The following is a 51,619-nucleotide window of genomic DNA, read 5'->3' on the forward strand; positions in this document are numbered from 1 at the left end:
TTGGAACTGGGAAGATTTTTCCATTTTTCTCTTCCAGGGTTTCTCCAGTCATGTGTAAATTAATGCTTCAGTGATAGATTTGCAAAAACCTGGACAATTTTTTATGAGGAAAACGTTGGTCATAAAAAATCGAAAGTCAAACAATACGTCAAGTTTTAGCAATTGAAAAAAAAAAACTCGTCATTTTTATATCAAAACCACTTGATCCATGTTTGGTTCCTACTAAAGAAACCATGCTAATCACATCTATGTGAGGGCCATTCACACCTATGACTTTCTACTAAAGAGCATGGTGTAGTCAAGTGTACAAAAGTGTTCATTCCACTTTTATATGACTAAAGTGCATGGTACAGTCAAGTGTACAAAAGTGTTAATTCCACTTTTATATGATCTGCAGAGAGGGTGTTTGTTTTAAGAGGCTTTTGATTGCTTTGATCTGACACGTGGTCCAGGCTAAATCGTTGGTTTTGTTAACAATGATCTTTGAACCCCTCTAAATACACAGATTTCTGGCTGCAGGAAGAGCAGGGTTCAAGCCAGATCATGCATATAAGGTTTTATATGACCTCTGATTTGAGATTTGAAGCATTTTTGGAAGTGAGAAAATTAAAGCAAATATGTGAATAGAAAAGAAAAATGTACAGTTTTTCCAATTGTTCTAAACAAGAGAAAAAAGTTGTTTTAAAAATCTAAAGTTTTTTCATAGGAAAAACTTCATTTCTAGAGATGGAGAAATGTTTATATCACAAGCTGCTCTCTCTCTCTCTCTCATTTCAATTTTCACTCACACACACAAAAAAAAAATCGTGTAAAATTTTCATAGGATTTCTCACTTCCAGACGTGAGATTAGTATTCTTTGCTGGTTTTGTGTAAGTTTCATATGTGCCTCAACTATGAGATAAGGATGATGTTTTGCTCTTGCATTTGTATATTTATGAATGTGTCCCTCTGTGAGCTTTTTTTTTTATATATGTACAATATAGACTACCTATTTTTGTCCTTCTTTAAAGCAATTTTCAATACCTAAATTTATTGATTGAAAGCATATTTCAGGATAACATAGTTTTTCTTCTGGATAATCTAAGGGAAAACCCTCATCACCTACCGAACATTGACTGGCTTATGGTTGGTAAAATTCTTGAGGTTTCCCTGCCTACTGAGGAGTACATCTTGCTTTGTCCTTGTAGTAAGGGATGCCACCTGTGGGTTTCGAACTTGTGGCATCCTGTCCACCTGGTAATGCTCACAAGTCATCCCTATTAGATGAGTATCCCTATTAGATGAGTGGAGCCCTTGTGGGCGTATAGTTAGATCTACTCAGAAAATGCATTAGTGGTCACTACAAGAAAGGAAACCTTTACAAGTAAAATGTGCACCAATAATAGTGTCAGTAAAAGCATCTTCACAAATTGTTTCGGAACAAAAATACGTAGGGTCACTAGTAAATACATTTTTTCCGACACATTCCTTGCATCACTAATACATTATTTTCTGGCACATATCTGCATCACTAATGGCGACCTGCACATCTGCTTGATATATATATATATATATATATATATATATATATATATATATATATATAGAGAGAGAGAGAGAGAGAGGTGCTTAATGAAATATGCTCAATGATATGTGCTTAATAGGTTTTTCTGCTCATTCAATAATTTTCGCAGTTCCGACCCCATAAATGTGTTGGCATGGTCAATTTACAAGGAATCCACACCTGGATCATGTGTTTTAGATGAAAAAATGATATTTGGAGCCTCAAAATTTTACAAGGATTTTGGACCGTTGATTTTTTGAACCTTATAAAAACCAACCCATGTGTCGGAATCGAACACTTCCAGAGCTGATCCCTATAAAATCAAGTACATAGATCACATCTGTATGGTTAGAATTTAAAAATAAAGGAAAAAAAACCTGAAAACCCATTAAGCATATCTCATTAAGCACCGACCCATTCCTCTCTCTCTCTCTCTCTCTCTCTCTCTCTCTATATATATATATATATATATAGAGAGAGAGAGAGAGAGAGAGAGAAGGGGGTGGTCCTACCTCTTTTTCTCTTAGAACCCTTTAAAAATCTTAATGTCAAGTATGTTTTACTTAATTTGGACTATTAGGTGTGTTTATCATTGTTATTGACTAAGAAACAAGTTTTCTTTCAATTCGATTGGCTGTAAAAATGTAAATATTTTTATCAAAAAATGTATAATGTCAACTATTGATTTTTTTTTTACCTTTAAAATGCACGTCTGAGCAAATAAAATCATAATTAAATACATACTCCCTGTTGAGTATACAATAAACAATGATAAACGCACCTAATAATGCATATCAAGAAAACAGTTACTGAAACTACAATTTTTGAGAATTCCCAACAAAACCTAACAAAAAGAAAAAGGAGTAGGACCATCCTCTCTCTCTCTCTCTCTCTCTCTCTCTCTCTATATATATATATATATATATATATGCACGGGGTAACATCTTGATGTTGATTTAAGTGAACTAGTGGCAGTCCACTAAACATGTGAGTGGAAAATGATATTTAGTGACAGTTGCAACCACCTAAAGGTTATTTTTATTATTAACATGTGTGTGTGTGCTGCTGTTCGCGCATGCAATCAGCAGTGTGCACACGTTCGAGTAACATCTTCGCTGTATACATAGATACATATGTATGAGATAAGTGTATCATCAAACACACAAAGCGTCCAATGAAAATTGAACACTTTTTCGTGGATCAATTCAAATATTGCGATTAAGTTTGAAATGCAAGAATAAACTAGTATTAACAACTTAAAGCTGATCAGCTTTTTTCTTTTATTATTTTTTTTTTATGGTAGCTCATCCAAACTTGACTTGTTTTAAAATCGATGACTTTGAAATTACTTTTGAATTTAGAACTTTTGAAGGAGGTTGAAAAACAAAAGGCTAATTAAGTAATTGAAGTATTTGGATTATGGGCTTTCGTGTTGGCTTTATTTTTAAAATTCGTTTAGAATTGAATGCAAGAGTGACAATTGAAAACAACATAAAGCATGGATTTAATGCTTAGTTAGCGGACCCTGTATGATATGCAGACTTTTGACAGAAAAAAGGAAAGGTTGTCTTATTTTTCCCTTGGGAAACGAAAATTTCATGTCTTTACTCGCATAAAGTGCTGCACACCCGGATCACAACTAAAACCAGTAGTAGATCCTTAATAAAGATTTTTTTTTAATAGCGTAGCCCTAAGTAGCAATCCAAAGAAAAATTTAGCATCTCGATACTTTATTGAGATCCTTTGTGGCATCTAATCTTCATTAATGCTATTGACAGCTTATCTTATTAAACATCGAGAAATGCTGTGGCCACCACCAATGGAATTTATCCATTTACCGGTAGAGCCATTTTAGAGTCCCAAGTCTCTCTCTCTCTCTCTCTCTCTCTCTCTCTCTCTCTCTCTATATATATATATATATATATATATATATATATATATATATATATATATATATGAAATAGGCTAAATGATACGTGCTAAATGATTCTTTTAGGTTTTTTGTTTTATTTTTAAATTCTGACCATACATAAGTGATATATGTCCTTTATTTTATAGGGATTAGCTCTTTAAGCGTTCGATTCCAACATAGGTGGGTTTTTATAAGGTTTGAAAAATCAAAAGTGCAAAATTTTTGTAAATTTTCAAGGCTTCAAATATCATTTTTTTCATCAAAAACACATGATCCAGGTGTAGATTCCTCCTAAATCTACCATGCCCAACACATTTATGGGGGTAGGAACTGTGAAAAAAATAAAGAAAGAGTAAAAAGGCTCATTTAGCACCTACCCATTACTTTATATATATATATATATAGAGAGAGAGAGAGGTATGAAAGTGATACATGATAAATGGATTTTTTAGCCTTTTTGATGTTTTTTTCGCAGTTCTAAACCCATAAATGTGTTGGGCATGGTCAATTTATGAGAAATTCACACTTGGATCATGTCTTTTCGATGAAGAAAATAATAATTGGAGCCTCAAAATTTTATAAAGATTTTGGACGATTGATTTTTTGAACCTTATAAAAATCCACCCATGTGCCGGAATTGAACACTTCAAGAACTGATCCCTATAAAATCAAATACATAGATCACACATGTATGGTTATAATTTAAAAATAAAACAAAAACACCCTAAAAAATTCATTTAGCACGTATCATTTTGCACCTATCCATTACTCTCTCTTTTTAGACATCACTTTTTTAGCTTATTACAAACTTACCACCAGTGAATAGGGGTTTTCGGGTTGTTTTTTACAAATTTGATGTGTTTGGCATTTGCTAAGGAATGACATTTGGATCATGAATTTTTTATAAAAAATATGAATTTTTAAGCATTGAATGTTGGATTTAAAATCCTAGAAAATACTTTATTTGATCGTTAACTTGTTCGTGTTAAATCATTGAAAAGATCAGTAACTAAACTTGAAGCGGAAGCGTACCTGAATTCATTGGTGCTTCAATAGATCTTTCATGGATTTGATCCTCCATAACTTCTATACGTGACCTTTTCTTTTTCTCTAAACTTGCTGGAAGAGGGACAATTTTCTTTCTTTATGAGGAGGCAAAAGAGAACCACCACTATATATGATTTTGGAGATCATAACTTAATTGTAATCACCTTAAAGTATATTTTTAATTTAGTTCATCATAAAATAGAAAATTAATAAATGAAAACATATGATGTCTTTACACATAATATAATCATACCATATAAGATATCATATGGCCAAACGGCTTGTGAACACTTTATATAGGCCTTAACCTTAAACAACATATAATCTGTGATTAAATATATGAATAGCTCTGTAAATCATCGGTCTGAGATAATGATTCTAAAAAAGCTTGAAATCTCATATTCAAGTGATTTTTGAATCATTCTGAATAAAAAAGCATGGGGATTTGAAAGCATTCTGATTCCAGTTGAGAGGCCAAACGTACCCTTAGAATCATCCACTTGGGACCTGTTGATGACTTGGCACAACTCTTTACAGTGATCTTCACTTTTGCTCTAGGGACATCTTCAGCATGTTCAGTGATCTTCACTTTAGTTATCTACGTGTCGAACACAATCATGTTCTCTATTGTCTCACGAGGCTGGATATCTTTTAGAAGGGTCATATTAAGAAAGACAAACCACCTGAATGGTTCCCAGACCTAATTCACACTAAGTGATTTCTTTGTAACTTGGTCAGGTCTGCCTAACCCCAACTTGCCAATAAAAAAAAGAAGAAAAAAAAACGGTCTGAATCGACTCATTCAGATCGAATCGGCCCAAGGATGATTCAATAGGGGCGGGTTTAAATTCATTTTTAATGTTTTAAAAAGGATTTGCAATTTTTTTTTAACAATTTTTAAATTTTTAATGACACATTTCATCTGAGGGTAAAAAATGGCTGATTCGAATTGATTCAAAGTTTTTCATTTTTTTTAATAAACCGATTCACCTAGTGAACCTATTATAACAACAATGTAACCAAGAAGTCTTCAAAGCCAATGGGGGTAAGAGGAAGAAGTCAGGACATAAGCCTTCTTTGAAATAGTGGTTGCAAGTGACAGACGTGATCGATTTGATTGCAATATCGATTACTAAATCAATAACTTCTTTTAGGGTCTGAGACATTCGATTCAATGAATACTCTTAAGTGGCTTTTCCCTGAATAGTGGCAAGATTTCACGTGAAACCTGCTTCCCATGCTCTGCTGCACATATATTTTGCATCAAATAATGAAAAAAGACTCATTTTCATATGAAAATGTGCATGCTTTCCATGAGCACTCACATAGATGTGTCCAAGATGGTCAAAATAATAGGAATGTAGTAACCTTGGATTGTATTTTTTCAACGTAAAAATGTGTTTTTTTAAAGGTTGAAAAAGTCGGTAATTGTAGGTCATTAATTTTTCAGTCCCTAGATAGTTTAGTATATACCTTGAAAAACCATAATCCAACGGCTGATTTCTAGTAAACCAGACATGTAAATCACATTTAGAGGAAGTCAGATGTGCAAACAAAAAAAAAAGAGAAAAAAAAGGTTTTTCAATAAGGGGTTTGGTATTGGAGCAAGCATTATCCCTTTTTTTAATACCTCATATTAAAATATGAAAAATGCTATAGGACCCCTTGGGGGTCTGGTATTTGCTGACCACCTGTCAACTTGCGCCAGGTGGAAGGTTTCTACTGGTGAAACCCATTCTACCTGTAGTAGGTTTCATAGAAAAACACACACTCTCTCTCTCTCCCAAACATTTAATAAAATGGTTTAAAAATTTATAGAACGGAAAAGTGATAGGTGCTTGAACGTTAGGTACATACACAGTCTTGAACATGCTGACCGTCCATTACGACCAGCATTAAAAAAAAAAAATTAACTGCCCGAATGAGCAATAACAATGACAAAATTCTCCACTATTAATCTTTAGTGGCGATTCTTGTCGCCGCTATTGATCTTTAGCGATGACTTTTGTCGCTGTTATTACTTGTTTAGAGTAAAAACTTGTTTTTAACTCAGATCATCAATCAAGAGTGAGATGGACAAACAACACGATCAAGTACATGTTAAATACCTAATGTTCAAGCACCTAGGCGCACACTTAAATGCTTTTCTATAAGGCCAATCCACCCGGCAAGTTTGCTACTCAGGTTTAGAAGAACCCAACCCGACCTGACCCACCCTGAAACCAGCACGATAAGACGAGGCAGAACTGAACCCGACAAGGGTTACTGGGTCAGGCCCCTAGAACCCTAACTGGCATTGGTCAGCCAGGTGTCCAACCTCCCTAAAAGCAGAAACATATCCGGCTCGGCTACAAATCCATTGGTCTAATGTCCAGGCCAAGTGGCGTTCGGATGTACCCATTTATCCAGACAAACAAGACAATGTGGGGTATTCTATTATGGAAAAAAATTATGCAATTTCCCTGCTTATCCTGTTTATCAGGATAATTGTGAGGGGTTTGGTGAAGTAGCTTTGTTTCTGCATTTCAAAACCAGCAGCGATGAAAGGCCGAATGGTTCGCGCGGTGCCCGTGGATCGAACCCCGTCGCCTTCCAACCCTCGCTAACACAACAACACACACACAAAGACATGAAAGAAATTCAACATTACCACTCATAAAAATCAACAAAATGTTGAACCCATAAACTGAACAAGAGCAAAGTCAAAACAAATAAAGAAAGCAGAAAAGAAAAAGAACATCAGACAGATAAAACGGGCTCACACCGGAGCCGCTTGCCCAGATTGCGGCAAAAAAGAGGTAGCATCATCAAGAGGGAGCGGAAGATCACTAAGATGCATACGCAAGATCGCATAAACATCTACCAAGATTTTATGCACCAGGTTTTGAATGTTAACCGAAATTTGACGAAAATGAAAATCGTTTCGTGCCATCCAAACAAACCACCAAGAAGTAAGCAACCACGTTCACCAGATGAACCTCCACTTTGTGCTGCGCCTAATACAAACCGGGCCCAAGATTAGATATAGCACAAAAGACTCTTCAATAATAAACACTTCTGGATGCCTCTAGGTCCTGCTAAAGAGTTCCACAAATATTGGGCAAGACCAAAACAAGTGAAATGTAAATTTTTCTGCAGCTTGACAAAGCACGTACCCAATTCGGGAGTTGAATGGCCAATTTCTTTAAATTAGTGTGGGTCTGGATCCTATCATACAAAATTAACCATGTCAGGACTCGAGAAGGAGAAGAATGATCCTTCGCTTAAAGTACATCCTCGGGCAACCAATCAGCCTCCAAGGAGAGCAACCATCTATAAACTTTTTTGATGAGGAACTCTTCGCTTGACGCCAGCACCCACTGCAACCTTATCAAAATTTTTAAAGTCCTCGGAATAGTCTTTAAAACAAACTAAAGCCCTCTACCACGATTTACCCATGTGCCAGAGCCCCAAACCAGGAGCTCCATATTTAGCAAGAGAGAGAGAGAGAGAGAGAGAGAAGACCAAGAAGAAAAAGAGGGAAAGGAAACGGAAGAGGGGAGGATGGTGCTGTGGGAGATCACGGCGGGGACGGCCTACTTCTTGGGGTTGAAGAGGACCTATCGACTCGCTCTTACGATCCAACGCCGTCTCCTTGGAGATAACCACCCTCAGCTTCACGATTTCCTTCACAGGTTCCATTCTTTCCCTCTCTCTCTCTTGTTGGGTTTCTTCATTGATCCGTTTTTGGCTTTTTTGTTCTTCTGTTAGTTTCAGTTTTTTGTTAATAATTACATTCTTCTTGTTTTTCTTCTTCTTTTCCTTTTTCCTTTCGAAAGTATTGGTCTGGGATATTCAATTTCTTGAGGCATATTATTTACGTGAACTTCTCATCCTTTTTGGTTTTTCTTTTGTGGGATTTTTGGGACTAACACGAAATCATGAGTTGGGTTCATTGTTCACTCGTGGTTTGATGATCTTGTTTATTAGTACCATCTGATTTAGATAATGATCTCTCTCTCTCTTGCGTGATCTTTGTGAACAAACGAACTTGTTGATTTCCATTTGCTCCTCTGCAATTCGATATAGTGCTCCAAAGAAAAATGGTGTCTAGATGTGCTGTAGTTTATAAATCCGAGCACGTATTGACTTTCTATCACTCCAAGTAAGTGTTTCTTCCATAGCAATTGGAGGGGTTTCAGAGGTGACTCACTCTCCCTCGCTATGCAGTCTCCAATGCAGAAGGGTTTCTCCAAGATTCTACCTTGTCTTTGACCGTTAACCTATGCTGTGCCAGAGGAAAGACCCACTTGATTGTTTTGAAGTTAGCTTGATTGGGTTAATCGTATAGGCATGAAGTTACTAACATCGAAGGAGGATGCTGCAGATACTTTTGAGATGGTGAACATTGGGATCTCTCTGATTCCATAAGGAAATAAACCAAACAGGGGAAGTTATGAGAGAAATGTTCTTACTCTTCGACATGAGAGCACAAAGCAGCTGACTGCTTTACATAAATTCTGTAAAGTTACAGCATCTTTTCCTTATGTGATACAAGAAAAGAGATTTGAAATACAGTTATCGCTTAGACATCTCCTTTTGTCCTCCAGCTGATCCAATAATCTCTGCATATCTTCTGCTCAATTCAAAAGGTTCTTAACTGTTACTGGATGAAAGATTATCTCAAAGCCTTATCTTTGTTGCCAGCTATGGTGAAATGCACATGACATCCTTTGAATGAGATTCAGACATATCGTTCTCAACATTTGCGTACAAAGTTCATATGACAGCAAGATATTTTGAATAAAGCATTTTTTATGACAATGATGCTTACACCTTGCTTGCTTCAAGAGCATTCATCATTTGTGGTACAGAGGATGGAAAAAATGGTCTAGAAGTCTACTTGGAAAAGATGGCATATTGCTATGTTTTGCTGAAATCCTTCTTGAATGTCCACATAACTTGATTTCCAAGTAAAATTTGAGCTTATTTAGCGAGGATCCATTGCCAAATGGTCTTTTTGGATCTGAAGATGTCATATCTGATTGTTTAACTGAGTTGTTAAAATGTGCAGATCTTCCTTCAATTCTTTTTGAAGGAAATATGATGCACATCAATACAAATCACTGATAGATGTTGCACTTGGTAACACTGATAGAGTTTGAATCATAGCTATTTTGTCCACAATCAACTCTTACTAATTTTAGTGACTATTATTTTTATGCTTTTGAGTCCATTGAGCTTTGTTTTTGTTGGATCACCTATTTGATTTGACTTGACAGTGCATTGTTGTCTCGGTATTGATTTGTTTAGTCTCAAGTTGCTTGTTGAGTTAGGTTACATGGGTGAAATGCCTCACTAACTCGTTGCTTCACTAATTTGGGGCTTCCTTTATCTGAATAATTATGCATTTCCTTCAAGTGAGACATTCATCTTCCTAGTCATGGAGATTTTCTAGTTTCTACACAAAGGAAATCAAGGATTTCTTGCTTTTATTTTCTACTTCCATAAAAGAGAATAAGGAAAGTTTGATAAAAGCAGCACATGACACTTTGAGAGTCCATTATTTTATAGAGCATTCAATAGAAGCGACTACTAATCTTTTTGAACTCTGTGAGGTCCTTTGCTTTCTAGGATCTTATGTCAAAAGGCCTGAAGTTGCTCTTGTAACTGTCTACCTCTTTTCCCTTAGGTACATTTGGGCTTTGTTTGGGACTTGATTGAGTTCATGAACTTATGTCTTTTATAGTGAAATAACTAGACTTAATATACCTGGTTGCATTTATGTGATGCCAAAACATAGCCTTAGATATCTAAGAAGTCCCCATTAACAGTTTCCTATTATAATTCTTTGGAGTTTTCTTCCTTAGTGTTTTGCTGCTGTTTATGCAGCGTATTGAGGTTTCTACCCTGAGACAACGTTTGGCTCATGCTAAGAGGGTCTTACCTAAACACGTTGGACACTTTAGCAGCCCTTATGAGGACTGCTATTAGATGTCAATCTATGTCACAGGGACTCGGCCAACTGGGTGCTGCACCCGCGTCGACGTGGGTGTGGCACCCAGTGCGGTCAACCTGACCCTGGGTGCCGCACCCAGGGTCATTTATGTCCAACTTTTGGACTTTATATATATATATATATATATATATATATATATATATATATATATATATATATATATATATATATATATATATATATTTGCCGCACCCCCGCACCCGCAATGGTTACTGGGTTTCTAAAGTTAGGCTGATATTTTTATTTGTGGTCCTTTTTTATGACCATGTGTTTTCTTAGGTAGCTTGAGCAATGAGCATTTGACTGGTAGCTACTAAAGTCATGGTTTCAACAGGTATCAAGGACTTGATGTGCTGGAGTAGGTCAATTTAAACTATAGAGGCCCAATCTATTGGGTGCAAAAGGTTTTTGTCATGCCCATGCCCAAAATGTATAACTAGATGACTATGATGTGAATCATTAAGCTAAGTTTGAACTGTTTGTTAATTGTCATATATATATATATATATATATATATATATATATATATATATATATATATATATATATATATATATATATATATATAGAGAGAGAGAGAGAGAGAGAGAGAGAGAGTCAAATCCCATTTCGAGGATGGGCACCTCCATTCTTTCCTTAAGCAAGCCGTCCTCTAGTGTGAACCTAGTTACCACTAGAACCCACCCCAAGTTTGACCCATGATCCATTATTGGCACTTGGTAACTATTGACAATAGTCTCCAGACTATTACATGAATTTACAAAGGACAAAACCTCACCTAGCCCATGACTACCCAAACCATATCAACCCTCCTAGTTCACAACCATGCAGAGTAGTATCATTCCTCCACCCTTGAAAATGCACCTTGCCCTCAAGGTGTGAAATATGCACATAACCGAGTTCGTCCGATGCGGTCCATGGGAAGGATGACTCCGTGCCTATGTCACCTGGGTAGGGGTACGGAGGAATGTACAACACGACAATTCCAAAAAATGTGGGTACAGGGACACAACTATATGTGTGTGTGTGTGTGGGTGGGGGGTAGATAACATTTTTAAATAAAACGAGGAGGAGGAGCCGCTGCTGCTCTCTCTCTATGCGAAGAAGAGCGAGGAGGAGGTGGGGACCCCATACCCACTGCCTCTCTCCCTCTGTATACGAAGGAGAACAAGCAAGAGAAGAAGAAGACAAAGAAGCAAGGAGGTAGGTACCTCTCTCTCTTTTCTTTCTCTCTTCTCTTGCTCCTAACCTTTTTCTTCCTCTTTCTCCCCCCTTGTTCTTCTCCTTCTTCTCCCGCTGGTTATGGTGCACAGGGCGCGCGCGCGCGCGCGAGAGAGAGAGAGAGAGAGAGAGAGAGAGAGAGAGAGAGAGAGAGAGAGAGAGAGAGAGATCCCAATAGGACCTGACCCAGGCCCAACACGAACCCATACCGCACCCGGTATCAGTACCCATGTCGGGTCATGTCGACACGGGTACATGGGGCCTTTTCCTGTGTCCAGGTAACATAGCTCCATGCTCTTCATGCTCCTAATTGCTTGCCTCCAAATAAGGATATGCAGAAGTGGGAAAATAGGCCTGAAACTTGACATAGTAGAGAATCACATGGTGACATCCCATAATGTTTCTCAAGAGTTCCTTCAGCAAATTCAATAAAGTGACTTCTGCTTGTAACTAATAGTCCTCTAAATTCACTGATAGATTGCCATAAAATGTCTCTTCTAGGTTGGGTATTCATCTCACTAATGAGATGAGGTACCTTTGAGAGCTCAATTTCCAAGATGTCTGGCCTATTCTCATGATAACTTGCTCTAAGAGAAATAATATTTGAACATGGAACCTTGACTTAACCTTTCATCCCCCCACAACTTCCCCTCCCAGTTTGTGCTTAGCACATTTGCAGTTAGCCACTACGTCTCCATGAAGAGTGATAAAACCTTCTTCTATGAGGGTACCTTGGAGATAATGAAGGTGAACCCCAGCTGAGCTGTGCTTCGCCATCTCCTTCAACAGCTGTGTAATCTGAATGGAGGGCCCTCTGAGTGGCATTCTCTCTGTTGTTAGGTCTCCTGCAGCCCCCACTGGATTTGCTTCATTGCTGCTTGGTTCATTTTCTGATGGAAAAACTGATGAGCAAGATTTGGTCACATGATAGTGCGCAAACCTGTGAAAATAGTGAGCTTGTTTTTTGCCATTTATACTGTTGCTCTATGTCTATAGATTCAGGGACAAAAGTCTTGCTACAATTCTGCATGTTATTCAGCAATGCTTCTAGCAGTTTTGTTGAAATTTCTTCACTCATGGCCCTTGGTTCAGCGCAAGGTTGTAAGTATCGTATCGTTACCCGTATCGGTCGGGCCAAAAGTAACACCTTATCGTATCTTAAATTTTTATTAATTTTTTTTTTCAAAAAACAAGAAAAATCAGAAAAAAATTAACAAAAATTATAAAAAAATCATATCATATGAAACAATGATGAATTGCACAAAATACAGCAATAAAATCATACGAAGCATTTATGTCTCCATGAGCTGCATAAGACATCATCAAACATCAATTAATATAGAATCATAGATAATATAGCATGCATATCTCACAAGAACAATGCAAAATATTATATATCTTGCAATTAAGAACATGCCACAAGACTCATACTTTCATACTATATAAAAAAAATATGACAATAGTTGCACTCGATTTTCAATCAGTTTCCACTCATTACGCTTACACCCTTCGCTACCGCTTCCTTTACCTAGGAATGGAAAGGACTATCTCTTCCAATAGTATGGAAGCCAAGCCAGTTCCACAAATCTTGATTTGGAATAGCTAATCTATTGATAGGAATACCTAATCCACTCCTTTTTTCTTTCTTGATTCGGACCTTGGGCCTTTTTTTTGGTTTTGCGAATGCATTTTCTCTTTTTTTCGACCGCAATTTTGATCGGAAATTTGGCCCTCTTTCCCATTTATGACCGTTAATCCGACATTTCCGTAGTTATTTTCTGCTTTTGCAGACCATAACGAGTGACTAAGATTGGCTACCTAATGAGCTTATCGCTACTCGCTTACCAACTATCATCATTTCCCATGATTGTCATCGTTGCGCTATGAGGTCATCAAATTTCTTTCGAAATTCTTGCAAATCGGATTAGACACACTCAATTGCAAATCGGATTACCAACTATGTTGGCACAAAAGTAGTTGACGAATAAGGAGACAAATCAACTTTTGCTAGAATGACATGGAAAACGAGGTGACAACTCTCCAAGATCTAGAGGCTTCCAAGTTTTGATACCATGTAAGGAAATGAGGATCTTTAACGAAAGTGCAAATGCTTGTAATAAGTGTCTATTAAAGACACTTTAATTATAACCCATAAAAGGATATAAATGAAAGAACTAAAAAAAATAATAATAATAAACTTTATTTCGTTCACATAAAATGCTTAAGAAGCATTGTTACACGGAGAGGGGAGTCACCCCTATTTATATACAATGAGAGAGGGAGAAAGAGGAGCTTTTATAGGGCTCTAGGGAGTCGTTGGAGCAACTCCAACTGCTCTAATTGCAGCCGTTGGACTACCTCGTTGGACTAGCTCCAACGGCTATCAAAACTAGTCAATTCTTGACTAGTTTTGAGTCTAGTTCAATATGAACTGGACAAACCTAAAAATACAGAAATAAAGAGAAAAGAAAAAGAAAAAGAAAAATAAATAAAAATAATTATATATTAAAATATATTGTATTATATATAGTTATATTTATGTGTATATACACTTTTTAACAACATACACAAGTCTAACTAAGAGACAATACAAGAGCACTAAGGCACTACACAAGCACTAAGTGCATACAAGGCATTAAAGAATTAAAAGGAACACAAGAATATAAAAAATATACATTTTATTAAGCATGAATGCTTAAGAAAAGCATTAGAGAATGAAGGGGGACAAAGCCACACAAGAGACAGTCTAGTCAACTCTATGTTGACTAATAAAAAAAAACTCAACAATTCTATTTGGTATTTGATGAAATAGTCCATATAAAAACAGAAAAGGACAAAAAGAAAAGAATAAAGTAAAAGTACTAATGTGCTCCTAATGGGCACTTCCTATTACAATACTTGTGAAATGACAAAAATAACCCTGAAACGTATTACCTATTACATCATTATAAATAGAATATATATATATATATATATATAACTCAACAGATCCCGGCTCTGATACTAATTGATTGCACTCTTTTTGAATGCTATTAGAAATGGTGACTTAGGTGATGGTGTGCATAAGGAGAGAGAGAGAGAGAGAGAGAGAGAGAGAGAGAGAGAGAGAGAGAGAGAGAGAGAGAGAGAGAGAGAGAGAGAGAGTCATTTCAAGGATGGGCATCTCCATTCTTTCTTTAAGCAAGCCGTCCCCTAACTATTACAACCCTACTCATATTTATATCCTAATCACTTCATCTAGTGTGGACCTAGTTACCACTAGAACCCACCCCAAGTTTGACCCATGATCCATTATTGGCCTTTAGTAACTATTGACAATGGTCTCCAAACTATTACATGAATTTACAAAGGACAAATCTCACTTAGCCCATGACTACCCAAACCACATCAACCCTCCTAGTTCACGACCATGCAGAGTCTTATTAGGTACCTTTAGAAAAGCTGTATGTGGTTACTACTTACTACAAGCTTCAAGAGCTTGGTTTGGTAATACAAATGCCATGCTCTGCCAAGCTGAATCCTCAAGTGAAACTTGTATTCTCTCCACATGCATCTTTTTAGTCATTGAAGATGATTAGATGGAGATTGATTATTCTTCCAAGGGATGTTTGTTATTGATTTCATTGGTTGATGGTATTTAGCCAGTAGAAGATTCAAACAACTTCATGTAAAGTTTTGCACACATGATCAGGGGTGAACATTGGGCCTGGCTCATATGAAAAATACATAGGCCCAAGGCCCTGCCCTGTTAAGTCGGTCGGGCCTAAAGGGCCCGGCCTGAGCCCCATCATAACTGAGACAGGCCGGGCTCAGTCCTGGATGTATCAGCCCCTTATTGGGCTGGGCTGGGCTGGCGTGATGCCCACCCCTACACATGATGAACAGACTCTTGACAGATGTAAACAATATTTTTTGTTCATATTGGTGCCCTTGTGTTGTCTATGTTGTCTCAATCGAGGATTCAGTTTTTTTTTGCCCATTTCTGATCAGCTGCATGGTGCTATTTATATTATCCATTATAATATTTTGTTGTCTCATTGATTGCTAATTTTTTCTTCTTGTTTGCATATACTTATTCAGATTTCACAAGAGATTGTTGATAGTCGGTCTTCTACTAACTGCTGTATCTTGTTCCCCAATCACCTCCTCCTTTTTCTCCTTTAAAAAGGATTTTCTTTGTGTTGTTCTTTTTGTTCTTGTGCTTGCATGCATGAATTTGGTTGGCTTGGCTGTAATAGTGAAGTTTTATGGCTACATTTTCATACTCTTTGAAACTTCTAGCTTATTGAACTGTTTTGAGACACACCAGAAAGTATTTCCCTTTAAACTCTTACATTTATTTGTTAGAGATTGATTTGGATATTTTAACTGTGTATTTACATCATTGCTACCATATTTCCCTCGTGTTCTTTGGCCAATTCCTGTGTGATGCCTTGACATTCATCCTTTGCCTGGTCTGTTTGTCAAATATTTAGTTGTTGGTAACTGCATTTTGAGTTCTTCACCTGGCATGCATTTCTTGCAACTGATAGACTCTTAATGATTCTCAAGCAAACCGTGATGGGGATTTCATCAGTGATAAGTATTATCTTGCCTTAACGTAAGTGGAAGACCTTTAATCAGTCAGTTCATGACAAATGCTGTTTTTTTTTAAATCTATTTTTTGAGTTGACCTTCTGTTTTCTGTCAGAACCAGTTGCAAGATTGTGTTTACATGCATTAAAATGAAAGTTAAATTGGATTAATTCTGTACTTTGATTTTTTCAGAATTTATGTATAAGAAAGAGGATCACCTACAGCCTGCAAGAGTGAAAAAGATGCATACTGATCAATCTAGTTTTTAACTACCATCATGCATCTTCCTGTTATGTCCTAACCCTTCCGTTATAATGGTGTGCTCATTCCCTCTTTCTCCTTTTGTTTAGTTTTCTGCTTGTCATTTCTGGTGTTGCTTCTTTTCCTAAAAGGTTGGTTCTTGGTTCTCATCATTCATAGCCTGCTTACCACCTCCTAGCTGGTAGTAGCTATCTTCTACTTCTTGTTAGCCTTTTGATATAGAATATTTATATCTAGCATTTCTTCAGGCGGACTCGGGCTGTTTTTGATGTGGCTCTGAGTGTACACCAGAACATTCAGCAAAGGGACATAGAGGTTGGGCGGAGTGTCGGCAACTGTATTCTTCGATGGCTTGATCACATGAAACCATCTGCCCAAATTCGAGGTGAAACTACTCTGCTGAACTCCCAACCTAGGGCAGCAAAGCTCATCAAAGATTCCCAGCAATCTATGGCCACCCACCGGAGGATCACAGGTCAAGATTTCGATGGGCGCATGTTTGAATCTCCCTTGAGCATAAGGCTTCCAAAGTCATCTCCAACCCTAGGGATGATTCTGCGCCCGCAGAAGGCTGCTGGCAGCTCGAGCAACTATCATCGGCACATCCATGTCCGCTCAGAACCACATGCGTGGAGTGGGAGGTCTGGTCAGGGTCAGCTGGCCTCTTTGAGATTTGAGGCCACTGCCTAGGGCCTCAAATGAAAACAATATAATGCTTATATTTCATATGCTGAGCGCCTCCAATGAACAAAAAAGATGGAGAAATATGGGCTTCCAATGAAGTGTGCCTAGGGCCTCAACTTCTCTTGAGCCGCCCCTGGGTCTGGTGTCGTGTTTCAGAGGGATATTTCACAGTGGATGCAATAGTGACATGGGTAATGGAAGCACATTTTCTTTTACAGCCCATTTGTTGCTTTGGTGTAAGTCCTGCTTTGCTTTTGCTAGTTTTTTAGCAATGGAGAGTGGACATGGTAAGGAAATTCCAGAATAGAGGTTGGTAGTTGCTTTAGTGTGACTGAACCATTCTCCATGAAATCTTGTTAATAAAAAGAATAATCTCTTGTAATTCTAACTCACCACAAGTTTCCTCCTAGTATTTTGTAGTAAATGTAGGAAACCTGGAGATGCTGATAAATCTAGTTTCGGTCTTTTAAATTCTATATAGAAATTTTAACTCGATTGAGAAATGCTATTGTCAGTGTGGTTCTTTGGTTCATATGTAGTGGTGTAATGGGTTGTAGCAGTGTTGTCAGAGTCGGTCACTTAATTGAATCGATTTTCTGAAAAAAAAAGCCTAGATTACTCCAAAGTGAATTGTTGTGAATTGATTAACTTGAACAAATTTTAAAAATTCAAAAGAATCAGAAAGCTAGAGAAAATTATATATAGTCCAATTCAGGCTGTATTGGGCCCCATACAGCTGAATCTGGCTTGAATAGGCCCCTCCATGGATTCGGAAAAGGGCTGATTTTAATTGTCTAATTCAGGCCGTTTTGATTCCATTTTGATAGCAACGTTTTTTAGTACAAGGGATTGAGCTCAAAGTTGTGGTTGTAATAGCAAATTTCAATCCCTAGTGAAACTATGCAAGAATGTCTGGTCAAACAGAATGGAGTGTTATACATTTGCTGATTTGAACAAAACACCCTTATAAAGGTGATATTATTGCAATTATCTATAATGGACATACTTAGGTTATACAGTAACCCATTCAGATATGGGAAAATGATTATACTATACCACAAAAAAATTACACATTTTTTGAAATCCACCTCATGTTCAAATTCTCAAATGTCTGATTTTTTTTACGAGCTTTTAACCATTTGTACAAGTAAACCTCTTGAGGTTCGTGCGGTATACTCATGGTATTGTAAACTCTCACTGAAATGTAGATCCACACTCATGGTATTGTAAACTCTCACTGAAATGTAGATCCACATGTTTTTTTTTTGCTAACTTTAAGAAGTTCACATAACCAAATTTGCGAACCTCATGTAACCGAATCATCCATAATTTTACAAATGTCGACTAAATTTACATATATATAATATGACATTCGTGAAATACTGTGTGAATCTCTTATCAGTAACTGATACTCAAGAGATCCACAAATATGTGATGATCTACATATATAACTTGCTGCAAATTTTCATAAAGTTCACACTTTGAAATTACCATAAATAATGTATTAAATTCACATATATATATATATATATATATATATATATATATATATATATATATATATATATATAGAGAGAGAGAGAGAGAGAGAGAGAGAGAGAGAGAGAGATTTGGCGTATCCGTGCAAACCTCCTTTCAGTAAATGATCCTTGAGGGGGTGTTTGGGGGTGCGCCCTCTTTGGTGGAAACACTTGGCGTGGAAACAGAATTGGACCCCCCCACGGGAACCATTTCCACAAAAAAACCCACCTCCAGAGTGTATTTTGGCATGCCCGTATGCACGCCCCTAGATGCATTTCCTTGGAAAACAGACATTTTCCGTGACACACAAACGTGGCCTAAAAAGATTTGCAAATTATGTTGTTGTTTCAGTAATTGAATTCCTGCATGTCATTTCCGTTGAGATATTGTACCAATCGATGTTGTTGAAGAAGACAAAAGGAAAGGAGAGATCCATTCTTTCTGCATTGTGTACGAAACATGAAGATGGGCACCGGGTTGTTTTGAGAGAGACAACTCAGCCGAGTTGAAAAATAGAAAAAGACAAGACTGCTGTATTTTAAGTCGAATGGATTGGATCGTACTGGTTTAGTTGAGTCAATCGTGTGGCTCACGCACACAACCATGTTAACCAAGATGATAATATCGACTCGACGCCTTGGTTTACTTGACCGAGTCAGTCGTGCTTAAGTCATTGGCCATGGCTTTGGGAAGGCTTGACATGATTCGGTGGGTTTCTGTCCTTGTGGGGAGGGATGCAAACAGTTGGGTTTTCTGATCCCAAAATAAATTGGGAGAGTTGGATCGGTTCGGATTCGGGACACCTAAATTTTGTAAAAGCCTCTTTCTGAATCCGACCCCTTTGCAACCCTGAGGGGTCTCGCAAGGTTTACCTAGCCAACATGTTAGCCCAGGTTGAGATGGGGAGTCGACTGGGGTCCTGTTCTTGACATGCGCTTTAGTGCTAATGTGATTAGAGGTGGGCAACAACAGCCTAGTAGACCTGCGGGCCAGCCCGCTATGGGCCAGGCTTGAGTCTTTATTTTGGACCGTGCCTCAGCATGAACCGAGCTTCTGGCTTAGCCAATTTCAGGTCAACACGGGCTAGCTCGACCCAGCCTAAGAGAGTGAGAGAGAGCCATCCAACTAAAGGTTCAAAATCTACAGCCATATATATATATATAGATCCAATCAAAGGTTCAAAATCTACAACCAATGATGATGATAAGGCTGCTCTTATTCTCCAATGTTTGAGTGTTTTGGGTACATTTTTCCTAAAGTATTGGATCCCGCTTACTTTTCCTGAACCCAATGGTAGAATATCCACACCGTCCTTGGACAAATACTATCGGATGCAGCCCAATTGAAGCCGCATCCTTCTTGGGCAGCTCATGATTCCAAAAAACCCATTTCAGCAACAAATCCAGACCCGGGAGGTTGGTTCGGTTCGGATTCATTTCTAGATAAATTGGACCCGTTGAGAAATCCGATCCGACTTGGTTAGTTGGTTGATTTAATTAGTCGGCTGAGTTGTGTGAAATGGTGGTGGTGGTTGAGGGTTTCACGTTGTGACGAAGGGAAGGGAAGGGAGAGGTGGGAGACGTGTTCTCACGTCCAAGTCTCAGATGTTCACGGGGTCGGCGGACGAGGGAGCGTTGAAAATGGAGAAGCGAGAAGAAGACCCATCGCCGAAACCCCCCCCACAAAACCAACCACCCAAAAACGTGTCCCCGAAGCCCTCGCTTCCAGAGCCAGAGAGAGCTCCGGATCAGAAGGATCTCCGTGTCGTCGTGGAACGAAGGAACTGCAGGAGGCTTATCTGTCGGTGTCCGGAAACGGTGGGGAAAGGGGAGGGAGAAAAAAAAGGAATCCTTGAAATCGGCTGGTCGAGGGAAAACGGAGTCTCGAGACAGGAAGGAATTCGAGAGGGAAAGGAGATAATCGAAGGAAAAACTCAGTTTTTTCCGATCGAAGAAGGAACTTTCCGAAGACCGGAGAAGGATTCCGTGTATAGATCATTAAAACAAGCGAGGATTGTTTGATCATGCAAAAAGGTTCGAGAGATCGGGGAAAATGTACGATTTTACTCTAGTATAGGCGGGAAATACGAGAGGAGAGGGGCGTGATCATGGATAGGATTTCGCGTATTGATCGTCAAAGAAACAGGCAAAGCATAGCGCAATCGGAGTGAGAAAAAAGAAAACACAAGAAAGCTGATATTTTCCCGCTTGTTCCAGGAAATTCTACAGGGAGAGGCCTAAACAAGGAGGCGCGAGAAATCCTAGAAATCCGGCACAAGGCGTGCAGAAAAAGGAGCTAGATAGAGGGGATTCCGGCGAGAGGGAAACCCTAACCCTGTAAGTCGGGAGTGGATCTCGTACGAGAAACAGGGGTTCGGGGTCGGGATCGATGAACGGGAAGGAGGCGGCGAAGCTGGACGACGAGCAGCTGGCGCAGCTCCGGGAGATCTTCCGGGCGTTCGACCGGAACAACGATGGGAGCCTAACACAGCTCGAGCTTGGCTCGCTGCTACGGTCGCTCGGGCTGAAGCCAAGCACGGAGCAGCTCGACGCCCTCATCCAGAAGGCGGACACCAACAACAACGGCCTCGTCGAGTTCTCTGAGTTCGTCGCCCTCGTCGCCCCCGAGCTCCTCCCGACCAAGTCCCCCTACACCGAGGAGCAGCTCCGCTCCCTCTTCCAGCTCTTCGACCGCGACGGCAACGGCTTCATCACGGCGGCCGAGCTCGCCCACTCTATGGCCCGCCTCGGCCACGCCCTCACCGTCGAGGAGCTCACCGGCATGATCAAGGAGGCCGACACCGACGGAGATGGCCGGATTAGCTTCCCGGAGTTCGCCAGGGCCATCACCTCCGCCTCTTTCGATAATTCCTGGACGTGATGGGGTCCTGCTCTTCTTCCTTCCCGCCTACTCCTTTCTGTATACCCTAGAAGAGGACGAAGAAGAAGATGACGATGATGAAGAAAACCAGGTTCTTCTTTTCTGCAGTTTTTCCCTCTTTCTTCCTCTGTTGATTTGTATAACTGCTCTGTGAATTCTGGGTTTGTTGGTAAAAGTTGTATAGCAAATCATCTTTTGCCCTCTCCCTCCAGAGACGTTTTCAATTGTTCTATGGAAGAGATGCGTGCGGTTGGCCGTCGTTGATTTCCCCATGTGGTTGGTTACTGTATGGCTGTAGCGTTTTCAATGTCGTCGCAGTGCCATGGTGCTAAAAAGGATTAGGCGTGGTTAGGTGATCGGTCCGAGTACCTTGCACACATAACACAGAAAATCAAGATAATTAACACGCATAACTTATCAATTGTGATTGTGTTATAATTCCCTTATAAGATAATAGTTGAAAAACTTAATGAAAATAGTGTCTTTGTAGTAATGACAGTCGTTTGTATATAGAAACGTTGATTAAATACGAGTTAAAATACTCTTTTGCAATCTAATAGTAACGAGCTTCTATTAGAGAAGGTGGTATTCTTAATCATTTGATGCTTTTATTTTTTTGTTTCTGTAACAAGATTCGTACAAGTACCTGATACTGGTAGGCTGGATACACATTGAGCTAATAAGGTGTACTGCGTACTAATGCAACTATGATATATTATAAACTCTAGTAATGATAGGGTGCTCCCGAGCACCTACTCCCACCCAATATAAACTTCAAATTTTCAAATTTTTTGAGCTTTTTTCGTTGATCAGACCTTATAGATATGATCTACAATCATGAAAACAAGTTTTGAATCATGTGATTATGGCATACATGTAGATTTTTTTAAGATCTTGAAAAATCAACAGCTCACAATACACCAAAATTTCATGACTTAAATAAAACCTATTTTTATGTCAAACATCTCTAAGGTCTGATTGAGAAGATGCAACCTACAACTATGATTTCTAGTATGTGGGAGTAGGTGCTCCTGGAGCACTGTAGCATTAGTATCCTCCAAGATTGTGCCCGTGCTGTATAAATGACCATCAAAATGCCTTGTCTATAGGGTGTCGTATGCAGTTGCAGCCCTAGATATGAGCATGGGATTGATTTGCTTTGTAACCAATAGCAAGCTGGGAAATGCTTAGGACCCATTCCATGAATCAAGACTTGGGCTGAACCGGTGTTTCCCTAAATATCAAAAAAACCTATCCGGTAGTGACGACTCGTGAAGTTGGAGTCTTGATGAATACTAAACCCACGGCTCGCATACTTTGCCGTGAGGTTGAAGGTGAGTATCTGCTGTTCATGACTGCCCTGTCTTGGCTCTCATAAAGAACTCGTTAGAGCCCACAAAATAAGCTTGGGAAGCTCAACATGAACAATAAGCGTTGGCTCGGCTCGGCTCGGCTCAGCTCAGCTCTTATAAGCTCATTAAGTAGTAATGAACATATTTGAGATATATCTTACATCATAGAATATATTGTAAAACAAATGATTGAATGTAAAAATCTTATTGCATTAAGCTATGAGACGATGTATTTTTTAATAATTCTATTACCTCCATATCTGAAATAATATATTTTTTGTAAACAGGCCAGCTCGACCTCCTTATGAGCTGGAACTCGGTTCAACTTGCCACAAGAATGAGCCAAGCTTGAACACTTAAGCTCAGCTCGTTCCGCTTTCAGTAACATTGGTAAGAACAATACCATTATGATCGATGGGTGAGTCTTAAAATCTTAAAACTACTTTAATGCATCATGGCTTTGTTAAAATAATGAAGAATTTCAGCAGACAGGCCCGATCTTGGTGAAAATCAGCTAAATCATTTAGATTTTTTTCAATTTATACTGATCTGAATGCGGATGCTTAGATGGATGTGTGGAAATACAATAAAAGATAAGATTCGGAAGGAGGAGATACGTAAGAAGGTAGGTGTTGCACCCATTGAAAATAAGATGCGAGAGAATCGTTTACGGTGGTTTGGACATATTCGGCGAAGGCCAAATGATGCTCCAGTTAGAAGGTTGGAGAAATGGGAAAATATATTAGTTAAAAGAGGTCGGGTTAGGCCTAGGAAGACTTGGATGGAGATGATAGGAAAGGATTTGAATGCTTTGAACCTCACCAAGGACATGGCATTGGATAGAAATGATTGGAGGAAAAGGATTCATGTGAAAGACCCAAAATGAATTTCTTTTTTGGTTCATATCGCTGACCCCAATTAGGTTAGCCACTTGGAACATAGGGTCTTTAACTGGTAAGTTGGTAGAGTTAGTAGATGTTATGTGTAGGAGAAAGATTGATATTTTATGTCTTCAAGAGACCAAATGGGTAGGTGAGAAAGCTAAAGTGATAGAACCTTGGGGATATAAGATTTGGTATACAGGAATAAATAGGAATAGGAATGGAGTAGGGATTGTTATGAGTCGTCAGTTTATAGATAATGTAGTTGAGGTCCGTAGGAAGGGTGATAGAATTTTACTTATTAAATTAGTATTAGGTACGGATATTATTAATATTATTAGTGTTTATGCACCTCAAGTAGGTTTAGATGATTCCATTAAGCATCAATTTTGGGAAGATTTAGATGGAGTAGTACAAGAGACATCTTATGGAGAAAAGCTTTTCATCGGCGGTGACCTTAATGGACATGTAAGCATTAGTAGGGATGGATTTGAGAATATCCATGGAGGCTATGGTATAGGAGAAAGAAATGAAAGTGGAGAAAGGATTTTAGATTTTTGTTTGTCCTATGATATGATCGTAGCAAACACTTGGTTTAGAAAGAGGGAGTCTCACCTAGTAACATTTAAAAGTGGGGTTAATACGAGTCAGATAGATTTTTTCCTACTTAGAAAGAGAGATAGGGGTTGTTGCATCGATTGTAAGGTTATACCAGGAGAAAGTGTAGCTACACAACATAGAGTCTTAATTTTAGATCTTAGAATTAGACAATACCGCAAAAGGGATAGACATAAGATAGATCCTAGAATTAAGTGGTGGGCACTGAAAGGAGCTAAACAAGGAATGTTTGTAGAGCAGGTAGTTAAGGAAGTTGATTGGTGTCTCGAGGAGGATTCAGAATCAATGTGGAATAAGATAGCGGGTGGTATGAGAAAAGTAGCTAAGGAGGTATTGGGTGAGTCTAAAGGCGGTGCACCACTAGGTAAGGATACATCATGGTGGAACGAGGATGTCAAATTAGCTATTAAGGTTAAAAGAGAGTGTTATAGAAATCTAAGTAAGAGTCGTGATAATGAGAATTTGGAGAAGTATATGATAGCAAAGAAGGAAGCTAAAAAAGTTGTTCGAAACGCGAGGGCTAAGGTATATAAGGAGGTTTATGACAAGTTGGATACCAAAGAAGGCGAGAAGGATATTTATAGGCTTGCAAAGATGAGAGATAGGAAATCGAAGGATTTGGGTATGGTTAGATGTATCAAAGATGAAACACAAAGGGTTTTAGTCAAAGATGAGGAGATTAAGGAGAGATGGAAAGATTATTTTGATAAGCTATTTAATGATAGTCATGCTCAAGATCTTGGAGACTTCTCCATTCCTTTTCATGAGATAAATCGTGACTTCATGCGCAAGATTCAAAAGAAAGAAATTGCAGAGGCTTTGAAGAAAATGAAATCAAGAAGGGCAGTTGGCCCAGATGGTATACCTATCGAGGCTTGGAAATGCTTGGGAGAGAAAGGTTTAGAATGGTTGACAAATCTTTTTAACTTGATTTGGCGAACAAATAAGATGCCTAATGAGTGGAGGAAGAGTACTTTTGTGCCTTTATATAAGAATAAGGGTGATATACAAGATTGCACAAACTATCGTGGTATAAAACTCATGAGTCATACTATGAAACTTTGGGAGAGGGTGATTGAGTCTAGGTTGAGGAAGGTTGTCATGATATCGGAGAATCAATTTGGTTTTATGCCTGGAAGATCAACTATGGAAGCTATACATCTTCTTAGACAACTTATTGAAAGATATAGAGAGAGGAACAAAGATTTGCATATGGTTTTTATTGATTTAGAGAAAGCATACGATAGAGTACCTAGGGACGTTCTCTGGTGGACAATGATGAAGAAAGGTGTTTCTCTCAAGTACATTAGTATAATTAAAGATATGTATGAAGGAAAGGAGTAGTAACCAATGTCCGCACTTGTGGAGGGGTGACAACCAATTTTCCGATAACGGTTGGGTTACATCAAGGATCTGCTTTAAGCCCTTTCCTATTTGCGATAGTGATGGATGAGCTTACGAGATCAATTCAAGAAAATGTACCGTGGTGTATGTTGTTTGCTGATGATATTGTTTTGATTGATGAGTCTAGAGCTGGGGTTAATGCTAAGTTAGAATTATGGAGACAGACATTGGAAGCTAGAGGTTTTAAGTTGAGTAAGAGTAAGACTGAATATATGGAATGTCGGTTTAGTAAGCAACGAAGTAGTGATGGGAGTGTAGTGAAGCTTGGTGAGCAAGATATACCGGTGAATGATTATTTCAAATATTTGGGATCCATCATTCAAAAGTATGGAGAAATTGATGGAGATGTAAATCATAGGATAAAGGTTGGGTGGATGAAATGGAAAAGTGCTACTGGAGTGCTGTGCGATCGTAGAATGCCATTGCGGTTGAAGGGAAAGTTTTATAGGACGACTATTAGACCCGCTTTACTATATGGTACGGAATGTTGGGCTGCCAAGAGACATCATATTCAAAAAATGAGTGTAGCTGAGATGCAGATGCTTAGATGGATGTGTGGAAATACAATAAAAGATAAGATTCGGAACGAAGAAATACGTAAGAAGGTAGGTGTTGCACCCATTGAAAATAAGATGCGAGAGAATCGTTTACGGTGGTTTGGACATATTCGGCGAAGGCCTAATGATGCTCCAGTTAGAAGGTTGGAGAAATGGGAAAATATATTAGTTAAAAGAGGTCGGGGTAGGCCTAGGAAGACTTGGATGGAGATGATAGGAAATGATATGAATGCTTTGAACCTCACCGAGGACATGGCGTTGGATAGAAATGATTGGAGGAAAAGGATTCATGTGGAAGACCCAAAATGAATTTCTTTTTTGGTTCATATCGCTGACCCCAATTGTTTTGGGATGAAGGCGTAGTTGTTGTTGTTGTTTGTTGTTGTTGTATCGCTGACCCCAATTGTTTTGGGATGAAGGCGTAGTTGTTGTTATACTGATCTGGATCAATTGCACCGACAATTGGCTCCTGTAAAAATCAGTTGCAGCCAAGTACCTATCAATAGGAATTTTACACCAATTGCTGCTAGTAGAAAGTGACAACCACAATAATCACCAAACTTTGAACAACCCTCAAGCATGAACAGGAACAAGTATTCAGGAGAGTTTATGAAATTTGAGTAGAATTCACAATTTGACCAACAAATTTACATTATGAAGATTGGCAAACGGCCACATGATGCAACAATGAAGATTATTAAGAAACAACAGGCTTTTTCACTTATTTCTAGATATAAGGGGAGAAAAAAGAGGGTGCGAAATATGTACTTCACTCGGGTTTCTGATTCAGTGCAGAATGTAAATCCATCACTGTTGGTTCAGCAAAGGGCTGCCTTCCTTGACAAGGATGAATAGGCCCCCGTCACCTCTGGAAATCCGCAAATCACTGTCAAGATATGTTGTCACTAGCCACGACTGTGATCTCTCGCCGGGTATTGGAACTTTAAGGGGTGGCTGGCCAGAAATTACACGTGAAATGTTCGCCACAGCTTGCTGAATGGGATTCAGTGACTGCTGTAGGGGTGACAAGTCAACCTTCTGTCCCAAAAAGTCAAGATTCTGTGGTAGATCAAGGGTTGATGGTATCTCAGGTGGCCGGAATATTCCTTCCACGAACTTTACCTGCAATTTCAAAAATCATATTTGGAGGAAAGGGATAAACCAATATTCCTTTATTCAGGGCCAAAATGTTTACACACACACACACACACACACAGTACCTGTATTCTTGAAGGGCTTCGAACTTCAAAAGATGCAGACACACTGAAGGAAAAAGTGGCAAAAGGGCTCGAGTATGTTGCAGTATTCAAGATGTTAAGACTGCTGGTATCGATTGCTTGGGAGATTGTTTTGAGTTTCAATAATGTGGAGGAACCAACCGCTACAAGGGTTAACAGCTCCGAGAAAGCTGTGTACCTGAGAAAGATTTGGAAAGGCAAAACAAACAATCACGTTAACAGTACATGCTGAAACTTGCTATGCACAAAACATAGATCATAGACCATGAAATAAAGAGAGATAATAGGCAAAAGATATATATCAAATAAGCATGTGATCTTATTTCTAATCTCAAAGTGGAAGAATTTCAACAGGATTCATCAAGAAAAATGCAGTAGACAGATGAACATGTAAGAAAATCATTTTCAAAGGGACTGCAAAGTAGCTGTTACATCTATGCTTGACTCGACCAAATATTCATCATTAAATAACTTTCACTGGAGCAAGGAGTTGCTCCGTAGTCCGTACAGACATCTCATGAAGCTCCCAACAAACAGAGGCACCTTTCTTTAACCAAGGGATCTATTTGGGCCTTGAGAACAACTTTGTGAAGCATATATGGTAATAGGCAGCGGCATCATATATTGTGTTTATTAGCACTTGAAAACCAAATAAGGTGACAGCATGTCATGCCAATAGTGAAGGAATACAATTGGATCAAAGCTCCAGGCCGGTACAATTTAGCTCCAAATCATATTGTTGAATATAAATATTGCATAGTTGAAACTAAATTGAAATCAGATGCATGTATGACTTGGTCGAAGGCCTTATTTGAGTAGCCCTTGTGTGATTTGAATCCAAACTGGATCAGATAAAGGCACCAGGCAATCATCAATAGGCACAATCGTTCCAGATCCTCTCATTCACTCCGTTAGCAAAAGGGAAAGCGTATGCATGTCAGTCCTGAGTGCACATCTGGCCTCAAAGCCTTCCTCATGACTGCATAGAACCCAATCTCATTATCATTGAAACTAGGCCAACAGTACATTCCAGCACCTCAACTGAGAGAGAGAGAGAGAGAGAGAGAGAGAGAGAGAGAACCCTAGGAAAGGAAAGGTGGTGTCTGGCACAGTGCAGGAAGGCCCTAATGCTGGTTGTTGGCAGATGCAAGGACCGCCAGTGGCTGGTGCCGTACAGGGATAGAATGGTGGTGGTCATTGGCAGAGAAGAGTGTTGGAAATAGTCAGTGGCAAAAAGAACAGCGCACGCAAAGAAGAGGCTCAATGGAGATGCTGTCAGGGGTCTTTAGGGTAAGCAAATTTTCCCAAAAGGACAAATTTTCTTGGAACAAAATATTTGTGTTTGCTGGGTTCTGGAAAAAAGAGCAGGGCCGGCCATTCTTTGAGAAAAAATTCCATTTTGAATTGTTTTTTGGTGCAATGCCTTTTTGCCTGTAAGAGAGAACAATTTGATATGACATCATATATAGAGAACTTCCCTGCCCCTAGTTGCATATGCATGATCTACAGTCTAGGGAAAGTACTTCATTTGACATTGCAGAACAATTCATGAAAGTATTTACTGATCCTTGGATCTGACTAAGTTGCAGAACACATTCAAATGCTTGAACTATGGCCACCTCCTTTCTCTTCTTGTTAGTCTATAGGCATCTTTGAGATTGAGAGATCCTTTCTCATATTGTTCACCTATAATAAGGTAACATGGGGCAGCAAGAGCAATGCATCTAGGGTTGCACCTTAGGCAAGGTACCAGTGGGCTTTTATAAGCAGGCTTGGGTCAGACACATAGGGTCAACCTAAATGACCAGGAACTAGAAGCAATCAACCATTAGTGGATTAGGCTCAAACAGGGATTTTAACCAATAGGTTAATGGGATAGGCTCACCATTGTTGCAACTCTTTGTTCTTTCCTAACGAAAAGATGATGGTTCCACAAAGAAGCCAAATGATAATTGCTGACAAATATCCTTTTTCGATATTACAATAAAGGGAATGAAAAAAGATTCAGGTTCCGATCAAGGACTCAAAACTAAGATATGACAGAAATGTAAGCTAAAAAGTCCAGGAATACGTACATTTCTGTGACATATCCAACCTCAAAGTTGCGTTATGAATGTGAGACTCCAAAGTATTCACAGGTACAAATGATGTTCTTGCATTTATCGAGTAATGTATGTCAATCTTCATAAAGTAAGAAGACAGGAATTGAAAAAGATTTAATCAATGGATAAGCCTAATTGTTTCTAGAAATCTTTTTACAGACTATACTTCCATCATGAGATCAGAAGTTCTGTTGCTGTTAAAGTTGCCAGTGAGATTTTGATAGACCACAACATTCAGATTCTAAAGTTAATGTAGGATTGATTTATGAAGAGAACAAAAACAATGGATAATCCTAGATTTTTCTAGAAATCCTTTTATAGCGCCGACTTCCATCCTATGTCACCCGGTTAAGGGTACGGGTATGGAGGGTACGACACTGCAATTCCAAAAAAATATGGGTACAGGGACACGGCTAAATATATACTGAAAATATATTATATATCTAAAATATACTGAAAATATATTATATATCTAAAAAATATATTATATATTGAAAATATAATACATAATATAATATAATATAATATAATATAATATAGGACACAGCAAATGCCGTGTCCAGGTACCAGTACCCGTGTCGACACGGGTACAGCCGTGTCGCGGTAACATAGCTTCCATCTGTTTCCCATCATACAATGTAAGTGATCTTTCCAAGAACTATGAGGAAATCTTTGATATGCCATCAAGCCTAGACGCTATATGACATGGACACAGCCAAGCAGAATGTTTCTCTGTGTCTGTGAAAGAGAGCGAAAGTAACCATAATGAAAGCAGAAAAAAAAAGCCAATTGGGATGACCTCCATTTGATAGAAGACAAAACAACAACTACGCCTTCATCCCAAAACAATTGGGGTCGGCGATATGAACCAACAAAGAAAATCATTCTGGGTCTTCCACATGAATCCTTCTCCTCCAATCATTTCTATCCAATGCCATGTCCTCGGTGAGGTTCAAAGCATTCATATCCTTTCCTATCATCTCCATCCAAGTATTCCTAGGCCTACCCCGACCTCTTTTAACTAATATATTTTTCCATTTCTCCATCCTTCTAACTAGAGCATCATTAGGCCTTCGCCGAATATGTCCAAACCACCGTAAACGATTCTCTCTCATCTTATTTTCAATGGGTGCAACGCCTACCTTCTTACGTATCTCCTCATTCTGAATCTTATCTTTTATTGTATTTCCACACATCCATCTAAGCATACGCATCTCAGCTACACTCATTTTTTGAATATGATGTCTTTTGACAGCCCAACATTCCGTACCATATAGTAAAACGAGCCTAATAGTTGTCCTATAAAACTTTTCCTTCAACCACAATGGCATTCTATGATCGCACAACACTCCAGTTGCACTTTTCCATTTCATTCACCCAACCTTTATCCTATGATTTACATCTCCATCAATTTCTCCATACTTTTGAATGATAGATCTCAAATATTTAAAACAATCACCAACCATTATTTTTTGCTCACCAAGCTTCACTAGACTCCCATCACTACTTCGTTGCTTACTAAACCGACATTCCATATATTTTGTCTTACTCTTACTCAACTTAAAACCTCTTGCTTCCAATGTCCGTCTCCATAATTCTAACTTAGCATTAACCTCAGCCAGTGGCGTAGCTAGGATTCATGTGAGGGGGGGGGGGGGGGGGGCAAACAGGGGTGTAGCAAAAAAAAAAAAATTGTGTGATAGTCGGAGGTTCGGGGGCGCTGCCCCCGAAATTTTTTTTTGGAGATAAAATAAAAAATGGCTATAATTATTAATAAAAATCTATTTCATATGGACGAATCAAACTATTTGCTGCAGTCAGGGCTGAGCTAGGACTGGACTGGGCTACAAAAATGGATAAAAATCTATTTCATATGGAATCAGGGCTGAGCTTTTAAAAAAAAAAAAATTTAACTGTTTCGAGAGGCAGGACTAGGCTACAGCCCAGTCCTACCCCCTTAGCTACTCCTTTGACCACAACTTTAGACTCATCAATCAAAACAATATCATCAACAAACAACATACACCAAGGCACATTATGCTTCCCTCTCCCCCCACTCTCAACTAAAGAAAATCCACTACCATTACGCTTCCCTTTCCTGCGGAATTATCTTCCCAAAGCCAAACATCAACAATTGAAGAAGTCACAAACTAGAAGCACATATCAATCCATCTTCATGTGATAAAATGTTCCAATTATATATCGAAACTCCCCACCAAAATTTTTCCAAAATAATGTCCAATTACTTTCACCACAATTGCATTCTCAATTTAACATTCTTTCACTTCAAGAAGAAATATAAGATCCCCAGGCCCTTCAAACAAAATCTGAGAAAAAAGAAGAAATTCCTACCGATAAAATTCAACTATCTGATAAACATCTGAAATTAAAACAACTAAAAAATACACCCAAATCCAATTTTACTCTAAGATTCTTCATAGTGGCCAAAAAATCAAGAAAAAAGGGGAAAAAAGAAACAGCAATCAATCTATCACCTAACATGGCACAAAATCAACGATAGAACTCTCAAATTCAAACGTGAAGAGATAGAACAACTTACACAAGAACCCAATTCCCGTTGAGCTCGGGCGCCTCCACCGGCGCCGGGGTCGGGTTGGCCACCTCCAACTGGTTAACGAGCTCCACGACCTCCGCTCGGACCTCCACGGACGCTCGCAATCCCAACTCCGTCCCTTCCACCGTATCCACAAGGCACTGCTTCAATCCGCCGAGGACATCCGGTGCTGGTAGCGCCGACGAGTAATCGCCGCCTCCCCACTCGTCCTCGTTCTTTGGTGGGTCCGCCCCGGGAACCCTAGCGCTCTCGGCGGCATCATCGCCCAACTCCGCCCTCTCCCCCCACTCGTCGACGGACCTTCCGGCCGAAGCGCCGGGTTCACCTGGACCACCGGCGGCTCCGCCAGGGTTTCCGCCGGAAAGAGGCCCCACCGCCCGAGTTTCTCCGCCGTCGAGGGCGGAGAAACTCGGGCGGAGAGGCGGCGATCTCGATGAGATTCGGGGGAAGAAAAGGAAGGGGGAGGGCGAGAGCCCGGACGTTCGGTAGTGGCGGAGAATTCTAGGGTTTCGTAGGAAGAGCGAAGTCGTAGAGGAAAGCACCGCCATTTTCCTGGATAATCCCGGAAATCAGTGAGCGATCCAAGAGGGGAGCAAGCGAGAAGACTACGCTGAGGAGTGGCTATCTGCCACCATCGAGTGAAGTAGAGATCTCTACTTGTCGGTTATACCTTGTTCATTTAGTGAAATGATCTACTTGGTCCCCTCTGACAGAACCTTGAGCTTTTGGAGTGTTTTGAGGACCTTTTTGGAAATGACAGATGAAAGCTTATGGAATCTTTGGGTTTTCGTCTATACCAGACTTAAAGATTTAAGTTGTTTGGATCTGGTTATTATTTAACCATGATTGAATTGATGTTCATGATCTTAAAAATAGAAATCGGTTAGAATTCTGATGCAATATGACCAATACCATATTGGATTAATCGATGTTAGCTAAACAGATTTTGAAAAGGTTTTGCACCCATTGTAGATGGGGTAAGGGGGCTCGCTCCGAGGGCAAAAGGTTTGGCGTGGCTAGTGGTTCTCGATTGTGTTCAAACCCAGATTAATATCAGGAAACGGGGGCTTCAATTTTCCAGCATGTGTTCTTTGCGAGAAGGCAGTAGAGAACATGATTCACCTATTTTGGTTTTGCTCGATAGTTTTAGACTTATTTTTTCAAACTTGGGGTGCACCGTCTGTTCAAACTCGTTCGAGTTCTGTTATTCGGGACCTCTTGCTTAGTCCCATAATTTTACGAAACAAAAAAAAAATGGAGGCTCTTAAATTACACGGTAGATGAACTGTGAACAGTCACCATTTTGGTAATGTTGAATGATGAATGCTCTCTCTCTCTCCATCCATGTAAACCAATTCAATATTGGTCAAATTCCAATATTTGTCCGACTCGGTAGCAAAAAATCAAAATCATATGGTTTTGGCTTAACAAATGCAACTAAATGTTAAATTCAAATATTGGATAAAATCCTATTCATTGACATTCTTATCTTAAAAATCCAAAGTTGGACACAACAAGATCTCCCTTATCTGGGGATGTAAAATGAGACAAGCCACTCATGGCTTGGCTTGCATTTGGCTCATAAGCTCACTGAAACTTGTGAAATAGGTTCAGCAAGCTGAACAACACAAACAACAGTTGTTTGGCTCCGCTTGTATGGACTAGTTAACTGGTAATAAATATATTTTACACATTTTATATATCATAAAGTATAGACAGTTGAAGGGTTTTGTTGGCAAGCAATAAATAGCTCACTCGAACTTATGAAATAGGTTCAGCAAGCTCAACGATACGAACAACAGTTGTTTGGCTCCGCTTGTATGGACTAGTAAACTGGTATTACATATATTTTACACATATTGTATAGATAGTTGAACTGTTTGGTTGGCAAGCAATAAATTTAGAGTTTAAATAATATTGATTACCAGCTTTGAAACAATGTATTTATTTGGTAAATACCAATTTAAGCTTGGCTCAATAAGTTTGAGTCCAAATTTTATTATTTTTAATTTTAAAAATATACAATTTTTTTTTTTTTATAAATGAGCGAGCTTGAGTTTGGTTCATTTAACTTTGACTCACATGAGTCAATCTACGCTTGGTTCACCACAAGAATATCAGCGCTTTAGGCAAATGAGGCTAAAGATGCAAACTTTTTGGATAAAATGATCTTTTTTGGAATGTTGACAAGAGAGCTTCTTTTGAAAAAAAAAATGTTTAGAACACAGGAAGTTATATTTGTATAAAATATTTTTTCAAAAAACTTCTAATTTAAATCTAAATTTATCAGATCTTAGGTTAAAAACAATACCTTGTTCATTTAGCAATGAACCATTACATATTTAATTTAGTAGACATTGGCAGTCAGATCATATTTTACCGAATGTAAGTTGGATTTTTTGGTAATGTAAATTTATTCCTCAACTTTACTGTCTTTTATCTTCCTATCATCATCATTCTTGCTCAACAAAATGAATGGAATAATGAAGTCGAACATGTTTTTTTTTTTCTTTTTGATGACCAAGGAAAACCCAAACCTCCACAAAGAACAGGGTCACTTAATGAGCCCACCTCCAAGTCAGCTAAAACTTTGGGTTAAGGATACGACCACCCAACCTTACATGTCCCAACCATGATAAAGCAACAACAACCCTCATGCGTTAGTAGGATTCGATCATGGGCCTTCAGCTTGACACAAGATCGTGCTGACCACTGCTGTGCTAATGAAGTCCCACATGTTCACCACTGAACAAAATTGTGTATAAACTTGGAACTCAAAATTAAGTGAAAATCATGTGTGTTGATGAGGGGTATGTGATGGTGAAGTCTCTAGGATCTTGATACTCTTGCATATGCATGCAAAAAGCTAATTAGTAAAATAATGCTACATGACTATTGGTTTTAATATGTAGCACTTGGCTGTATTATTGGTACATTTGTGCAGGGTTGTATTTAAGACATGTAGGTGTGTCACCTGATTAAATCAATATGAGCTCTAACACCTTTTGCAAAACACCCAAATCCATCCAACCACTATAAATGAAATATAATAAGCAATGACATTGTACTGACACATTAGTTATGGCCAGCATTGTCCATCTACAAGATAAATGCATGTTTTTTTATTTTTTAGATAAGCAAGCTGGCATTAGGGAGACCCCAATCAGTACAAAAGAGAACGATTTAGTAACATGCAAGAGGGGATATGGATACCACTCCAGAGGAAGGACTCAAGTATCTGTCACCGACGGGTGAAGTAGAGATCTCAACCGCTCGGTTATACCCTTGTTCATTAGTGAAATGATCTACCTAATCCACTGATAGAATCTTGAACCTTTGGGGTGTTTTGGGGGCCTTTTGAGAAACAACGTATGAAAGCTTTTGGAATCTTTGGGTTTCACCTGTCACCGGCTTTTGGATGCTGGTTAGTGCCTAAAACAAATTATCTTAAAGAAGCAAATTGTTTAGATCTGGTTGTTATTTAACCATGATTGAATATATATCTATGATCTTAAGAATGGATGTAAATGGTTCAAATTCAGATAGGATGTGACCAATACCATATTCTATTAATGGATGTTACCTTCAGATTCAGATGGTGAAAAATAGGGGTGGCAAAATCTGACACTACCCGCCAACCAGCTTCTTATATAGCCGGGTTCGGGTTTGGCTTAAATGGGTTGGTGTCGTAAACGGGTCGACCCGCCTAACCCGTTTATTAAACGGGTCGGGTTCGTGTTAGGGGTATGCCAACCCGCCAACCCGCCCACCAACCCGTTTACCCGACCCGACTCGCCCGTCAACCCGTTTATCCGAACCCGCCCCCAACCCGTTTACTCGAACCCGACCCACCAACCTGCCCGCTAACCCACCAACCCGTTTACCCAACCCGACCCGTTTATTAAACAGGTTAACCATGTCATGTCAGGTTACCCGTTTAATAAACGGGTCGGGTTCGTGTTGAGGTATGCCGACCCCCCAACCCGCCGACCAGACACACCAACCCGCCAACCCTACCCGATTGCCACCCCTAGTGAAAAGGTCATGCTCTCTCTCTCTCTCTTACATGTAAACAAATTTGAATATTTGTCAGACTTGGTAGCAAATTAAAAATCAAAACCTTATCTGTATTCAATTATAATCGAATATGGTTTGGCTTACCTAATGCGACTAAATGAAATCAAATTCAGTCAGATATCAAATCCGATTAATTGGCATCTGTATCTTAAAAATCCTAAGTTGGACACAACAAGATCTCTCTTAACTGGGGATGGAAAATAGCTCACTCGAACTTGTGAAATAGGTTCAGCAAGCTGAACAACACGAAAAACAGGCGTTTGGCACTGCTTGTATGGACTCGTGAACTAGTAATAAATATATTTTACACATATTTTATATATCATAAAGTTCAAGTGTTTGGTTGTCCAGCAATAAATTTATAGAGTTTAAATCATATTGCTTATCAGCTTCGAAAAGATGATACCAATTTAAGCTTGGCTCAATAAGTTTAGAGTCCAAATTTTATTATTTTTAATTTTGAAAAATACACCTTTTTATAGACGAGGCAGCTTGAATTTGGCTCATTTAAACTTGATGAGCTCAATCTAGACTTTGTTCACCACAAGAATATTGGTGCTTTAGGCAAATGAGGCTAAAGATGCAAATTGTTTGGATTTGGTTGTTATTAGCTATTATGGGTGTAATTGGATCAGATATATCTGACTCAACCCAATGTCTCAAACCAATTATACCCGACCCGAAACAATATTGGTTGACCCGTGGGTTTGGATCAGGTCCAAAATATAGACCCATAGTGAAAACAGGTCAAGTCTTGGGTATTGCAATTGAAACCCAAACCCAAATAAGACCTGACCTGATTATATACCTAAACCCAAGTGGTTCTCCATATTATAAAACCGAACCGACCTGAACCCAACACGATTATGTGTCCCAACCCACTTTATACCTGAACCCAAACCGACACATACTCGAGCCCACTATATACCCCAACTTTAGAGACGTTGATAAACTTAGAATTCATATGCATTACATTTTAGTAAGCAAACCTTTAATTCATTATTTTGCATATAGTTCCTATAACCCTTCTCTCATGAAAATTGCTGGATCATTGATTTTTTTGTTTCAAATTGAAATGATTGGTTGACATGAAAACATTCTTTTTATATTCAGATTTTGTCTTTATTGAGGATAGTTAATAAGCTTTTGATTTGTTGGCATATAATTTTAATAAATAATTGATCCATTAATTTACACATTTTTTTATTGATGAGTAATTAGGTCTAAAATATCAATCATCACAAGACCCAAACCTGTTAAGATCCGAACCTATTAACCCAGATGGGTCTACCTTTTCCCTTATAAATTTCAAGGGATTTGGAGCCCTCGACGATAGACAACCTTTTTTTCATATTTAATGGGTATATCAAATGCTAATTGTTATGCATCCTTAACCACTCTGTTGTTGAAAGCCATCTGCATGTCTCTCTTAGAAAATGGATCCAAGGATATATATATATATATATATATATATATATATAAACTGCACCCGGCACAAGGATATGGTCGCGTTGTCTCAGCCTGCCAATATTTACAGTCATTGGCGTAAAACTCTGAGGCTAAGATCCTACCCCGGCAAAGAGATATATATTTGCTTTCCAAAATAAGTAAATTCATGATCTAATTGTTTGAATTACAGATGCTAACAGTTCCATATAAAATTCTCACTGTAAGTCATTGATTGACAGAGGGACATTGGGAACTGGGACGGTATACAAGTCCGTCAAGTGAACGTGTGTGTGTTAGTGGGTGGGACTGGGTATAGGTCTAGACATTTGCTCAATCAAACCTAGTTGATCTTGCTTAATTGGATTGATATTTGGATTAAGATTCAGATGAAAAATAATAATAATAAAGCTGGATCTGATTAGCTAATCCGACGTGTTTTGTATGTAATCTGGTTGGATCATATCACAGTTAGATTCATCGGGTTAAGATTCAGATTCGAATGCAAAGCTCCATGCTGAAGTCGAATCAGATTACTGAGTGGATGGTACCCGTTGTTCCAAATCTGATTAGTATAATTCAGATTCAGTCAGATATCCAACCCAAATCCCATATGTTGACATCTCTAGTGTGTGTAACTGGTTAGATAAAAGATCTCATTAACCATCATCGTAGTTTGGGCCGGTTCAGATCCACCTGGTTCCATTGATATCCCAACGATACAACAACAACAACAACTACGCCTTCATCCCAAAACAATTGAGGTCGGCGATATGAACCAACAAAGAAAATCATTATGGGTCTTCCACATGAATCCTTCTCCTCCATTCATTTCTATCCAATGCCATGTCCTCGGTGAGGTTCAAAGCATTCCTATCCTTTCTTATCACCTCCATCCATGTCTTCTTAGGCCTACCCTGACCTCTTTTAACTAATATATTTTCCCATTTCTCCACCCTTCTAACTGGAGCATCATTAGGCCTCCAGTTAGAAGGGTGAAAAAATATAATATCCCAACGATATTATTTTTTTTAATATTACAACGTACCTAATTTAAGTTACTGTAAATATTGGCATTCTGTTTTCTTTTGCTTGGAACCAGGGATGGCACCGAGCCCGCCTCGTCCCGTTTGGACCGAGGATGAAAGGCATGAAACGTGGATGGAGGCGGGGATGAAGGTTAAAATCTATCCCCATGCGGGGATGGAGACGGGGATGGACTTAAGCTTTTCTCCGTCCCAATCTCCGCCTCAATCCTTTAAGGGATGACTATAGACTAAGGGGAAATGGGGCCCGGCCCTGCTTCACCCCGTTTGGACGGAGGATGGAGGACATGAGACGGGGATGAAGGAGGGGGTGGAGGTTGAAATCCATCCCAGTGCGGGGATGGAGACGGGGATGAAGGTTCGGATTTTGAAATGGGGCGGGGGTGGAGACCTTGTCCCCCGCCCGGGTCCACTGCCATCCCTACTTGGAGCTGTCATATGTTCATTTTATTATAGAGAAATCGATCTAAAACATAAATTGCCCTGCAATTTTTGCACCTTCTGCTGACATTTTTTTTCCTTCTACCTAGTATTTACTAAAGGTTATTCATTGCAACTATTACAACTGTCTTGAGTATTTACGAGGGAAGAATGATTAGAGATAACACCCCCCCATGCTTCATAAATGAATGTCGACATATATATATTTTTTTACCAATACAATGCAAACCAAAAGGAAAAAGGTAAATTTTCAAGCCATGCCCCTCAATTCTTTTTCTTTAGCATGTGGACTATGCATGGCCACCATTAAACATGAACATAACAAAGCACCATGTTTGGTAGAAAATTTGCTACATTCTTCAAATTGACACGACCATCTTATAGGAGTAACCAAATTCAGACTACTCTCTCTCTCTCTCTCGCACACACTCACACAAAGAAGAGCAATGTTACCCGAATCGGCGTGAATGGGATGAGTCAGATATCTCACTGATAAAATTCAAAATTGGTCTGAATCGGTTTCTTTTTACTTTTTTGTGATAATTATGGTATATGTTCCTTATTATATTATTTAAGCGTATTGAATGCACTTTTTGGAGCTTGATCGAACCCTATAATTCATCATTTACTTAATTTCTGTATTTTATTTGTACTAGATAAATTTTCTTGTATTTTATTTTAAAACCGATTCAAAATTATTCAATTTGGGCCGATTTTTTTGAATCCTTTTGAAAAAACTAACTCCGTTCAGAAACCGATTCTGACAACATTGGATTTGAAGGTGTTGTCTCGAAGGGAATTATCAATTGGGTTCACTAGTAAAGCTTTCATTCGTTCGTTAGGTGCCAAATAAATGTCAAATAGGGAGAGTGGTTTAATGAGTTCAGTTCATACTAATTTTCAAGCAAAACTATCATAATACCACGTTCCAATATTGGCACCTACAACTGAAACATTTGACACCAATGACTCGAACACCTCTCTCTCTCTCTCTCTCTCTCTCTCTTGTTGCCAATCTTGTTCCTAATAAATGAAGAACAGGGCGTACGTTCATTACAATAAATACTGTTTGATAGTGGTACTGTTCCTTGTGAATGCGTTACCAATTCGGTTTGTTTAGAAAGTGGTATTGGGAGGATTTGATGGAAATGATTTAGAGGGAATCCAAGAGAACAATTTGTTCTTCATAACTAGGATTCCCCTCGAGTTCCTCTTAGATCACAGTTGAACAAATTGTTTTTTATCTTAGACGGTTCACACTATTGTCACTTATGTTTGTTATCATATAAGATCATTAGTCCCAACTCGAGCTTCCTAATACGGCCCCTGATTATATGGCAAAATGATACATTTTTCATTTTGCATTTAGCCCGCAGAGGCTGGATCAGATGTAATCATATTGCACAAATGTAATGTGTTGCTGCACATGCACATTTTCCCTATGCACAAGCCAATGCAAGGGTGTCATTATGCAAAATTTAACTTTTGCAAGTCTTGACCTTTTGAAAAAGTTTTAAAAATAACTCGCCTCTGTTTTAAAATGTGGGAAAATTCTGTAGAATGGAACTTGCATGTCAGTACTAGATTCAACCGTTCCTGACGCCATAACCAAGGGTAATCAAACCAATGATCAATTTTATGCTTTGCTTTGCTCAACTGTTTAAATCGTTATTCTATTTCTAAATATACACAAAGAAGCAGACATGCGCTATGAACTTTAGAAAATACAGATTGAAAACATTATGTATGTTTCGAATATTTAAAAAATACTTGGAAGAATGAGATGATTGAAAAATCATGAGTCACACTTGAAAAATATTTTTGAAGAAAAAAAACTTGAAAAATCATGAATTAGACTTAGGAAATTGAAAATTTCTTGAAAATTAAAGATTTTGAGAAAATCAATTTTAAGAAAAAGACTCAGGAGATGATGCTGACTAACTTATATGATGAACGCAATATGGTTTTGTAAAATCATACTTGAAGGAAGAAAATTCAAAAAATCTTTGAGAAATCCTCTTTCTTTCAGAAATCGAATTTGTATAAAATAAAAGAGGTTTTATGTGGCTTATAGAATTTGAACGAAATAAATTTGCTACATATCTCTACCTATGACCACGAATACGTATTGAATATATCTTATTTGATTCTAAAAAGGAAAATACTTGAGAAAGCTTTTGAAAATATGCAATAATTTTTTAAGATAGCCTAAGAGTGTAGGCTATTTGTAACTTAAAAGAAGATGATAAATTTGAGTATCATTTGCATTCTGACCATGGCCATAAATACGAACTTCACTGAGTTTATCAACTCCTTAGAAGTAAGTGCACGTGTCATTCGTGTTGACCATTATGAATTTTAACTATGCATGAATGACAAGCAATAACTGTTATATATCAAAATCAAACTATATGCAAATATATCATAATCTAAACATGAAAGAAATATTCTTATTCCAATATTATAATTATAATTTACATCAATAATTGAATAATAAAATAAATAAAGAAAAAAAAAGAAATAAAGAACGTAAACTCTTGAGCTTTCCAGCAAAATTAACAAACAAGTTAGTAGAAAAATATAGGTTTTTCTAGATTTATCCAATAATATCTGAAAATTAAGGGATTTATCCGGATATAAGATTTTCCCATGCTTCTGTAAAATAAAATCTTTAAATAACATAATGAATTATACATAACTAAATAAATAATAAAACTAAATAAATTAAAAATTCAAAATTGAGAAAAAAATAATTAAAATACCCTTAAAAATTGATATTATTTGCAAAACAGGGTTAAAAATAGGGTTTTTCAGAAAAGAATTTTGAAATACGCTTAATTCGAAGACCAAACATGTTCAAATGATGCCAAATCAGGTGGAGAGCACCTTGATATGATTATGAAGATGATCAATTCTTTAAAATATAAAACTTTTTATGAAAAAGATAAAATAATAGAAAAAGATTGATTTTTGCCTGTATTTCGATTGAATCAAGACTTCGTGGTCATCCTATTTTTATAAAATAACTAAGTAACATATCAAATAACTTTTAAAAATCATAAAAATTGACATGAACACTGCTAACAACTCTAAAAATAATATACAATCAAAAAATAAATTTTTATGATTATGCAAGAAATAAATAATAAATAAAAGATAAAAAATAGTCTGAATAACATGCTTTCTTGTACTTGTCACGGTGTCAGATCAGAACGAGATATCAAACAACAAAGAAAATTTATGAAATTTGACAAGGATAAACTAGATATAACAACAAAGACAAGCTTTTTTATAGATCATAAAAAAGAATCTTTGGTTAGGGATATACGATTCTGGCAAGGTGCACTTGATTCTGACCAACGCTTAACGATTCAAGAAAGATAGACCCAGTTTAAGGTTTAAGAAAAAATAGCAAACAATCATAAAAAAATATAAAAATTTTCAGAGATAAATTGGATATAACGATGAGAAAAACCCTTTTTACAGATCGGAAAAATCATCTTCGGTAAAACAGATATCGTTTTGGCAAGATGATCTAGGGTTTGAATCATGCCTAACTACTCAAGAAACACCAACTCTGATTTAGGGTTTCAAGAAAATAAAAAATAATAGTAAAAAATTACACCATAAAAAGTATACATGCAGACAGATCGATCACTTTTTATGGATCATCAATACGATTTTCGATTAGGGAGAAATCATTCTAGCAAGGTGAACCTAGCTCTGAACTATGCCTATCAGTTCAAGAAACACAGGTTCTGATGTCGGTAAAAATAAAATAGTAAATGATCATAGAAAATCATAAAATTTTTACATAATAAACTGGATATACAGACAAACACGTTGCTTTTTACGGATCTAAAATACAATCTTCAGTAAGAGAGATATGACCCTGAAAAGATGTTCTTGATTTTGCACAACATTTAAATGCTACAGAAATTAGCTTTCGGTTCTTGAATTTATAAACAGGGTTATAGAACTAAAAAAAAGTTGATTTTTTTTTTGGAAATCGTAAACAGATGCATGATTTTACCATTAAAAAATAGATTTAAATAATGAAAATAAATAGGTAAAATAATAGTGTAAACATACGATCAGAACTTAAGACCGTGAAATCTAAAACCCTAGAACAAAAAGAAATCTAATTAAGCATGACAAGATTAATAAAATGTGTAACTAAGGCTATGAATCATGATTAAACGTATGAAATAAGAAAAATATGCATGAGCATGATAAAATAAAAATTAAAAATCAGGAAAGTATGATAAAAAAACTTGATTTAGCCATTAAAAGAGAGATTCGACTCATAGAGGGGTCGAATCTTGTTCTTTTTTTAAGCATTGATAAAATACATTGAATCTAAGCATTATTAATGTATCAAAAATGTGTAAGCATCAATAAACACTTAGTAGTTCAAGCTTTTGAATCATAAACATGGTTATTGCATGAAAAGAATAAAAATATCCAAGCAAGAGGGGCGACAATGGTGGATTCAAGGGAAAATAATAAAAAATAAATAAAAATAATAAAAGAAGAAGAAGAGGGAGCTCACCTTGGGGGTTTAATGGAGGAAGGAGCTGCTGGAGCTTGAAGGAGAGAGAGCATGGGTCAACCACCCCCTTGGGAGCCTTATTTATAGGTTTTTCAACCTTTGTTAATTAGAGAGTTCCACTTTGGTTGAAACTCTCTTAATTAAAATAGATAAATCTAGAGGGGGTCCTAATTAAACTAAACTTTGACTAAACCTAATTGACACCTAACTTAACTAAAATTCTTACAAAGCAATCCAAATGTGGCGCCATCTAGGTGGGCCCCACATTTGGTTTTCTAAATAACAAAAAGAAAGGTTTTAAAAGACGGTTAAAGTTAAAAACACAGATAAAATAAAAAGGGTAAAAAACAATAATGCCATCCTAAATCAACTAAAATTCTGAGATAACCAAAATATGAAGATCAAATGAAAGAAATAATCAAGATATGATGCCACCTAAGTGGGTCCCATTTGTTTTTAAGAAAAATGATTTTAAAATAAAGAGGTTAAAAACAAGATTTTCAAGAAACTTTAAAAGACACATATATCTATGAAATTTTTTATATTTTTGAAATAAACAAAACAGGAACATAACACAAGATTGAATAAAGGTTGGAAGTTAGGGTTTGGCACCCCATGCAAGGTAGACCACACTTGAAGAAAATTGGTAAAAATTAAAAATTGGTTTAAAAATCAAGTTTAAAACGAATCCAGATCATTTTTCTAAAGAAATATTTTTGAAATAAGAGGATATAAAGCCCTGTGGGTTGGCCAAATGGTGAAAATTGGTTCTAAAACTTAGGTTTTTGAAATTGTTTTTGAAAGAAAGGTTTTAAAATCGAGTCTGGATTTGATATTTTGAAAACAAGGGTGTTGGATCTCAAAAATGATATGTAATAACATGGAATGCGATAAAATGACATGAAATGACATGCAAAATGTAAATCCTAGATGAGCCATTTGAAGTCTCATACCCCTGACAGAGACAAGAAATTGAAAATTCTCGTCTCAGGATAGAAATTGGGTATTGGATATCAGATCCGATATTGGATCTTGGATATAGCTAAAATTTCATAAAAGGAATTGATCTGAGCCCATATTGACAATTGTACCAGCTTGAAAAATGATAGAATTGATGTTTTAAATAAAATGACCTGCGAAATGATTTTGTCCCTGCAGGGTGAAGATTGATACTGGGAAAAATGAGGTTTAAACTGGTTTAAACTGAATCGGACTGGATTCTAAGGTTTCTAAACTCAGATGAACTAGAAAGACACTAACTCAATTAAGCTCCTAGACTGGATGATCAAAAAATGACATTATTCTCACGAAATGGTGAGAAATGAACACTAGAGTGAAGTAGATCACAATAATGTATTGGGTTTGAGCTGAAATGAAGGTCAGTTATACTGAGATGAATTAAATTTGTAGTTTAGATACTAGCTGGGTTGACTGGACTTAGCTCAATTTTAGCTGAACTGAGCTAAAATGGGCTAAAGTGAACTCCATCAGTATGGAAAACAGATTTGAACTGAAACTGTTCTATTCGAACTCCTGATGAGCTCAAGTTCGACACATGAAAATAGGATCGATAAGAAATTACTGACTCAGGGATAATTGACTGGGATTTAAGCTGGATATGAGCTCATTTCGTCGGAAATAAACCAGATTCAGTTGAAATGAACAGTGTTTGTTCATCGTGAGCTCAAGAGAGCAAGAAATGACTGACATTCTAACTCTTCTGAACCTAAAATGAGCTTAGTTGGGTCTAACTGACGAGGGGCTAAGGTGACCTATGGGTATAATGGTAATTTTACTGACAAAAAGAGGATGAAATTATACCTAAACTGGAATGGACCTAGGGTTAGACTCCTACACTGATCTACAGAGTTGGCTGACATCTGTGAAGGGGGTGTCCAGAATGGACCTGAAAAATTTGAGGTGTTTACAAAGGGGTATTGCTCCTAGTGGCAGAGAAGCCATACAATGGGTTTTTATGGCGACAAAATCGGGTTCAGACCTGGACTGAGTGGATTTTCCCTTGACTAATAAAAGAAAATGCAGTTTCCCATGTCCAAATTGGTTGTTGATGACACCCTTACGGAGCAACAACTGTTCAATGCCTTGTAGCTGGTACTTTGCCGTTTCCCTTACTGCATGATAAAAAAAATCCATAGCTTAGGAATCCACTGAGACAGAATGGGGAACTGAAATGCCACTCCCTGTTTGGGAATACCCTCATCTAAAGGTCCTTACTAAAGGCCCATTATTCAGAAATTTCTCTGACCTTTTCTTATGATCAGAATAAAGGGCAGACAGGGAATTCCTAGGGAATTGCCGGTTTCATTTTCCCTCCTTCATATAAATTGAAAACTAGGGCCTCTTCACAAACATGCACAACAAGAACTTGGACTCCTCGGGTTCCATCTGATAATTAACCTGATCTACGTGCAAACCCCACATCCGGACCTATGTCACAAAGATACGGACACGCACTAGGACTCGTTATGAGTAAGAGGCGTGAATTCACAATTTCTTATTGAGAAATTGGACATGAAGACATGGTTTTTTAAATATTTAATTGAACACTATACTTTTGTATATTTTAATATAAAAAAATGTTAGTTATTGGAAACATAGTTAAAACTATTTGTAAATTATAAAATAATAGCTCCGCGTGTCATGTTGCGGTTTGCCCACGTGTCCTAGTGACGCAGTTGAGAACTGATTGGGTGTTTTGCAACATGTACAAGTGACAGCTTAGGAGTTAGCATCCTGTTGCACCATACACTTGGTGCCAAAGAGTACAGAAAACTACTGTTGCTTATAATTATAGACACAAGATGAACGCAATAAAGGCCATTTATATTGGAATAACTGCCAATGCAAACTCTTTTATGTCACTAATTAGACGTTGGTATATATTGTAAATGGCTGGTGATACAGGAATAAATTAATATCGATTCTGTGTTAATAGCTAAAGAAGCAGTAAGAAGAGGATTTGCCATTCGACTTTCTTGTCTGTAATTTTGCTATATCACACAGAGACATAACTTGAAACGAATTTATATAGATGGAGATTCATGTGTCACCAGAAACTGAAACCAATTATTGTCATTCGTATTAAATTATTTTAAGCATCGGTTTGGATAATAATGGCTAACTTGAGGTGTGTGTTTGCATGGGGGAGAGAATCATTTCCCTGTCGTTCATTCTTTTGTTTATTTAATTATCACGATAAAATGACATTACATGATCATAAAAATTTCAGCCAATCAGGAAGATACACGTGCTTAAGGTGCTATTTGATTACTTAGAGAAAGTTGTTTAAACAGAAAAATATGTTTTAAAAAAAGGATGGGCTCTATTTTTTCCTTGAACCAAAACAAACAAAGAGAATTTTGTCTATAAAAATTTTTGTCAATTTTTACATCCTCTGGATAAAGTAGTAGGATATCTAGAGAGTCAGATTGACTTTTTTTTTCTACGACAAAAAGTCACTTATATGTCACAAGGACACGTCATAAAGGACACGAGACACGTGTTAATTTTTTTTGTTGTCTAAATTTTCATTAAGAGTAGTATACGATTGGGGCGTGACACTGGGTAAGATGGAGTGTCCACGTGACATAAATTCTCTCTATGCACAAATTTCAAAAATGGCACCCCTCTTGTTTTCTTATACTCAAGCTAGGATCACCCCCTTAGGAATCGAACCTGTGACCCCTTGGTTAAAATAACAAACCAACTATCCAGCTATCTTCTTGATCAACCCCATGACTCACCTTATTTGAAACCAAAGAGGCCTATTTTTTTTTTTTTGGATAAACCGATTACTGCATAAAGTTATCTTCAACCCAAATTTCCCTACGAATAAAGAAGTTTGAGCTACCAAAAAATCAAATTTCTGTAAGGTAGTTTTGTTCACCAAGTCAAGGAGCTCTACATACGTTTCTCATTTCTCAAGCTAAGAGAAGTCTTTTCCTTCCAAACTAAACATACACTTAATGTAGTTATAACGCCCTCTCAAGTAGGGGTGGCAATCGGGTCGGGTTGGCGGGTCAGCATACCTCAACACGAACCCGACCTGTTTATTAAACGGGTCGGCTGTGGCAAACACGAACCCGACCCATTTATTAAACGGGTAACCCGACACAACACGGTTAACCCGTTTAATAAACGGGTTGGCGGGCAGGTTGTTAGGTCGGGTTTGGGTAAACGGGTTGACCCGCCCACCTAACACGTTTATTAAACGGGTTGGCGGGTTGGCATACCCCTAACACGAACCCGACCTGTTTAATAAACGGGTTAGGCAGGTCGACCCGTTTACGACACGAACCCGTTTAAGCCAAACCTGAACCCAGCTAAGAAGCGGGTTGGAGGGTCGTGCCAGAAATTGCCACCCCTACTCTCAAGGCTTCTTAATGGTGAAAGTAACATAAATTATTCACAGAAATCTTATGGTGCAAGTGAAGGGCGCACTCTTAACGTAGGCACATAAAGATCATTAAACGTTCAAGAACAAATCCACCCGTTTTAAGTTTTGAGTTCCTACGAGACCAATTCAAGCACAGGCAATGTGTATCCTAATTAATCCAAACTTTGTACTTTTTTCTTGGGCATGTATTGCTTACCGGGTTCATTGATGTAGAATCTCAGGTCCCCTTGCCCACAGTGGCGGATCCAGGATTTGGATTATAGCGGGGCAAAAGTTTTTATAATAAAAAAATATATAAAAAAAATATAAAGAGGGACAATATAAACTTTTATATTTTGCTTAAAGGGGCAACAATTTTTTATAGTAAAATAAAATATAAAACAAAAATATAAAGGGGGCAATATAAATTTTCATATTTTGCTTAAAGGAGAGCAAAAGTTTTTAATAATAAAATAAAATATAAAACTAAAACTTCAAAACTTGTGGATGACTACATACTTGTGCTTAAAGGGGGGCCAAAAATTTCAAAACTTTAGGAGGGGCTCCTCACCTCCCGTGGATACGCCCCTGCTTGCCCACCAAGGTGTATACCTAGCGTCAGCCTCACAGCAAATTAAGGATCCTCACTCATGGATTTTGAACTTTTGACATCTGGTTAACTTGGTGACATTCATTTCCCCTCTACCAGATAAATAACGTCCTCGCGGGCCCAACGCATTATAAATTAGGATAATTACACTGAACTTTTTTAGATTTTGGATTCAAATTTAAATCAATATCTATGTTGGATGGGTCTGGATCATATCCAATTTGTAACACTCTAAATCCAATCAATTCTTTAATATTACCAGACATGATACAACAGTCAAATCTGGATTCAACTGTACCTCTTCAAGAGAGCGGTTTTACTTTGAATGGGCATTTTTGTTATTTAAGAAAATCCAGCCCCCACTTTGTCAATTATTAAATAAGGATTTTTTTTTTATCATTTTGCCTTTTTTATTTCAAGAAATGATTAATGTAACGTAATTAAAATTTTGCAGCATTTTGCACATTGCATTAGAGTACCTCTTCCAAACCTTTTTAGCACAGCAAGCCTCAAAATTCAAAAGATTTGCTGATTGGTCTTGCCAAAGCTTTTACCTACTTGAAAAATGGTGTGAAGATGTGGTACTTTCCTAAATCTTGTTTGCCCTATTTAAAACAAAAACAAGATATTAGGCAGATCTGTCCTAGCTAGCTCTATTTGACCCACCTGTGTTCGACCAAATCTGGTATAGGTATCTAAATTCAACCCAGATGCATTGTTACCTTACAACTTAGGCTCCCAATATTGGAAGTGGATGTCAAAAAAAAAAACTTAAAAAATTGTAAGGTAGCAATGCATATGGATTTTTTTGATGTTGTAAAAAGAGCATTTTTAACGTTTTATAAAATGAGGTGCCTTTATAATCGAGTGAGAAATCTGCCCCCATACCAAAAGTATGGTAGCTTTTCCAAAAAAACATTGTATAAGTGGTAAAAATTAATCATAAATCAAAATAAACAGTGAATTTGCAAATCTTGGGGGTTATGACGCTAAAAGGATTTGGAGGAGGCCCTTTCATGTAAAGAAAGGGAACAGTGCCTCCTGTAGCAAATTTCCCTAGTATTAATGTATAAACCAACGTCCCCTCCTACTACCCACTCATGAGAGAGAGAGAGAGAGAGAGAGAGAACTTTTGGCTTTTGTAGTGAAGAATTTTGATCTGTTCTCATCGCCATTAACAACCAAGAAAGGTGCTCATTGCACCAAAAAAACGAGCTTTTAGAGTTTGCAGTAGAGGATTTCGAGCCATCCTCATCTCCATTAACATCCAAGGAAGGTAAATCTCTGAACCAACATTGCCTTTTTTTTCCATTTCATTATTCATCTTCGATTCATGTCGCTAACTGTTAACTATTTTGATGCACATCGGGTTTTCTCTATTGTTGCTTTCAGTACTAAAGCTCTTAACACCAACTTTGTGAATCTCTTTCCATTTTATTCATGTCCTTTATGCATATCTTCATTTTTTTGGCAGAGTGCAAATGAACTCAAGGTTTTTTCTTTTTCCCTCTAGAATAAGGTTTTCATGTATTAGTTTCTTGCATTATGATTGATTTTTTTCTTGCTGGTTTTCTCTCTTTTGTAATTGATATTTTTCTTTACTGTATTTGATTTGGTAATCTTATTTTGTTGGTCTAAGGCTATGACAGAGGTAAGTTTTGGGCATTGAAAATGTGTATGGATACGAAGGAAATAGTTCTGTAAATGTTATTTCTTATTTCTGTAGTTGGAGTTAAATATCATTGAACTTGTTTGGAGTGGCCAGGTAACCTCTGGTCACCTGCCTTATGTTGTTACCTCATGATCCTTAATGGTATGATTCTCTGGTATTCAGAAAACGAAAGATCACGATTTTTTTTGGTGGTTTCTTCTTCAGTGATGGAGTTTTTCTTTGGTTTAACATATTTGGGACTTCACCTGTTTTCTGTAATTCAGTTCCTATCTGGTTGATTTCTTTAAGCTATCAGATTGTACGAGGCTCTAACAAATTAAATTTTTTTTTTCACATCACCTCACTTTGCAAGAAGCATAAAATAATTATTTGGTTAATCACTAAGGATGGTTTCCTTTTGTGCAACATTCTTTAGTCTTCACTCTTCAATCTCTTCCAGCTCACATTCCCAAGTCTTTGCTCCATTTCTTTGGTAATAAAAAAAAACAAAGAAAAGAAAGAAAAGGATGGAATACTTCGTTTTCTCTAGAACTTCTTCTTCTGTTATTATTTTTCTCACTAGGCACTCTTTCCTCTACTGTAATTTATGTTTTTTCTTCATTTTTTCATGATGGGATTTCTTGTGTTATAATTGATTTTTCCTGCATTTTGTATTCTTTTTGGCATTATAGTTGATTCTTTTTGCTATTTTCTTCTCCTCTTCTGCACTTTATATTTCTTTTATTTATTTTTGTATGATTTTTCCTGCATTATATATATATATATATATATTGTGTCATTATTTTTTGAGGAAAGATTAATTATCTGAAGAGAAAATTTGAAAACTACAAAAAAGACAAAAATTTTCCTGCATTAGATATATATATTTTTTATGGCATGGTTCATTTTTGCTGTTTTCTTCCTCCGAGTCCTCTTATGCATTTGATATTTTCCTCTACTATTATTTTCTATTTTCTCCTTTTGAGATCGTCCTTTATGAATTGTTGCTTGTGGGGTGTAACTCTTTTGC

General features: G+C 37.7%; 3 protein-coding genes across 3 annotated transcripts; 2 read left to right on the top strand and 1 right to left on the bottom strand.

Annotated features, from left to right (window-relative positions):
* The first annotated feature begins 7,956 nt into the window (after positions 1-7,956).
* Positions 7,957-17,620, top strand: LOC149819162 (uncharacterized). Its single transcript, XM_089984515.1, has 2 exons — positions 7,957-8,177; positions 16,807-17,620. The coding sequence occupies exons 1-2, from the start codon at positions 8,047-8,049 to the stop codon at positions 17,246-17,248; spliced, it is 573 nt and encodes a 190-aa protein (XP_089840641.1). The 5' UTR covers positions 7,957-8,046; the 3' UTR covers positions 17,249-17,620.
* A 2,775-nt stretch (positions 17,621-20,395) lies between these two features.
* LOC149819163 (putative calcium-binding protein CML11) lies at positions 20,396-21,848 on the top strand. The gene has a single exon (XM_089984358.1). It carries the CDS (start codon positions 21,152-21,154, stop codon positions 21,641-21,643), a length of 492 nt encoding a protein of 163 aa, XP_089840484.1. The 5' UTR covers positions 20,396-21,151; the 3' UTR covers positions 21,644-21,848.
* A 5,139-nt stretch (positions 21,849-26,987) lies between these two features.
* Positions 26,988-33,620, bottom strand: LOC149819164 (plastoglobulin-1, chloroplastic-like). Its single transcript, XM_089984359.1, has 3 exons — positions 32,356-33,620; positions 27,676-27,871; positions 26,988-27,577 (listed from the first exon to the last, which is right to left on the bottom strand). Exons 1-3 carry the CDS (start codon positions 32,916-32,918, stop codon positions 27,263-27,265), a joined length of 1,074 nt encoding a protein of 357 aa, XP_089840485.1. The 5' UTR covers positions 32,919-33,620; the 3' UTR covers positions 26,988-27,262.
* Between the last annotated feature and the right edge of the window lie 17,999 nt (positions 33,621-51,619).

This window comes from Nuphar pumila, chromosome 13 (assembly GCF_984573655.1).
Source record: "Nuphar pumila chromosome 13, dmNupPumi1.hap1.1, whole genome shotgun sequence".
Classification (NCBI taxonomy): Eukaryota; Viridiplantae; Streptophyta; class Magnoliopsida; order Nymphaeales; family Nymphaeaceae; genus Nuphar; species Nuphar pumila.

Excerpts from the sequence above, each read along its gene's own strand:
- LOC149819162 (XM_089984515.1), top strand. The coding sequence starts at position 8,047 with ATGGTGCTGTGGGAGATCACGGCGGGGACGGCCTACTTCTTGGGGTTG. Across the intron at positions 8,178-16,806 it reads CTTCACGATTTCCTTCACAG|GCGGACTCGGGCTGTTTTTG; the intron begins GTTCCATTCTTT and ends GCATTTCTTCAG.
- LOC149819163 (XM_089984358.1), top strand. The coding sequence starts at position 21,152 with ATGAACGGGAAGGAGGCGGCGAAGCTGGACGACGAGCAGCTGGCGCAG.
- LOC149819164 (XM_089984359.1), bottom strand. The coding sequence starts at position 32,918 with ATGGCGGTGCTTTCCTCTACGACTTCGCTCTTCCTACGAAACCCTAGA. Across the intron at positions 27,872-32,355 it reads AACGGGAATTGGGTTCTTGT|GTACACAGCTTTCTCGGAGC; the intron begins GTAAGTTGTTCT and ends AATCTTTCTCAG. Across the intron at positions 27,578-27,675 it reads GAAGCCCTTCAAGAATACAG|GTAAAGTTCGTGGAAGGAAT; the intron begins GTACTGTGTGTG and ends TTGAAATTGCAG.